Below are 72,089 nucleotides of genomic sequence, written 5' to 3' on the forward strand. Positions count from 1 at the left end.
TGATTGAAATGTATCTGAAATTTAATTAATTAATGAAATGAGTTGTTTGTTCTTTATTTTGAATATAGTATATTTTTACATGTGTAATGTGTTAGATAATGAAACTGAACTTTAAAATACCGAATCGCACGAAATTAAATTGGTATGGTAATGATATAATGTTTTAAAAATTGAATACCAAAATTACAATATCAAAATTTTCAAATACCATATCGTACCACACCATGTCCACCCTACATGAAAGGTATTTACTTGGAACTTTGACTAAATTTGGAGTTAAATCTTGTTGAAATGTAAAAACTAAAAAGTTATTACTAGGTAATTGTAGTTTGCAAGAAGTTATTTAAGGTCTCTACATTTTTGCCCTAAAACTCGAAAGCTTCCCTGCTGTGAAGTTTGAAGAGCTGAGAAAGAGAGACGAGTATGGCTATGTCTCTCCGAGTTAGACGCCTGAAAGAAGCTTATAGGCTGCTCCCTCTTCTTTCTGCTGGTACTTACTTCTTCCTAATGTCAAATTATTTGGCTAATGTTTTCTAATTATTTTCTGCTAATATGAATTCCTGATTCTGGACAGGAAACATGTATAATCTACCCGGAAAAGACGGCATTTTGCGCAGGCCTCTTTTGAATTGTTCGAAAAATTCACGTGTAGACATCAATACAATGTGCCTATATAGATGTCATCAGGATCATAGGTAACAATTTCTATTTTCTGGATACAGGGTACACCAATTTGAATTTCTTTAGAACTATGTTTCCACCTGATCGAACAACAATGAATAGTAATGTGGGTTATCTCTTTATCATTTTGTTAATATTTTTTTATTGAAATTCTTTCAAATTTCAGTAAGGAAGAGGAGATCGATTAAATAATTTTTCAGTTGATGTTCCATTCAGCTCACATTAAAAAAATACTATCTTGAAAGTTTTTTCTATCATTATATGTTATGATTTATACAATATGATGATGCAAAGTTGTCCTTAGAAGTTCTTGTTTAATTCCTTAATGGGTAAAGTTAATTGAGCTCTAATTTTTTTCTAGTGCCGTATATATGTATTAACATGGAGAAAACTTCGGTTACTTTGGTATATACAATTGTTATCATTGTACCAAAATAATATACAATTGTTAGGGTTTAATAATTTTCAGTGGTAAGAGATTATAGGGAAAAAAAAGATTGATAAGTAATTCTAAAATTTTGTTTTTCTAGTGCTCCATGTAGTAGTTTGAATTCATTCAGCCTACTATTTTGGAGGTTTTAGAAGTCTTCACTTGTCCTTGACAGTCTCTTTCAGGTATTCAACTATATCAGAAGCAGTGTCGGAGCCTCTTGTACAACTCGATTTACCCTCCTTCATTAAGTCTACTATTGATAAACCTGAAGGTGAGCTACTCTCACTTGGTAAATGTGATTTTGTTTTTCTTTGTAAAATTGTGAGGATGAAACCATGTACTGAGGTATCATGTGGAATATGTCTAGATTCCAATAGGTTTTAGTAGAAAAAATTCATTAAGTTCTGGGGATTTCTGATCAATTAAATCCGAGTTGAAGAAACTTACCTACGAAGAAAAGAAAAAAAATCCTGAGCTGGAGAATTTTTTTAATACTTTTCTCTTTCCTATATGCTGCACCAAAGGTTTGCACAGATGGCCAATAAATAACTGTTGTACTGGACCAACTTGTCAGCGGTTGAGTTAATCATGTACCTTCTGTGGATCTTATCAGTGAAATGAGTCCTGAGAGCTCAATGTTTAGTAGATGGATGCATATGATAAATTACTTATGGCCTTAGCATACATATTCATGCTTCTTATGTCATTAAGATTCTACCTTTGCAGTAGATTTTCAGTTGGAGGATTTATTAGCATGTGTGAATCCGTGGCATGTTTGAACTCTGAGTTCATTTTCTAGTTTTGTATATGGACCTTATTTTTTGTAAAAGCAAGTGTTGTGAGTGGCAATCTGTTTTCCACAGCTGTATGCATTTGCTTTTTTATTCCGATAATGAACAGTATATCCTGATTTGATGTCACCAGTGACCAGTCTATCTTCCTTACCAACATATCTATCAGAAGATCACCTACGAGTGTTAGGACTTCTAGTTTGCACCACCATCAAAGCTCCTTGAGTAGCATGATGACTGCTTCAGCAACATCACAAAGACCATCATGTCTTCCGTATTGTTTTCTCTTCCATCAGTTAAAAATTAGCAACAGTTGAATCTATTGCAAGACTTTCCCAAGCAAGCAAGGTTAGCCATCTGGCATTAAACCCCTTCTAGCTCCATTTCTGCTATCATTTTAGAAGAGAGAACATCAACATAATTTAATGAACTTGCTACAGTCATAATATATCCAATGACCATCGATTCCTATCCTCCAATCTTTTGTTATTCTTCCAATCGACACTGGTAAATTGCTGCTATGTGACTAGGAGGTCACAGGTTCGAGCTGTGGAAACAGCCTCTTGCATAAATGCAGGTAAGGCTGTGCACAATAAACCTTGTGGTCCCGCCCTTTCCTTGGACCTCGTACATAGAGGGAGCACAGTGCACCGGACTGCCCTTCCAATCGACTCCTAACTTGTTCTATATTCTTCACATTTCTTGCTTAATTTTTGGCACTACTAACTTGTTCATTATCTGGTTTCTGTAACTGGATATATATGCATACTTGCCTCATTTTCCGTTGCTTTTTGAACAAAATGTACAGGCCCTTCTCATTGTTGGTTCAATGGAATTCCGGATAAGAAATCTCTGAAAGATGGCATTTTCTTAGTGCTCATAGCTGGATTCGTAAATAGTTCCTCAATCACGGAGGCAAACTTTGTTAGCATGCTTGAGAAAGTAAAGTTTCTCCAGGATAGGTAGCATAGATCCTTATGCAAACTTGTTCTGTGTTAATTTTCTTATATACATGTTTTCACAGATCTCTACTTTCTTCCAATGTTGCAGATATCCTTTCCTTCAAATAATTGGTTTCCAGGATATGAAGATCCCACTTTGTTCCAGTGATATTTGCACACATCTGCTTGGGAGAACCTTGAAAGAATACATTGCCTTTCCTATCCTTCTAGCTAACAAGAATGTTCTAGAGGTATGTTCACATAATTTGTTGCTCAATTAGTGCAGTTTGAAGGATCTTATTCAATCTGATTTTTTTCATATATTGTGTCGTACGACTTGATAGCTGTTTCAAAGACGGGACTCTATTGAAATATCTGTACTTAGTCAGAAGGGAGTTGCAAATTTTGACTATTCAATGAAGATTTGAACTTTCTGTCATTAGTACCTGGATACTGTGCTTTCTTATATTTATTTGCTAACTTGGTCTCCTTTAGTATGTAAAGTTTATGTGTCCATCATATCCTTGCTGATGTTCTAAGGAAAGCAAGATAAACTCTATCGTTGGTTTTAAGAAAATAATCATGGGGATCTGATCCTCAGAAGAAATCTGAATGACTGGGAAATTCCCAGAATACTTGAACTGTTTAAGGTTCTGGAGAATTTTCAAGGTATACAAACAGGCGAGGATTATTTATGGTGGCAAGGGCACAACAAAGGTAGTTACAAGGTGAAAGAAGGATACAAATAGATAAGTCCTGGTCGCATTCAAGACTTCAAATGGCCTTGGAAGCAAATCTGGAGGATCAAAGTGGCATGCTTTACATGGCTACTAGCCAATGAAGCAGTTTTGACATTGGATAATGTGGCCAAGAGAGGAATCTCTCTATGCAACAGATGTTCCTTATGTGGTAAGGCTAATGAGACAGTGAGACATCTCTTCTTACATTGCAACTTTACTGAGCAGCTGTGGCAGATTTTCCTTAATCTCAGAGGCATATCTTGGTGTATGCCTAGCAAGATTGATGAGACTCTATTCAGTTGGGAGATGGCTGGAGTTGGGGCTACAAACAGAGAAAGATGGAGGATGATCCCTGCTAGTATTTGGTGGACTATATGGAGGGAGAGAAACGAGAGATGTTTTGAGAATAGGAACAACAACTTGCAGGAAGTAAAGCTTAAGTGTATTTTGTTGTTCTACTTTTGGTGTACAAATGTCTACTCCAATGAAACTGAGTCAATCATAGATGTTTTAGGATCCATTTAGATTTGGTTCAGTTTTTGGATAGATTATACTTCCTTTCTGCTTTTGTAAATATGGTTTTTCAGTACTACCTAAGTACTAAATTACAAATGTTACCAGTTTAAAAAAAAAATAGACAAATCCCTTCTATGTTTCTTTCTCTATTCTGTTAATGAATAAGTTCATGTTTTTGGTACACTATAGAAACATTATTTCATTTACTGTCATAGGGGTTATGAATAACACTATGATTTTAACAGGCAGAGAAGAAGTAGTAAGTCCCTAGAACTCTTATAAGTCATAACAGAAACTATGAAAACCGATATGAATTATAAACTAGATAATAATGCTTTCAAAGATTGTTGAACATTGCTAGAGAGTCTCCTTGAGGACCAAATGGATGAACTCAAAAATAACCTCATCATTAGATTTTGACTTCTTTAACAGTATTGGTTAAATAGTTTAAATTTTGTGTTGGGTCTCAACTAAATCTCCTTTTATGTGCAAAGTGGTGCTGATATGGTAGTTAGACCTTGAGTCTCGTCTAAATTAGAGAAAATTGGCATTGTGCTAGAAGATGCAATGCGTATTGTGGGGTATGTCTATGTCATCAATCTTTCTTTTCATGTTTTTAATAGGCAATCGATGTTAGCTACATTCAATCTTTTATATCCTTTGGTCATATATTCATGTTGATATATGGGTCGGTATTGGAAATGCTGTGCTTAATTGTTAAACTTGCAGCACCCTCATCAAAAACATCTTGGTTGTGTACTTGGGTTAAGATACGACTTCTGTTTCTTGCAATTTGTCCATGTTTCTTTTGGGTATTGAGTATTACTTTGTTGCTTGTTACCCTCTATATATTTTAATACAACATATGCATAATAAGTTGTTTTTGGGTAATATTTTCTCTTTGTTGACCTAGAAAAAGTGTATGATGGAGTCCTAAGGGTATTATGGAGATGCTTGGAGGCTAAATGTGCACATGTAGCTTACATTAGGGTGGTTAAGGACATGTACGAAGAAGCCAAGACCTAGTGAGGACAATGGGAGGAGATTCAGAGCACTTTCTAGTTGTGATGGAGTTGTATCAAGGATCAACCCTTAGGCCATTTCTATTTGCCTTGGCGATGGGTGAATTGACGTGACATATTCAAGGGGAGGTGCCGTAGGGTATGCTATTTGTAGATGACATTGTATTGATTGACGAAACATGTGGCAAAGTTAATGATAAACTGGATGTTTGGAGATATGCCTGGAGTCTAAAGGGTTCAAGTTGAGTAGGACTAAGACAGAGTACTTGGAGTGCAAGCTCATTGATGTAATACGTGGTAGATGGGGAAGTGAGGATTGATACACAAATCATCCCCAAGAGAGGAAATTTCAAGTACCTTGGGTCAATAATCCAAGGAAATGGGGAAATTGATGATGATGCTACTCATTGTATTAGAGCAAGGTGGATGGAGTGGAGGGTCGCATCCGGTTTCTTGTGTGATAAGAATGTATCACCAAGACTTAAAAGTGAGTTTTATAAAGTGGTTGTATGACCAATTATGTTGTATAGGGTGTAGTGTTGGCTGGTCTAGAACTCGCACGTCCGGAAGATGAAAGTAGCGAAAATGAGGATGTTAAAATGGATGTGTGGGCATACTAGGAGAGAGAATTATAAATAGAGATATTCGAGTCAATGTGGGAGTGACCGCTATGATGGACAAGACGAGGTGGCGAGTTTGTGATCGTTCGGAAATGTGAAGAGGAGATGCATAGATGCCCCAATGTGGAGGTGTAAGACGTTGACTATGGTGGATATGGGGAGAGTAAGGTAGTGGTAGACCGAAGAAGTATTGAGGAGAAGTGATTAGATAGGATATGACTCAGCTTATCGAGACATGACTAGACAAGAGGATATGGAGGTTAGGTGATTAGAGTAGGAGGTTAGTAGGTAGTTGAGCGTTGTCTAGTTTTTCTTATCGGTATTGTTATTATTACTCTCCTACATTCTTATTTTTCTATTTTATTATTATCTGTTTTTTCCTTTGCCTCGGTTACTGTATTATTAGTTATTTCTATTGTTTTCTTCTCATTTACTTTTAGCATGGCTTCTTCATTATTATATTTCTTTTCCATACTTGATTTTGATCTGCTTTATTTGAGTCGAGTGTTATCAGAAATAACCTCTCCCCAGGCCCCACTTGTGGTATCACACTAGGTTATGTTGTTGTTGCTCTTCGTTGATATCTGGCCTTCTGCAACCTTTATTTCATGTTTCTCATGTTGTAATTGTCACTGGATCCATTCATTGCTCATGAATTGACATACTACGTGACTACGTCCTTTTTCAGATTGCTTGTGAGGCCTGCTATGTGTTGTTTAATGGTTCTGAAAGTTCTTCAATCTACTATGGGAAGGAAGCAGATATTATTAGTTATTTCTACTGTTTTCTTCTCATTTACTTTTAGCATGGCTTCTTCATTGCTATATTTCTTTTCCATACTTGATTTTGATATGCTTTATTTGAGCCGAGGGTCTATCGGAAATAACCTCTCCCCAGACCCCACTTGTGGTATTACACTGGGTTATGTTGTTGTTGCTCTTCATTGATATCTGACCTTCTGCAACCTTTATTTCATGTTTCTCATGTTGTGATTGTCACTGGATCCATTCATTGCTCATGAATTGACATACAACGTCCTTTTTCAGATTGCTTGTGAGGCCTGCTACGTGTTGTTTAATGGCTCTGAAAGTTCTTCAATCTATTATGGGAAGGAAGCAGATATTGTGATTCTAGACAAAGGTAGGGTGTGTCTCCTTTTTTTTTTTTTTTTAAATATCTGCCATGCTGAATAAATATTACTCCCTCTGTCCCAATTTATGTGACACATTTTGCTTTTCGAGAGTCAAACAGTTGAAGTTTGACCGAGAATTTGCTCATGGAATCTTCAAATTTTTTAAAATGAAATTTATATATTTGTAAACTACATAAAAAGTACTATAAGTCACAATAATTGATAATTCAAAATATTTAAAAGATATATGAAAAATTTACGGTCAAAGATAGACTTGTTTGAATCTCGAAATCCGAAATGTGTCACATAAATTGGGACAGAGGGAGTAAGTACTAATCTTTTTTTGTTGGAGCTGCTGCTACCTTTATCCAAAGATTTAGTTAATAAGGATAATTAGTTCCTTTTCCTTTTTTTGATTAGAAGTATGATTGATTACTTCTGAATTGCATATTCATCACAAAATGTGACTTTTGTTGGGGGAGTGATGGTGATGGTCAGTGTATGGCATGATTAGAACTGGAACTCTATCATCCGTTTTCCTTCTATTGTCTTTAAACTAAGGTTCTCTGTTACATTCTGCAATGTCAGCAATCAAGGATTTCAGAGCACAAGAGAGTGAGACCCCCAAGATCATGCATAATCTGGCAAGCACATGGGTAAAGCCAACTGATGACTTCAAGGAACCACCTCTCTGTTTTCCCTTGCGAAACCTGCTTCTTTACTTTCCAGGTAGAGGTTCCCCTGTTGAGCTGTCCCCCGTACTTTGATTTAGCACTTACTTAAAAAGATAATTATGGACATTCCCATATATTAATTACTATGAAGGTGCAAGGATTTTGAGATTTTCTGCCTCAAACGTGCAACTTGTGTGTTTCCCTTTAGTATAAAATTACGAATATGATTTATCTACGGATTCCTTCTGCCTACCCCCTTTCTTTTTGTTGCCTTGTAAAATGATGGAAAATCAGACAAGAAAGGAACAATTAAGCATTTAAAGAAGGGATGAATTCAAGGTGTAATTTGTATGAAATGATGTATTATAGCTCTTCCTACTGATGGGATTGTAAACCTAGTGCAATTTAGAGGTTCTAAGGATCAAGTAGAGGAATCATCAAACAGTAGTTCGCTAAAATTTCAAAATAAATATTGATGATGTTCAGTGCCATAAAGCAGTGCTATGATAGAAAGACGTAAAGAAGTATGTCGTTGGTGTTCTCTTTGAATCACTATGAGGAAGCTTGAACTTATGGCGTGGCCTTTTGAAACCCAAAACTGATAGCTATGTCAATTTACTTTTGAAAAAGCTTCCCTTGTCTAAATAATGTCATGGGATGATAAAAAGATGTGAAAGCTCCCATATACAAATGCGAGGATTGTAATTTGACTGAAGCCCCTTGTTCCTAGCATTTGTCTCTTATACTTAAGTTTCTGAATTTCCTTGCAGGTGGCATTTCAGTTGATGAGAGTGGCAATCGCCTTTTCCTCTCCGACTCCAATCACCACAGAGTTATTGTACTAGATGGCAATGGAAAGATCTTAGACTCTGTATGTGTCAGGCATGCATGTGTTGCTTCATCATCTTTAATTGTCATATCCTACTGTTAAAGCATGAAAGGAATTTCTAATGCGAACATGATCATTTGACATAGATTGGTTCTTCCCCTGGTCATGAGGATGGAGAATTTGAATCAGCAAAGTTGAGGCGTCCGGCAGCTTCTTTTTATCATGCCGCTGAGGACTGTCTATATCTTGTGGACTCAGAGGTAATTGCATTGGAGCTCTTTAATTTTCTTGGTATGATATCCTATTTCTCATTATCTAATATTGATGGTTACGAGGAACAAAAAAAGAGAAGGGTGTGGATGTGTCTGATTTGGCAAGTGAAGCTATGAAAATAAAACCACTTCATCACTCAAGAGTTCAATTGTTTGGGATGTCTCAAATTGTTAATTCACTTTCAGAAAAAATGTTGACGTCTCAAGAGCAGAATTCATTAATTCATTCATTTCTTAAAAATTACGTGCTGTGTTTCATGTGAAGCTATGAAAATATTTTAAAAGTCAATAGTCTTTCTTCTCACCATAAAAGTAATATATACATGAGATGAGTCTCCAAATTGTTATATAAGAGGGAGTAAATAGTTCGGTAAAAGAACACAAAACTGAAGCTATGAGCAATAGTCAAAATACCAATGTTTGGGTATTAATGAATGCAGCCTGGCCTAAGCTCATTATTAATCAGCAATTTGAGCTTGTACAAGTTCGAGATTGGCCGTTTAAGTTCCTGGGGTCTTTTTTTCTAACTTCTACATATTTGTATATTGAAAATAAAAGCAAAGATATAAATTAGTTGAGCTAATTGTTTTCCAATATATATTGGAAACTCAATACTAGTTATGCGGAATGTTCTGATCCTATCTAGTATTAGTGTTCTAGTGTGTCCCTTCTTAATTTCTAACATATGCATACATCATGTAAAAAAATTAATAAATTCCTTTAATTATAATTTGTGCTCCAGTAAAGCGAAATCAAACTCAGGCTTGTTTACTTTATCAAGAGAAGCTCAATTTTCTAAATTCAGTGGGTTGAGCTTTTAACATTTGAGCACACATGAATTTCAAGAACTTGAGCTAACTGACCATGATTACGTGTTTATACTTCTAACTCAAGTGAACCTAGTGAAAGATAGTGGTAAAAGGCAAATGTGGTTATTCAACTTTTGAGTGATGTTGTTAGCCTTTTTAATAGAAAATAAGTCTGCACTCAGTTCCAGACATTTTGATGCAGTACATGGTCGCCTGAGTTAAAAAAGGAACTTCCACTCCACCCAAAGTGAATTTCCTTATATCCCTTTTGGTTCTTTTGAAGATTATGTCCAAGTTCTTTCACAAGAGAGGTCTACCATATAGTCCCAACAGAATGAAAGATTGCATGCTCACTTTTATTCTTTTCAACGTAATCTTTTTTGTTCCTCTCCTAAGAACCACAATGTAGCATGGCCTCCCACACATTTCCTATTTAATCCTTCGGAACACCCAACTTATAATTTTTCTCTAAATAATCAAGTGAAGTAGGAATGGAGCATTCAAATTGGGTTTCTCCCCGAGTCATATTGTTGTTAAATTAGCCCTCAATCTACAGTTCTCTCTACAAGTATCAATAACTTTCTGTTTATTTGGCTGAATGATATAAAAATTTCTGTCAAATGGGATATAGAATGATCTTAAGATATGTTATTCAAAAGACAGTATTGCTTCTGTTAAATTAGGTCTTGGGCCTAACTCACACCCCAAAAGCTAGCTCAAAGGGAGGAGGATTGCCCAAGCCTTATAAGGAGTCCACCCATCTCATTAATCACCGATGTGGGACTTTTGTCATTCTTTAACACCCCACCTCACGTCCAGTGCTTAGCATCTGGTGCGTGGGCAATTTTAATTTTGGGGACCCAGCATCGGGTGAGACGGGCCCTGCTCTGATTTAAATTAGGTCTTGGGCCTAACTCACACCCCAAAAGCTAGCTCAAAGGGAGGAGGATTGCCCAAGCCTTATAAGGAGTCCACCCATCTCATTAATCACCGATGTGGGACTTTTGTCATTCTTTAATAGCTTCCCTGTATCTCCTTTATGTTATACCTGAATTTTATAATGTTCCACTATTTTACAACCTTAAGATTTTGTCCTAGTGGTTGAGGACATCCTTACTGTTCCTTTTTTTTTTTTGGTAGTCCCTAATACTTCATAAAGCTAACAAATGTGTCCCTGTTGTGAAAGAATCATGCTATTAGGAGAGCTGATATGGGGAGGAGGGTTGTGGACACGTTGTACCCAAGAAGCAAAACAAATAAAGATAGCAGTATATGGAGCTGGATATTGGGAAAGCTTTGGCCTAGAAATGATCTAGCTGCACAGTCTGAGGAATTGAATCCGGATGCATTGCTGTTTCCATGGCACATTCTGAAATCTCCAAATGGTGATCTCCTCATTTTTAACCGCAGGTAGATGCGACATCTGGTCCATTTATCTTCCAAGTTTATACATCTGCAAATGTTTCATATATTTCATCCGCACTTTGTTTTAACTTCTATTTCAAATGCAAGGACACTTTACTTATTTTGCACGACGACTTTGTATTAATGAACATAGAACACTAGCTGTGAAATTTTAATTGTTTTCGTTTGAGTTGTTTGGTGAGGTGAAAAGGCATAATCTGCTTGTCGGTTTTCTGATACAGAAGCAGGATAGGAAAGTTCCTTTCATTGGTTCTCTATCAACCTAATGGAAATGGATCAATCATCTGTTCCAACATTTAAGTTTCCTGAAGGCTTAGTTTAGAGTTACCTTATTACAATAGGCAGAAAGCACTGTTGTCAAACAATAAGGAAAATTAAAGGAGGGAATAATCAGCTGATGGATGCTGGGAATATTATCTGTTTCTGGATTTCCTTGTACTTTCTTCAATTGCAAATGGGAACAAGATGATGAAAAAAATAATTCTTCAATACCAAGCTAGTTATTAAGGTTGGGTATATCCATATATGTATCCTCTTTATTCATTTCACTCCATTTGAATTTGTTTTATTTCAACATTTAATAATTTAGACACTAGTAACAGTAATAGAAGTTTTCTACATTTTCAATTGACATATAAAGGCCAACTAGCTTATATCTCCTAAATGGATCTTCTTCTTCTGGTCTATTCTATATTTTTTTTGAGGATTAGTACTGTTGTATTCTTCAGCATTGGGAATGCTGGCCACCATCAGAAACATGTTACAAAGCAAGTAGACTCTAGCTTTACAAAGCTCCTAGAAATTCTACTAAACTCCTCTATTTCCTCTATACAGTTCTGTTTACACCAAAAAAATAAAGTCACCAGACAATTCCATTTCACATCATGGACTGATCTGATTTTTTGTCTTCAAAACACCTTCCATTTCTCTCCCTCCATACTGTCCACCATATGCAAGAGGGTATTATTTTTCCACCATTTTTTCTGACTTTTTACTTCCCCCTCTTTTCATCCAACAACTCATTAGATCAATTGTATGTTCAGGCATTGTCCACACTGTCTTTGTGAGTGAAAAACAGGTTCCACAATTGAGCAGTGAATTTATAGTGTTGGAACAAATGATTGTTTGTCTCCCCAGTCTCATTGCACAAAAAACATCTAGTCACCAGAACTCTCCCCTTCTTTTGTAACACTTCATGAGTAAGGCATGCCTTTTTTACCACTAGTCATGTGAAGCATGTCACTTTTGTAGGGGCTATGTTCTTCCAGACATTCCTCCATATCTTTAGCTCTTCCTCCTGCATAATGCTATTCTCCCTCCTGTATAACTTATTTACTGTGAAACTTCCTTCTGAACTGTGTCTCCATCTAAGTCTATCAGGCTCCATTATTGTCCCACCAAAAGTATCCACTTCTTTTAGCAGGTCAACTACTCTTTTTACCTCCCAGTCTTTTAAGTACCTTCTGAAGTTGAGATCCCAACCCTGGGGGGACCAACTACCAGACACAACAATTTCAGGGTTGCTAGATAGTAACATGAGATCTGGAAATTTATCCTGCAGTGGTACTTCCCCTATCCAATTATCCTTCCAAAATCTAACATTGTTACCATTGCCCACTCTGATTTTAGAGTTCTCCTGGAGCTTTGACCATAGACCTCTGATAGTCCTCCATACACCCGTCCCATAAGTGCAATTCACTTCATTTGAGCACCAAGGACTGTTCTGTCCAAACTTGTGAACAATTACTTCCTTCCAGAGGGAAATTTCTTCATCACAGAATCTCCAAAGCCATTTCATCAAAAGGCAGCTGTTGTGAATTTCCAGATTCTTTATTCCTAGTCCTCCTTTCCCTTTTCTTAATTGAGTGACCTCCCATTCAACCAGATTATATCTCCCCTTCTCTTTCCAGAATCTCCAAACTGGTCTATTCTATTTTTCGCTAAATCTGCATCCAGTCTAAGAGATTATAGGTATTCTGAGATAACTTCCTTCATGTGGTTTTAAGATTACCTAGTCTCCTTTTAACATCTTATCATGGTTTCACACCTACACTTTAGTTGGCATTATTATATTTTCATTAGGTTAGATTTTAGGGGTACCTCGTCTCCTTTGACACTGTCATGAGTGTGATAACATCTAAATCATATGCATACTTTGATCAAGCTGTGATACACGTACGATCTATAGCCTCCTTCTCACAACCTTCAAAGGCAGATCCATTAGTGTTTCTCAACTCCAAAACATTGGAGTTCACTCTGTTACATTGGCTGCTAACCTTCCAAACTTTCCTCCTTTGTTCGAGATTGAAACGGGCAATATGAAGCTCAAATAAGATATGATTCCTTCATAAGGGAAGTTGAAAAAGCAGTAGTGTTTTCCAATTCAATCTATTGTCCTAAGCGTTAAATGCTATAGAACATTCATGTTACACAGTTAGTTTGGTCATTAGATGTCCCATGTTGATGTGCAAACACAAAACACCGTCAGTGACTAGTTATGCCCATTTAACTTTTCTTTTTTGTCGTCAACTGGTTCTGACATAAAATTTCTTCAGAGATCCAGCTTTGTAGTTTCTATTTTCTTGTTTCCTTTGACTTTACAGGTTCATTTTTTCCTTGTTCTCTCTTTAAGCAGAATGTCATGAATATAATGTAACTGTTTGTCTGTTAATAATTGTTAATACTATGTAATCTATATATTCTTAGGCCTTAAGCTTTATAATCTATCTTTGGGCAGCATAACTAGGTATGTTGGTATAACATAACATGTTTATAAGGTTGGAGATACTTGGAACATATGCCCCCAAATTGGCTGTTAATTTTGTTTTAGAACCCAATTGGGCAACATTTCATGAACTTGCAATTTAAATATAATAAACAAGCTTGTAATCTTGTCTCTATGACCCCTTTATGGAATCATAGAAATTGGAATACTAAAAGCCCCAGGATTGCTCTTTCTGAACTCATATATTGCAGAAATTGTTTTCCTTAGTTTGAAATTAAATATCTTGACAATATCTGCACTTGTATTTGTAAATTTTATGGTTTGAGCTGTGGGGCTGCCCTCACTTTAATTTTCTTGCATGAAGCTGTGAGACGTTGTGGATCATGGATTTAGCCTCAGGCTTGATCAGAGAGGTTATTAAAGGTACATAAATTATTGCCAAAAATGTTCTTAAGTTGTCTCTATTCTATCAGTTAGCCTTGTCAGTTGTTGACTCATCCATACTCTAAAAGGATTTTCAAATATTTTGGAGATCTGTGAGCCATTGATCCTGGAGAAGTCGATGCTTTTGAATCAAATACCTAATGATTGGTTGCAGCAGCAAGTGGATGCACATTGCTTGTCAAAGAGAATTCCATATGTTGAGCTTATATCTTCTGTGGTAACTTTTCAGGATCAGATACTCATTTGTGATACAGGTAGTCATGTCTTCAATGATTGGATCCGTTGTAACATCTGCTTTACCTGATTCAATTTTTGATTGTACTTATCTGTAGTTGGTCAAACGGTATTAAAACTCAATAGAAACTCGGGCTCTCTATCAAGCTTCCAGTTTTCTAATTTGGGGATCCTTGGGTTTCCTTACTGGTCCTCATCTCCTCTGGAACGAGTATGTGCTGCGTAAGTGTGACAGATTAAAGAAGCTCTATAAGCCATTGTTCTTTCCTTCTTTCTCTGGGCAATTATATTAATTTACTGTATTTGATGTTGGTGTTGCAGTGATGCAGCATTGGCAGCAAATTCTATTGATCACATAGAATCTTTCAACTTGTTGCCAGGTAGTAATAAATAGCCTATTGGTCACATGTAGTTTAAATAATTTGTGAAAAAACTCTTACCTGGATTTTTTTTTTTACTGATCTTTCAGTTGTTTATCAATACCTATAATTTTTATCTTCAATATTGTATCTTACTTATCTTCTTTTTCTGGATCATATATTCTTGCAAGAATTTGGTTGTAATTAATTTATATAAATTTTGTGATACATTTACTCTTCCTTTAAAAATAAAAGAGCTTTTTTGGTTAACTCCAGAGGGGAACTAGTAAGTGTGTTATAGATTAGTATGTTAGGAGTTAGATAAGTATTGAAAATATACTTGAAATGTAAATATATCAGTAGAGGTGGATCCATAACCTAAATTTGTTGGGTTCAAATTTTAGGTTATTACTACTGAACCAATTACATATTTGAAATTATGGTTTCAAATTTACAACCTGTTTGACCAAGCTGTCGAAATCAGCTTTAACAGTTGCTTATAAAAAGTGTTTTTTGAAGTGCTGTGGAAGTGTAGCAATTTGTGTTTGGTTATATCATGTGAGTAGTACTTCCCTTAGTGGTTTGTGTTTGACCAATATTTTCAAGAAGGTACTTTTAGGTGTCAAATTACGCAAAGTAAGTTACTTAATTTGGTAAATGTAAATTTTTGATGAGTAATCTTGTCCTAAAAATCAAAAGCACTTTTTTCAGCTTCTGCTTAAAAGTGGAAAAAAGGCTTTTGCTACTATTCAAAAACATTTATTTCTTCACCAAAAGCTTGGTCAAACACCTTTGGTCTTTAAAATAAGCGATTTTCTCTGGTCATAAAAAAAATAAGCATTTTTGTATAAGCACTTTTAACCTTTCAAAAGCTTGGCTAAACAGGCTATTGCTGTTTGTGAAATTTTAGTGATTTTTACACACACACATCAGGGAGTAATTAATTTAGTATATGTTAACTCAAATTTGAAATCATATAAGTACTTTTAATGACCAATTTTATGTCATCAACAGATAGAAGGAGGGAGTCTAAAATGTTAATCTGACTAGTGTGTTGTTTCAAGGTTTAAAATTTAATGGTTTAATTAACGGTTATGACAATCAGCAGTTTGAGATGTCCCAAAATAGAGAATGCATTACAATGGAGAGTAGTTAGTGGGTTGTCATTGCGACCTGTTAAAAAAGTTGTTTTTTATAGATCAATGTAAAAAGAGAGAGTAGGCTAAGTTTTACTAGATAGAGGGAGTACTACATGATAACCTCGCTTCATTTTCTTAACAGGTAAAATTGACATACGACTGGATGTGGATATTCCAGAATATGTTGATCTAATTGAACCATTGGGTGAAAGTTGTATATGGCGGCTAACTAGAGGGGCAGCAACTGAAATATCCGAGGCAGATAGCACGATTACATCTTCAGAAAAGGTTTCTGATTACCTTTAGGCTTCATGTATTTGTATTCACCCATAAATTCTACTTCCTTCATCCCAAGCTGATTTTTCACTCTTCATATTTGGGTATATACCATATACCTCAAATAGTTATCTGGGACCACTTTTTTTTAAAAAGGAATATTGTCCAACATTTTTTCTCAACAAATGCTGAATAATTCATTTTTAAACTCCTCCAGTAGCAGTGCAGAGTCAAACCAAGAGATCTATGTGAAATGAACGGAGTATTAAATAGCACATACCTTAAGTAGTGCCTTCTCTCCAGTAGTTTAAAGAGTTAAATTGATGAGGATATGCAGGTTGGTATTGCCCAGCAATGGTATGATGAAATCGACCACCTTGCCTTTTCAACATCAGAAATTGCAGCAACCATAGAAGAGGCAACAATTAGCCGTGGTGAGGAAATTCCAGAAGGGAAAGTTGAAATAAGTTGCTCCGTTAACTCAAGTCCTGGAACAAGTGAGGTACATTATTCTTCCCAGCAATTTCCTTTTGATTCTGAATTGCTGAGATTCACCAGGATATATGTGAAATTTCTTGCTCAAGTTGTTTAAAATGATAAATTAATTTGTATAATTGTCTAGTCTAGAAATACTTGCACTGAATTTCAGATCCAAAAATGCTGCTTTAGTCATTATGTGATTGTCTTCAGTTCTCTGGTTCTCCACCAGGTTATTGTGCTGCACTATATCTGAAACTGAAAAAGCGGGATAATTTAAGAAATACTTTACGAGATTTCCATGTATCATTCCATACAACTCACGTTATAAAATATTACTGAACTTATGAGTACCAAAGTTAACTGGTTCATGCTTCATACAAACATCCCAAGCAAACAGTAAATTTAGTACATTACAAGGCATGGGTTTACACAGCCCAAACACCAAAACATGTCACCAAATTTAAGTTACAAACCATGGTGTCATGATTGAACCAACCTTCAAAATTTCATATAAATGTATAACACATGATCCCATACAAGTCCCAAGACTATTACAAAGTATGGATGCCTTTATGCAAATGTGATCTTCCTTGAAGCTTCGAAAAACTATATCTCTAATGGCCAGCTTCAAGTATCCTCTCGAACATTCCCTACGATAGAAATAACTATCACTAAGCATAAAGCTTAGTGGTGTAAAAACTATAGGTTTGGAGCTATGAGATTCTCCAATTACCTTTGAAGTCGTGGGAAACTCAATTATATCATATATAAACAAATCAAGTAACCATATATATCAAGAGTATCAAATTTGATCGTTTATGATTTAGGTGTCACGAGAGCTCATAGAACAATTTCACAAAAGATTAATAACAAGTTTTGCCTAATATGTAGATCATGACATCACACCAAGCATAGTCATGTATCGAGAAAGATCGAAGCCCTGTATCAAGAAGGGTCAAAACCCAACAATCAAGAGAATCAAGAACCATATTAAAAATGGCTTTCTAGTTCGTACTTAAAATGAACAACTTCCATACTTAACACCAACCAAAAATCCGGTGTCAAGATGACAAAAGATCCGAATCAAGAGGCATGTCAATAGTGACAAAGTCACAGCCACAAGAAGGACAAAGTTCCAACAGAATGCCAAGTGATACCAACACGACAATACAAGTGACAAGAAGTAACCAAGGTACCAAGATAACCTTTCAGATATATCAGTAGGTAACAAGAGTACAAGTTCAAGCTTACACAAACCTCATCCTTTTAGCATACAAACAGTCGAACACTACTTCAAGAGTCCAACCGGTAGACCAACCAACGTCTCAAGTTTCTCAACATGTACATCAGTATATACAACCTTGAAAATACAATTAAATACCCTCTATAATTTTTAGCAGCTCCATCATGTTGACATAAAACACGATTATCATCAAAAGTAAGCCTAGTCTGTGTAAATAATACCGTCTTCAAAACAGTAAATCTGGCCAGTACCAGTACCTTATGTTGTAACTTAGTTTAGAAAAGGTAAACGACAAAATTGGACTTTATGTCCTTCATAAAAGATGTAGGTATATGTCTTAAGGTTGCAAAGAATCAAGAATCACCACAAATTACCTTTCGTACAAGAAGCTATAATCAAAACACTAGCGGTTGGAGATAAGGGATTTCTAAATCGGAAAAATTGAACAAAACCTGTCCTATATTGCATCCTCTTTTTCTAATTCATAACAGAAAAACTAGATGTCCACATAAACATAAGTGTTGTTGGTATATGTGTTAGCTTTTCAAAACGTATTTATTGATCAACAACAGAGCTCTACATAACGAGATATGCTAACAATACTAAATACTGACACCTCAAAAACAAATTTGATCACTTACCCAAAAGGTAAGTTGAGTCTTCAGTTTTCAGCCAGAAGGAACAATTTTTTCTTGTGATTTTATGGTATGGTTATGAGAGAGTTCTCAAGGTTTCTTAGTCTTAAGGAAACCGAATTCTAGAGAGAGGGTGAAAAAATATGCTATAAAAGTGATGTTTATCACTTAATATAGCTAGAAAAGGGTGGCTGCCCAAAATTCTTAAATATCACACTTTAGTTACTAGTGTTAAAACATATATATATATATATATATAATACAATCTTTATAATACAATCACAATTCAAGGAAATTATGTTTTCTCACGTCACAAAATTCGAGTCAAGGAGGAGTTGTTCCTATCATCAAGAAATAACCTCTTGGAGTGAGAATAGTAGCTTAAATAATTTGGGGGCGTTACAACTCTCTCCCCCTTCCCTTTTGGGGGGCGTTAAATAATCGCTTGTTCTGTGACTCAGGTGTGATATTATAAGAATTTTGGGCAGCCACCCTTTTCCAGCTATATTAAGTGATAAACATCACTTTTATAGCATATGTTTTCCTGCCCCTCAACAAAATTCGGTTTTCTTAAGACTAAGAAATCTTGAGAACTCTCTCATCACCGTATTTTCCCACAAAATCACAAGAAAAACTATTCCTTTTGGCTGAAGACTCACCTTACCTTTTGGTAAGTGATCAAATTTGTTTTCGAATTGTGCAGTGTTTAGTATTGTTAGCATATCTTGTTGTGTAGAGCTCTGTTGTTAGTGAATAAATATGTTTTGAAAAGTTAACACATATGTCAACACCTCTTATGTTTCTATGGAAATCTAGTTTTTTGTTATGGATTTGAAAAAGGAGATGCAATATAGGACAAGTTCTGTCCAGTTTTCCGATTTAGAAATCCCCTTTGTCCAATAGCTAGTGTTTTAATTACAACTTTTTGTGCGAAATGTATTTTGTGGTGATTCTTGACTCTTTGCAACCTTAAGACATATACCTATATTTTTCATGAAGTCCAATTTTGCCTTTTCAAAACTAAGTTACAACATAAGGTGCTGGATTGGTCAGATTTACTGTTTTGGAAACAGTGTTATTTACACAGACTAGACTTACTTTTGATGATAAAACTTGTTTTATGTTAACATGATGGAGCTACTAAAAATTAAAGAGGATATTTAGTTGTATGTACTCATGTACAAGTTGAGGAACTTGAGACGTTGGTTGTCTACAGTTTGGGCTCTTGAAGTTGTGTGGACTATTTGTATGCTAAAAGAATGAGGTTTGTGTACTCTTGTTACCGGTTGATATATCTGAAAGGTTGTCTTGGTTACTTGTTGTGTTGGTATCACTTGACATTCTTGTTGGGACTCTGTCCTTCTTGTGACTGTCACTATTGACATGCCTCTTGATTCATATCTTTTGATTTTTGATTGGTGTTAAGTATGGAAGTTGTGCATTTTAAGTACAAACTAGAAAGCCATTTTAATATGGTTTTCTTGATCAATGGGTTTTGACCCTTCTTGGTACAGAGCTTCAGTCTTTCTCGATACGATACATGATTATGCTTGGTGTGATGACATGATTTACATATTGGGCAAAACTTGTTATTTAATCTCTTGTGAAATTGTTCTATAAGTTGAATATTTAAATAGTGAATTTGATATATTTGGTTACTTGGTTTATTTATATACGTTATAATTGAGGCGCCCATGACTTCAAAGGTAATTGAAAAATCTAATAGCTCCAAACTTATAGTTTTTAGACCAGTAAGCTTTATGCTTAGCGATAGTTATTTCTATCGTAAGGAATGTTTGAGAGGATACTTGAAGCTGACCATTGGAGATAAGAGTTTTTGGGAGCTTTAAGGAAGATCACATTTGCATAAAGATATCTATATTTTGTAGTAGTCTTGGAACTTGTTTGGGATCCATGTGTTATACATTTATATGAAATTTTGAAGGCGATCTCGTTTCAACGTTCTTTTTTTTACAGAGATTTCTGGTGAAACTTCAATCTTGAAGCTTAAATTTGGTGGCATGTTTAGGTGTTTTGGGGTGTGTAAACCCATGCCTTGTAATGTACTAAATTTATTGTATGTTTTGGATGTTTGCATGGACCAGTTAACTTTGGTACTTATAAGTTTGGTAATATTTTATAACATGAGTTGTAGTTGTATGGAATGATAAATGAAAATCTTGTAAGGAATTTGCTTAAATTATTTCGAAAAGTTCTTCCGCAATAAATTGGAAATTTTTACTTGTTTAAATTGATATCAACTGAATTTCTAGAAGGCAAATTTTTTTACCTTTAACTATTTCGAATAGGCCTAATTTCACTACTAGATTATGAATAATATATATGCCTTATGTCAAGATCCTTATAAATTTGGGAAGTAATATACTGAATTTCAGATCCAAAAATGCTGCTTTAGTCATTATGTGTCTTCATTTCTCTGGTTCTCCACCAGGTTATCATTTGTGCTGCACTATATTTGAGACTGAAAAAGGATTCAGATGGCCGTAGTGACAGTAGACAACGGAAAGCAGCCAGGATAGCAGATCTGCTAAACCCCGGGACAATGGTAAGCAGAGATGTAATTCTTCAGTTCTTGCTGGCATCAAAAAGAGATGTAGAAGAAATCATCATAACAAGACCTGTACATGTGAGACTCAAGTTTGATTGTCCAAACCATCCAAAAGCAGATAATTCCAAAGATTTAATTTTGACGGACACCTCTTTAAATGTGAATGTTGCTCTAAAGTAAACCTTTAAATAGTGTAGTGTATGACTCTTGAAGATATTCGTGGGTCATTATTTTGTATGAATAAGTGCCTTTGCTGTTCTATTTATCGTTGTGTTCTTAGAGGATTCATAGTTCTACGTTGGAGAAAACCTTCCAGTTTCTAAATGTTCATGTTTCCTGCATGATTTTCTGAACTTTTCGCCTGTGACACTGACTGGGTTGCTCATTTGAAATTTCACTTCTTTTTCTTATGTAATTCATTTTGAATTTTTCTACATTACATATCTTCTAATTAGGAAATTCTTTGTTTACATAAATAATGAAGAAAGTCGAACAACAAATGTGTGAGGTAAAACTATTTTCTTTGATTTTGAAGTCATAAATGATGATACTAAGAAACATTGATGATGGTAACACCAAGAAATGTGTTGATGATCAAAATGTAAATTTTGTGAAACGTGTGTTGGATGATTGTGCCCCGATGACATTAAAATATACTCAACACGACCTTTAGGCATTAAAGGGGTATATATGCTTGGGGTAGATTTCTTAGTTCTTGCCTAATTTCATACTTGAATATCTCTATCTATGAGATGGAAAGAGATTTTTGATTTATTATTATGCTCAAATTACTCTTGAATGTTGGGAGATTCATTAGTAAGGCTACCGTTTACTATCGCTCCAAGGGTGATTGTAGATGCTTGTATTTTTTATTTTATTTTTTGGGACTATCACTCATTTGATTTCTTTGTTTGATGTGTATTTGGAGGGTTTGCCGAATATTGCGAATACTTACTTCTTGGGTAGAAACTTTATCCTTCCCTGGTTCAACATAAGATGTACAAGAACAAATGAGTATAAATAGTCTTTATTGTTCAAACATATGATGTACACGAACAACTGAGTATAAATAGTCTTTATTGTTCAAATATATGATGTACACGAACAAATGATTATAAATAGTCTTTGAGCAAATAAAGAATGAAACAACATGGTTCGGCATAAGATGTACAAGAACAAATGATTATAGATAGTCTTTGAGCAAATAAAGAATGAGACAACACAATCTAAACATTCAGAAGTTGATATTACACCTATTATCTTCTTTCAACATTCTAGTTAGTTTGAACCAATTATCACAAAACAAACGATATACTTGAAAATTTTAAAAGTTTCAAAAGTGAACATGTCAGATTGATATTTCCAACATTCGAGTTAGTTTGAATCAATTATCACAAAAACAAAACAAATGATATACCTAAAAATTTAAAAAAATTCAGAAGTGAACATGTCGGAAGAGATTGATATCAACCATTATTGAAGAGATTGATATCAACAAATATTGCTCATATAATGTTGTAGGACCAATTTTTTTTGTCCAAATCAGGGACAATTTGTGTTTGTTTCACCGCTCACTATAAATGATATTTGTTTTAAATAGGGGCAAACAACAACACAGTCCAACGTCTTTTAATAACTATCCGTTTAATTATTATTTTTTGTGATCTATCAACCGATGACGGCTACTCTCTTGGTTTATGTCCACTAATCTAAAGAGTTTGATGCATGCCTTGACTTCTTACGAGATAAAGATTCAGAGAGTCAAATTTCGAGGTTTATAGAATTTTTTATTCGGAAAAATAAATGATTTTGTTATATGGGAGGGTATGAATGCTCTTCAAACTTTAAAACAATATGTGACATTTTTTTATGGTAAATGATCATAAAAGATAGTTTGTAAATAGTTTAACTTGATAATTGATACATTAGTAATAGTTGAAAGAAAGAAACGTTGATTGGCAACCTATAATATATTTTGGGTTCTAAATAGCAATAAAAGACAGGGTTATACGGTTGTACCTTATGCTTTTAGTATGACAATATTATATGTCAAAATAATGAAAATATCTATACATAGTGGTTTGATACTTTACCTTAGATATTCTCTTTTACAACTTTATTTAAAAATAATAATAATTAAATAAGAGATTTTAAGAAAATAATTTACATGTATAGAAGTTTATTTTATTTTCTAATAACATAATTGGATGAATTCAAAACATTAGAAGATTCTAATTTTATAACTGTATCTTTACTAATGTAAGTGTTCTACTGCAATAACATTTTAATTCTCTTAATTGCCTGAAGCTAAAAAATATCTAACAGTAATACTTATAAAATAAAAGTGGAGATATTAATAAGTGACTCAAGGTTCAAAAGAATTGAAATTCAAGTAAAGTAGTAACTTGCAAAAAAGTTATGAGGGTAGCAAATTAGCAAAAAGATAAAAAATTATATATTCCTTCTTCGGGGAAGAGTAAAAGTCTAAATGTAAATTTTTTTGATAAGTATATTTTTATTTGATTTTTAATATATAATTCTTTATGTAAAAGCACAAAAATTATCATATTTCTTTCCTGTTTTTAACCAAATAATGCAGGATAGCACATAGAAAAAATTGATCTTGAGGACGAGAAAAATTCTCAAAGAAAAACATAAAAAAAGATGAATAAGTTACGAAACAATAAATAAAATAAAATGCTAAAAATAAAAAATACACAAATTTATTTGTCATAACAAAACTAGCTTGATCGTAACATAACACATAAAAAAACTTATAACAAGTCATGAATTAGTTATAAAAAGTGGCATATTTGACATAAAGAAAAACATAATGAAGAAGCAAGTGGCTCAAGAAGCATATTTTTAATTTACAAAGAATTTTTATTTCTCTTCTTTTTTTAGTAATTAACTTTTTCAGCTTTTGGACATCATATTAGCTTTGTTTCTAGTTCTTAATAAATGTTAGTGTTGGAAATTATCTAGTTCTATTTTAATTAAAAACCTCCTTCTTCTTTTTTTAATATTTCTTCTATTTTCTTATTTAATGAAGAAGAATATTTTCTTCAATAGTCAGTATATGGAGTAACTTTCTGTTATATTGGATAAATGACAAATGTTGATATTTCTATATAATATATATAATAATAAGTGTTATTCCTAAATTTTATATGCTTGAGATGTAGCTTTATATTTAATATTTATCCGCTCTACAGTTAGATATTGTATACAGTTAGATATTGTATAATTTGTTAACGTCTATCTATTGTGTACTATTATTAATATATTACTAAATTTATAATTAAGATAGGCAAAAGAAATAATACTGTTAATGGGACACTGATAGATTATTAGTATTTATTTAGCAAAATATATTTCTTTATGTTATTATTGGTTCTACATTTATTTGTAATCGAGAAAGATGAATAGTGTAATAGTCTGTTATAATGAGTAAGCTAATTAAAAAGGACTTGCTAAAAAGTGTGCATTTATTTAAGCACATATTTATGAATTTTTAATATTACTATTTTGACAATTATTTGCATAATAGAAAGGAGGACATCTAATTGTTCTAATTCAGTAATAATATATATACATAATTGTAAGAGATATTTACACGTTTGTGAAAAATATAAATTAAAGAATAAAGAATTACCTTATAATAGAAACATCAAATGAAGTCAAGATCCCAATACTTTTTATCATATTTGTGAAAAACAAAAATATTTTCTCTACATATTTGCTTGCGGATTGTTAATTAGTTAATTCACAACTCAATTATTTCTGATTTTCTCTAATAGTAATTAAAACAAAAAAAGTTATAAAATAAATAAATCAATCTTTATGAATTTGACATATTTTTATATTATAATTTGAAAAAGTACGAATTTAATTTTCTATGTATACTAGTGACTCGTCAATTATAGAAAGAATTTGGGAGATTTCATGATACATTTAGGATTATTTTAGAAGACATTCTCAATCCAATGCAACATTTCATGTTTTATTAACTTTTTTTTTTGGTCAAATGTTTAATTAACTTATAAAGCACTTTTTATCTAAAAAACTTATATCCAAAGTTTATATCCGAAACTTTTGAGTAAAAGAGGAGTAACATCATACACTACATCACATACTTTGATGGTCAAAGAATGAATTTATAAGAAAAATACATTTGCACAAGACTAAATAGTAATTTTCTAAGTATAAAAAATTAATTGTTTTTTCATCTCATATTTTAAGGGTGATGTAGCCAATTTTTACTTTCCGGCTTATTAATAAATTTTAAAAAAAAAACTATAATCAATTTATTTTTAAATATATATTTTTAAAATGCTTTTCAAACAAATATTTTTAATAAGAAGCACGTTTTATTTGATCAATAAATTAAAAAAACACTTTGAATAATAATTAGTGTTTGACTAAATTTTTAAAAAATATTCTAAGAGTTATTTGGATGGCCTTTTGTCCTTTTTGACTTAAAAATATGACAACAACAACAATATTCGGTGGAATTCCACTAAATGGGGGTCTGGAGAGGTAGAGTGTGTAAATTTTATCACTACCTCGTGGAGATAGAGAGGTTGTTTTCCAATGACCCTCGGCTCAAATGCATCAAATCCTAGTAAATCAAACACTATAAAACTGCTTAAAACTATTTTGGAATTCAAATAGGGTCTAAGTATATTTTTCTCAATTTTTATTTTTTAAAAAACATGTTTTTTTTTAGTTTCTGAAAACAACTTCTACTACTCGACAAAAAGAACTTTTAAAAATGAAAGAATATTCTAAAAGTAGGTTTTACTAATTCACCTTTAAAGCATATGACAGGTAGAGTATTTTTTTTTTTGATGACAAGTAGAGTACTCCAACGATGGAGTATTAAATTTAGGAAAAATTTCATATATGACAAACAGATTTTATGAAATAACATTTCATGAGTATAATTTACATAATTACATTCCATGGGTATAGTTTAGTTTGTTAGGTAGCTTTAAATTTGTATAAAGCGTTTTTTTTTTTAAATTTATACAATATTTTACTTTTTTCAGTGAATGGTAACAGTAGCGCTAAATACAGTAACAAAAATTTACATAATTCCATAATTTAAGCTAAACATTCAAAATCAAATATTTTCCCAAAAAAGAATTCTATAGCGACAGAAAGACAATACCAATTTGTTTCCTCGCACGACTGAAGCAACAGATTAATATGAAAATTGTATATATGACATTCGTGCTTGTTTCATAAAAAAAAAGTGTGATGTATTTTTTTCAAATATTTGGGGTAGTCTGTTTGTATATATAATCGTGTAATGTTTGTATATTTTATCATGTTCGTATTTTTTTGTATATATCTATGAAATTGTATAAGTTACTATAATTTTGTATATGTATTATATTTGTATATGTGCATATGTAAAGTCCTATTATTTATTATTATTATTATTGATTAAACTGATTGTATAAAATTCATATGTCAGTTGTATATATGGTAATCGGGAATGATTCGATAAAAAGATGGTGCTGAAATTTGTTTGTATACAAAAGTTGTGTAATGTCTATATACAGTGTGTTGTAGTTTGTTTGTATATATAGTTATTTAATGTTTGTATATAATACCATGTTCATATCTTGTGTTTGCACATAAATCTAACTCCCTATACAAAAATGAAGATAAACAATATTTCAATAAAGTGCTATATATAATCACAATATTTTATACAAAACTAAAAATTTGTATAAATAAACTGTATTTATATTTGTAATTCCTTTGTATAAAAAATATACAATTGTCTCAATCAATATTGTATATAACTATTAATATACAACTAACACTATACATAACTTTAAATAATTTGTATATAACTAGTAGAATATACAAATTACATTATACAATTGTGATTTAGGCATGAAATTGTACTTATAATTCAAGTAACTTTTCTATAATTAACTAAATATACAAATTAGTAATTCAAGAAACTTTTGTATAACTAACCAAATATACAAACAAAAATAGGGAAAAAGTTGGGCAGCATGAAATATTTGATATACATATGTCTATATACAAATATGATTTAATCAGAATACTTCATGTATATTTGCACATAAGTAACGATATATACAAATATCTATCTAGAATTTTGTTTTAAGCTAACACTTGATATTCCTGATGTTCTTCAGGTTTATCCAGAATCTGGTGAAGCAGATTCAATGTCCTCTGAATCACTGTTTACGATTTTTCTCATACTTCCTCCTTCAACAATTTTAATGCCGCTAGCCTTCGCAATGTTGATGACTTTTCGAATTTTGATTGGGTCATTTTTTTTCTTAGATCTCATTTCTTCAATAGGTTTTTCAACTTGAACTTGTTTAGCTTTTTCCACAGATCCTGCATTGACCCCAAAATCTTGAGTTAATGTGATTGAAAACGACAATGGATTGTCAACAAATTTGACAAAGAATGGCGTACCTCTAGTAATCCTCACAGATGGAGAGCTATCATCCATACTGTTGTTAATTTGATAAGGAGAACGAATTTTTTAGAAAAAAATTATCAAAAAACTAACAAACAATACATATACAATTGTTGAAAATGGAAAAAATAGATTCACCCATGGTTTTGGTACCTGCGAAAGGTGGAAACGCAATTGAGGGGAGAATGTGGAATTTAAAATTCAACTTAGAAGTGGAAGAGTGATTTTAGGAGAAAGATATGGGATGAGGATAGGAGAGATAAAAAAGATATTGTATAAAATTTTATTGAAAAGCAATTGAATGTCTTTGTTGATTCGGTATACAAAGAAGTGGTGGGTTCCAGTAATTATGGCAAAAATTTGAAACTATATTTACTGACAGTAAAAAAATCAAACTATATCCTTATTAACTAATAACTAAGGGATGTTTGCCATCTCATGTAATTTTCCCTTAAATTTATCGATATGGTGAAGAGTTTTTTTATAAAAATCTCAGCTACATTATTGTAAGAAATTTCCAAGAAAATAATTCAAAGCAATTAAAGTTTTTTGAACTTTTCATATAGAAAAATCTAAATAAAAGATAAAAATGGAAGAATATTCTAAAAATATTCTTGAAGTTCGAACAATAAAGTTAAGGGAAAAGGACATGATATACCCCTCAACATTCCTATTTAGAGCTAATATACCCTCGTTCTCGTTATAAAAGTGACTCATATATACTCCTACTGTTATACAAATGACTCACATATACCATTTTTCTCTAACGGAAGTGAAAAAAATATTTTTTTGAAAAAAAGTATAATTCATATGGGATATATTTGATCCTCCTCACACATATTTCTTTTTGTTTCAACGATCAATTTAAATTTATTATTTTGATGGTCAAATTTATTTTTGTGTCAGTAATTTTCTTGCAAAATTTATTATAGCCCCAATTTTTTTTTACAAATACAACAACTAAATTATAATATAGTCATAAAAAATAGTTATAATTTTTTTTTTCCATTGCACTAAAGAATGAAAGAAAAAAAGGATAAAAACTCAAAAATAATGATAACTAAAGAAGTCAAAAAATAATTTATGTATGAAAAAGATTAAAATATATCTTGAACTTTACTAGAATGATCATATATACATGAATTTTGTAAAATTTAAAGTAAAAAAATTTAAATTTTAAACTAATTTTATCACTTCCATAAGATAAAAGGTTTATGTGAATTCCTTCTGTAATAATAAGCGTATATATGTTTTATTGTATAATGGTAAGAGTATATATGAATCACTATAATAACAAGTCATTTTCCCTTAATCGAGGTAACCATACTTGTGAATTGTGATAACCAAATGCTTGCATTGTTAAAGGACGCACGCATGAATGAGTAAACATGCTTGGCTTATCAAGCTCGGCCTTGACACTTGTCCTCTTTATGCCACAAATCTCATTGCTCACTATGTTTCCTCTGCAATCCCCAACTCCCTTACCATTGCCCACAAGGTGTTCGACCAAGTGCCTCACAAAGACACAACCTTATGGACCTCTCTCATCTCATCCTACGCTCGTTCCAATCAACCCCACAATGCCCTTCACCTCTTCTGCCTCATGCTCCACCAATCTCAATCCAATCCGGATACTGCTGCTCAGCCCAATCACTTTGTCTTCACAGCTGTTGCTCGCGCCATTGCTTCTTCTCCACAGAACTTCAAATTGGGGCAAAACTTGCATGCCCATGTTATAAAGTCTGGATTTTTGCCTGGAAATATTGTTGTTGAGACTGCTTTTTTGGATTTGTATTCGAAATGTGGGGTAGTGGAATGTGCACGGATGGTGTTTGATGAAATGTGTAGGAGAAATTTGGTGACGTGGAACGCTGTGGTTTCTGGGTATGTTCAGAATGGACGGGAGTGTGAAGGGTTGGAGTTGTTTTATCGAATGAAGTGTAGAGAATTTTACGTGCCTGATGAGTATAGCGTTGCTACTGTTTTATCTGGGTGTGGCTATGTAAAGGATCTACTTCTGGGAATGCAAGTTCATGGTTATGCGTTTGTTAGTGGGTTTGAGTCGAGTTGTCGAAATTCAATTGCTAATATGTATTTTTATTGTAGTAGAGTTGGATTGGCGGAGAAAGTTTTTGTTGGAACAGAGAGGGATGTTGTTTCTAAGCTTGTAAAGATAAGGGGTTATGTATTTAATCATATATATGCTGATGCTGTGAGGTACATTTTGTCAATGGAGAATGCTGTTGAAATTTTAGTCATGGATCAGACTATTTTCGTGCCTCTACTATCTGCTTGCGCCAAGATGCGTTTGCTCAATGCTGGGAAGCAAGTCCATGGTCTCTTTATCACTTTGGTGGATTCATATAAAACTGCTTGTTTATTAAAAGAGAGCAGAGCGATTATTGGCAGTGCACTCATAGACATGTACAGCAAGTGCAGTGATATTGGTGAAGCGCGAAAAGTTTTTGAAAGTTGGCTACCTGAACGACATGCTCCACTGTGGAATTCTTTGTTGTCTGGTTATATTAATAATGGACTAATCGAAAATGCCAAGGCACTCTTTGAGCATATGCCCGAGAAAACTATTGTTTCTTGGACAAGCATGATGACAGGATATGTGCAAAAGGGCTTGCCCCGAGAAGGCTTAAATTTATTGGCTAAGATGTATTCTGGAGAAGAAAGAGATAGGCTAGAAGGAAACTGCTTGACCTTTGTGGTAGCTCTTGAAGCATGTTCCCATCTAACAGATTTGGACAAAGGAAAGCAAATACATGCAAAAATTATTAGAGAGTTGCCAGATGCGGATGACAATGTAGCTGTTGGAACAGCTTTAGTTGACATGTATTCAAAATCAGGTCACTTATGTTACACATTACGACTTTTTGATGCGATGGAAGAGAAAAATGTTGTTTCATGGACTTCTGCAATCATGGGATTTGCTGTTCATGGATTTGCTTTCCAAGCCCTTGAACTTTTTCAGCGTATGGTAAACATGGGAATTAATCCCAATGAAGTGACATTTACTGCAGTACTAACTGCTTGCCGTCATTGTGGTTTAGTAGATGAGGGAATGCAATATTTTACGCTAATGAGGAAGCAGTATGGTTTGACCCCTGACGAAGAACATTATACATGTCTAATTGACTTATTGGGACGTAATGGAAGGCTTGAGGAAGCATGGCATTTGGTGGAGGGAATGGAAGAGAACCATCTAAGTGATGAGTGCTCTACTGGTACCATTTGGGCTGCACTTCTAGGGGCTTGTCAGTTGTATGAAAACGTTGAAATTGGAAAGAAGGTGGCTGAAAAGCTGACGGAAAAGGAGATACAGATATCTACTGCTTCTATTGCACTATCTAATGTTTATGCAGCAGCTGGAATGTGGAATGAAGTGTACAGAGTGAGAGAGAGTTGGAGAAAAAAAGGTCATGCTGATGGAGAGCCTGGTCTTAGCCGCATATGTACACAACCCCATTAATACGAAATTCTTAGACACAGTGTTGTTGCCCTTTTATGTAAATGGTGTTTTTTGCAATGAAAAAAGTTATTTCAAGGTCCGACATTTCCTTTGGTTATGCAAAATGGGAGAACCTTTGGCCGCTTCCTTTTTTTTGTTGACTTGTTCAAGGTCTGCTTCCATGTGTTGATTGGATGTATAATATCAGTTGTACTTGTATTACTTCTTCGTTCCATTGTTTATCGATAGAAGAATACATTTTGAGTAGAAATTCTGCGCAAGATTCTCATAATTTTTATAAACTGATGGACAATCTATTATACTGAGATTATTTTCTTAATTCGTCCGACCAAATGACCCCTATAAATGTGTTATAAAGAGAAGACATTGAAAGTATTGCAACCAAATGAACATAATAAATCAAACTTTAAATTGTTTATCTCCAAGTTTTCACCAAATATCCCTACAAATTCTTTCTACCAAAAGAATGTGTCCACCATATTCTGCGGAAAAAAACTTCCAACATTTCTCCCTCCTCCTAAAAATAGCCTAAACATATTTCTAGGTTTTCCCTTTTTAGACAGCCTAATTTGCTATCTATCTATCTATTCCCTTTTTAGTTATATATAGATCAACAAAATTTGTAAAGGCAAATACGATTGCCTAAACCAGAATTTATAGATTATAGAATTGTATGTGTTTTAGAAATTCGTCGTAGCTATTCTAGCAAATTAGAGTTGGATATTTAGAAATTAAAAAAAGAAAACATGGGTTGTTTTTCATGTTTTTCATCACAAGAAAAGAAGGCATTCAAAAGAATACATAGCAAAAGCAAAGAAACATCTGATGTTGTTCGTCAAAGAGAAACTCTCTTGCATCAACAACAACGTCCACATTCATTATCGAGGCCAAAGCCACAGCAGGATCAGCGTTCTCATTCACAACCTCTATCTGGTATATTTTTCTTCATAACTTCAAATGTAACATAAAAATGTTTGCTTTATAATCCTCTCATTGTGACTCGAACCCACAACCTTAAAAGTTAAGGGTGGAGGGTGTAATTACCACCTGAGCAACCCCGTCTCATCGGAGGCTGGAGCTATTATGGGAATATGGGGAATACTGTTGACCATAAAACAAGATGAATTTTTTGAAGACAAGAAAAGTAAAGCAGAGGGAGACGGTTGTAGACATAAAATATAGACATAATACATAAACGTACCCTTTAACTTGAACTCATTTTACATTTATGCCCTTCAACTCTGGATGTGTACAAATAGATACGTAAACTTGTATAAAATTGAATAAATAGACGCATGAGTCCTGTGTGGCATAATACACTGACGACACCATGTAGGATGCACATTGCCAAGTTAAAGGGCATATTTATGTATTATGCCTAAAATAAAATAAGTGATTCTCTATGATACTATAAAGTTTCAGATTAGTTTTTGCTTTCTTAATACATAAATCTTCTGCAGAAAATACTAGAAAGGTGCCAGCAGAAACCACACACCAAAAGTCTTCTAACAAAGGCGAAAGCCAGAACATTGCAGCTCAAACATTCACCTTCAGGGAACTAGCAACAGCTACGAAGAACTTCCGATCAGAATGTCTGATAGGAGAAGGTGGATTTGGACGTGTTTACAAGGGACACCTTAACAAAACTGGCCAGGTGCTTCAACACTTCAATATTTCTGCTATTTGTTTCAATACATAGCTAGCATTTTGCCGTGAAACTGTACTAATCATCACTTCATTTTGTCCAGACTGTAGCAGTGAAACAGCTTGACCGCAATGGATTGCAAGGAAACCGAGAATTTCTTGTGGAGGTGTTGATGTTGAGCCTTCTGCACCATTCAAATCTTGTAAATCTAATTGGCTATTGTGCTGACGGAGATCAAAGACTTCTTGTTTATGAGTACATGTCATTGGGATCATTGGAGGATCATCTGCTTGGTATTTATTTTTTACTTAAAGTCTTATTACTCTACGTGTCCCACTTGTGGAACTATACTGAGTATGTCGTTGTTGCTGTTGTTCTTATTACTCTACCGGCATTTGAAATTTGCTATTGTGATAGTAAAACAATATCTGTATAATCTTTTAATTTTTCTAATTCCCTTGCTGCGATAAGGCTGAATACCATATTAGAAGAATCTTAAAAACATTTTCTACTGCCAACAAGCACCTTCTTAGTGCAGAAGATGAAACAATACTCTTTAAAACGTGTAACAAAATCAAGAAACTATTATTTATCCTCCACAACTGTAAGGGGAGTTTTGAGTAATGAACTGGCGTCATAGCATTCCGTTTCCTGTATACTAGCTATGTGTTTACCTTTGTTTACGAAAGCAGCATATTGCCTATTACTATCAAACTAATGAAGAATCATATATATATGTGTGTGTGTTTCTTCAGATCTTGAACGAGATAAACTTCCACTAAATTGGTTCACAAGGATGAAAATAGCATTACATGCTGCAAAAGGACTCGAATATTTACATCATAGAGCCAATCCACCAGTCATTTACCGTGACTTGAAGTCCTCCAACATATTGCTGGATAAGGAACATAATGCAAAACTGTCAGACTTCGGGTTAGCCAAGGTTGGACCTACAGGGGAAAACACCCATGTATCATCAAGAGTCATGGGAACTTACGGTTATTGTGCTCCTGAGTACCAACAAACTGGCAAGCTGACTATCAAGTCTGATGTCTATAGCTTTGGTGTAGTTTTATTGGAGCTAATTACGGGTAGGAGATCAGTTGATATCACAAGATTTGGGCATCAGCAGAACTTAGTTACCTGGGTAAGCGAAACATTTCTCCTTCCTTTTTACTTTGACCTTAATGACTATTTTTATGACGAAACATACACCAGTGAATATTACATGATCCAACACCAGTAGTGTTTACCGAGCCAGATTACTGAAATCTATGCTTCTTTCATATCTAAAATGCTGCATTAAAATTAATAAAGATTGGAGAAATGCTCCTTAACATTTGGGCTACTGCTATTTTTGCAAATATAACTTTCCGACAAAGGGGATTCATTTCATTGCATGTGGCTCCGCCACTGGTATTGATCATGACTGATAACAGAATGACATAGATAACCTAGTTTCTAATATTTCCTTTTCCCTCTTGAGGCTGATGTTCGATTTACTTCTAAATTCAACGGGTTGTTGATATATTAAAAAAACCATGTTGTGTTGTCCTACTCTCCGCATTTAAGCAAAAAGATGTGTTTCTTCTGCTTCTTCCAGGCTGAACCCATATTCAAAGACACAAAGAGACACATTGAACTGGCTGATCCACTTCTCGGAGCAAATTTCCCAAGGAAAAATTTCAGTCAAGCTGTTGCTATTGCTTCTATGTGTCTGCAAGATGATCCAGTAGTACGTCCTCTGATTAGTGATGTGGTCACTGCACTCAGTACCCTTTCAGTACCTGAAACAGAATTGGTTTCACCATTCGCTTCTCCAACTCGAGCACCACCCCCAATGCATATGTCAACTGAAGACAACATAATATCTACAAGAGAGTGCCAAGAAGAACTCGCAGAAGCCATAGAATGGGGTTCAAATTCAAGAAAACAGAATGCAAGATCACTAGCATCTTGCAGTTCTTCAGTGTGACATCCACATTTCGGTTAGTCACTCCATAACAGAATTAGGTAAACAAAGATGATCATGTTGCTTCAGCCCTCCAGAGATAATGTTAAGTGATGGAGGAGTGATCATCTAGTACTACCACTGTTTGAATAGTACTTCAAATATTGTGTATCTTACAAAAATGGACAATTTGTTACAGCCACTGTAGCAGGGAATACAAAGAAATGATGTATACTAGCTCACAGAATGAAGAATCTACATGTCCTTACTTAATACGATTTAAGTTATATACATTGACTGTGTAGATTCTTTTACGGCTATCTGTGTAATATTAATTTGTGTAGTGCTATAACTCAACAATATAATCACGACTCACACGAGCAATAGTTTCCATTTTCTTTCTGGAATCATTTCGTGTGTTGGGATTAGTATTTCAAGAGTTCTGTAGTTCTCATCTTTATCATATGATCTGAAAATCACTGTGTAGACAATAAAATTTGCGTCGAGAAAACAATAATCAAGAACGGAAAATTATCGCAACAATTGTTTTATTATTTCAAGTGTGAGTGTTACAATCTCTATGATTCCTCTGAATTCGCCTTTTCAAATATAAATTCAAGGGCTCTTGAGCTTGATCTTGAATTTGGGATTTATCTTGATCTTGATCTTGAACTTGGACTTGATCTTGATCTTGAACTTGATCTTGACTTGAACTTTATCTTGATCTTGACTTTCTAGTTGAATTCAAGGGCTTTGAGCTTGATCTTGATCGTTCTTGAACTTGATCTTGACTTCCTCAGGTGAAAAAAAGTTGTGGGTTAGGCTTAGAAAGGGTGGAAAAAGTCTAAACTACCCTTCCTAAATGGCAAAAAACCTTCTACGGGTCGTGGTTTGACCCACGGACTGTAAATCCCATATGTGGGTTCTATATTGAATTTTTAAGGCTCAAAAGTCCATTTACGGGTCCAAATGACGGCCCGTAGGTCCACCTACTGCCCGTCGGTTGGGTTTGTAGGATTTGGGTCCCAAAAGTTACCCTCAACACTCTAGCGACGACCTGGCAGGACGGGTCATCGTTCAACCTACGGCCCATCGATTGGGGTCGTCGTTCACAGACTCAGAAAACTCTGGTTTGACAGTTTTTGGTAAAACAGTCAAAACTTTTTACTCTGAACATGAAATGAGACAAACTTGGTAGCGTTGAAAAGAGGACTCAAAGACTTTTAATTTGATAGGTCATAAGCCACCTAATTCATTATGTGCTTGGAGATATGATTGTTTGAAATTGACATAAGTAGAATCTTATGTCAAAACTTAATCGAAAATGAAGATTTCAACTCAATTTTGTCCTCGGGGGTTCTTGTGACCTTGAGTCATATCCAAATTCATTATAACACTAAAGAAATGACTTTAACACCTAAGAACAATTAAGAATCACTCTGTACGACCTTATACTCAAATGAAGAATGCTTCAAGTCTTAATTTAAATTTTTTTGGGGTGTTACAGAAGTATAAGTGTATAGTTGAGAATTCGATTATAGGTTGGAGTGACATTTGACTACTTCTCTAATAAATAAGCTAGTGAATTTATTATTCTTTTTAATTACTTCTTGTTGTTGTATGATTATTTGATTTTTAAAATATTTTTATTAGTCAAAAAATAATTATAAGGCTGATATACATATATATAAAGAAAAGGAAAGTACAAAGATAGAGAACATAAAAAAATGAAAGGGTTATTTAACGTTGTGTCAGAGAAACAAAATGTCTCAAAATATGACATTGCAATTAATGCAATAAAAGGTTTTAAAATATGACATTGCAATTAGTGTTATGTTATAGAGAAAAAATTAAAAATTATTCCTGTCAGAATGTATCTCGAGAATATACTTTGGAGCAAAATGATATTTTCTTAAATTACTTTGGGATGAGACAATTTCTATTTTCGAGTAATTACATTCAATTTTGGCCTATTTTTTTTTTTTTAGGGAAAATCACACAAATAGACCCAATTATGAAATTATTTACCCAAATTCAAACTGTTTACCCTTAATGGGTCGACCCTTAATGGACCCACGACCTTTATCCCACTTTCTCCTTATTTTGCGCATGACGTCAGCATGACTTCAACATCACTACTATAAAATAATTATTTTGCGACACTTTGTTGGTATATTGATACCATATCAGTATCATATATGATCGAGCTTAATCCTATGTGATACTTCATTGGTATATTGATACATCTATGAACTTTTTTTTATGAAATAAAGTCACAATCTTATTTATTAAACTCTGAATTAGTAGAAAATATATATTTTTATAATTTTTTTCTCTTTTTTGAATTTTTTAAAAAAACGGTATCAAAATTATGACTCTTTTAAAACTGTTTTTAAGTAAAATATTGAAGAATTGAAACATACATCAATGATACCACGACAGTATGTAAAAATATCATAATGGTATCATGGATGATTGAGTAATCTCATCAAAAGACTGAAGCAAAACTCAATGAAAATACTGTTGAATTACTCATTGATATCATCATAGTATATTATACTTTAGTGGTATGAAGGAGGAGGAAGGAAGACCAATGCTCAGTTACTCTTTGATACCATCAAACTATATTTATATACTATAATATATTGTGATGGTATCAGAGAGGAAAAAAAAAGGATGGACGTTGATACTAGCATGACATCAACATGCCAATTATATGTCATTTTAAAATTAAAAAAAATGGGGTACGAAAGTAATGAGACATTTAGGGTGTGTTTGGTATGAAGGAAAATGTTTTTCATGGAAAATGTTTTCTTGGAAAACAAGTATATTTTTGACTTATTTTCTCATGTCTGGTTGGTGAGTGGAAAATATTTTTTGAAAATGATTTTTTAATGTTTGATTTATGAATTAAAAATATTTTGAGAAAATATTTTTATTTTTACTAGAGAGTAGAAAATAAATTTTGAAATAGAAATTGAAATTAAAAATATATTTTTAAAATAAACTTAATTTTTTGGGGGGAGAGGGGTGGGGGTGGGGGCGGGGATGGCGCAGGGGGAGGGTAGGGATGAGATATGGTAAAAAGATAAAAAATTGAAATTGAAAATATTTGTTACAAACAAACTTAATTTTTTTTTTGGAGGAGGTGGGTGGGTGAAAAAATAAAAAATTGTAATTGGAAATATTTTTTAAAAACAAACTTTAAATTATTTTTTTTGGGCCGGGGGGGGGGGGAGGGAGGGGGTGGGGTGGGCTGAAAATTAAAAACTTGAAATTGGAAACATTTTTTAAAAACAAACTTTAATTATTTTTTTTGGGGGGGGGGGGGGGGGTAAAAAAAATAAAAAATTGAAGTTGAAAATATTTTTAAAAAACAAACTTAAAATTCTTTTTTTTTTGAGGGGGTGGGGTGCTGATGGGTGGAGTGAAAATAAAAATTGAAAATTGGAAATATTTTTTAAAAACAAACTATAAATTATTATTTTTTTGGAGGGGGGGGGGGGTAGGGGGTGAGGGTGGCTTAAAAAAATTAAAAATTGAAGTTGAAAATATTTTTAAAAAAATAAGCTTTAAATTTATTTTTCAAACAAAAAAATATTGTAATTTGAAGTTGGATGAGTGTTTTGAAAAATGTTTTCCTTACTTTTTGAAAGAAAGTCATTTTCCTTAAATTTGTAGAAAATGAGTTGATTTAGAAAATATTTTTCAAAATATTTAACTCAATCAAACATGAGAAAATTGAAAAACATTGGGCAAATTACAGAAATCACATACTTTTAAGGCAAAATTACAATATATCCCTTAAAAGTTTATAATTACAGAAATCCCTCAAACGGATACAATAATATAAACGTTGATATCTGATGCGCGAGATACATTAATAGTTAAGTACATTTTATACATGATACACTAATCTAATGTGCGAGATACAATAATATAAGTGTTGATACATTAATCTGATACGCGAAAATGAGAAATTTTGGAGATTTGTAAAACTTATAGGAAATAATGATAATAAATAAACTAAAAAGTGGGATTTCTATAATTTTTTCAATAGACACACCCTTAAGATAAATATTAAGTATTTTATATAAATATTCTTTCCCTTTTTTGTACTTTTCCCTAAAATGTATTGTGGATCCAATAGCGTATGGGAGGAGATTAGGGCCCAACCTATAATAAGCCTTTCAATGGAGCAAGCCAAGCATATGAAGCACATGCTCTAAATTTCCCGTGCACCTCTCCCAGAAGGAGACTTTAAACTTGCAATATCTGTAATCTGCAAATTCCACGGCTTTTTTGGATTTTCTTTGACCAAACAATACAAATACTAATATTATTATTGGAGCATAGATTTGTTGATCAATGAGCAAGTAGACATCGTTTAAAAGGAATGAAAGATCAATCTTGGAGATGGGTTTTGGGTTTGGTTTATATAATTACTGTTGCATCTATATGGATTGCTGCTAGTTTTGTTGTTCAATCCGTTGTCGATGCCGGTGTTTCACCTTTTCTTGTTACATATCTCTGCAATTCTTTATTTGTAGTATATATTCCCCTTATTGAAATTGTTCGTTTTCTACAAGATAAATATGGGACCTTGTTGTTTTGGCGAAATAAAAAAGAATCAGAGGAGAATATTCTTCTTGATGACGATGCTGAAACAAGCAAATTGGTTGTTGCTGATGGGTGTGAACAAATTATTGATCAAAATGTTGATATGGGTCTGGATGCAAAAGGGCGTTGGACACGCTCTAGAGTAGCAAAAGTTAGCTTGTTGATATGCCCTTTTTGGTTTCTAGCTCAGCTTACATTTAATCTATCACTCAAATATACAACTGTTACGGTAAGCATAACTATCCAATTCTTATCACATTTAGTGGGTGGACTGGAATGTTTGTTCATATCAAACCTCTGTGTTGTATGTGTAATGTGGTTATGGTTTTGGTTTTTTTACAGTCGAATACCATCTTAAGCAGTTCCTCCAGCTTGTTTACTTTTTTGGTGTCTCTTGTATTCTTGGGAGAAGTTTTTACTTGGGTGAAGCTGTTCAGTGTTCTACTTTGTATGGGAGGAACAATTATTGTGAGCTTGGGTGACTCAAAATCAGGATCTAGCAAAGTGGCTTCGAATCCCGTTCTTGGTGACATTCTTTCTCTTGTCTCAGCTGCTATGTATGCTGTTTATATAACCCTCATTCGTAAAAAGTTACCTGATGATGATGGGAAAAGTGGTCATGCCAGTATGGCACAGTTTCTTGGATATTTGGGTTTATTCAACATGCTCATATTCTTACCCATACCTCTTGTACTCAACTTTGCTAACCTTGAGCCATTTAACACGCTCACTTGGAAGCAACTTGGCTTGATAGTTGGTAAAGGTATGTACCAGTCTATATTCGGCTTCTTCCCTTTCTTATTTAAGTATTTATCGATTTGTTGTGTCTCTGTTTGCATAAATGAGTGAAAATGGGAACCATGGCTTATGATTGTTCACTCCTTTTTTCTTCTATGTGCTCTTCTAATTGCTGTTTCTTCAGTGCTTTCTTGAACCAAATTGCTTGCTATGTGGTATAATTTTTTTTAATTTGAAGCTCATGGATATGCCCTTTGAAGCAAATGCTTGCATTTGGTTCCTGTCCTATGAAACACAATATGATTGCTAGCTCTTGGCAGATGTATTTTAATTGTGTCTACAACATATAATTTCAAGGAAACAATTAGAAAATGGTGGGAAAACTAAACGGTCATAGGATAACTTGACTTTAACCTATCTAATTTTTCTAAAGATGTTTAAGAACGACTTGAGGAAATGGAACTAGAAGGTGCTTGGATGTGTGGAAACAATTATGACAAACCTATTTAACAAACTTAAAAGTATTAAGAGAGGAGGAGGAAGAAGATGGCGTAAATGATGATGAGGAAATCCAAAAGGAAACAATCAAAGGAGATTGGGGAAAGCATTAGTGGACCCCCAATTTATTTGGAGATAAAAGTCACACTTAAATTGGTTTGAAGAAAGGTTGTAATAACTCTAACTTCTTCTCGTATCACTAGTTCATACCAAAGAAATAATTTCATTGAGCATTTAATTATATGTTGTACGTGAAAAGGGTGAATGGGAGCTGCTTATGTGTATTGAATCACATTCTAGACAATTGGCTGAGGAGGAGAAAGAGGAATGGAATAACCATCAGAAGAAGAGATCATTAGGCTTTATGAATTTTTTTTGGGAGACAGTGGTACACCTGCATGATTTTCCTTTTGCATTCTTTCACTATTTAGGAGGTGCTAAAGGAGGAGGTGTGGAACATATGAATCACTTCTACCAAAGTTGTCGTTTGAGAAGGTGCTGATTTCTCTTTTATAGTCCTGATTCCTAAGAAAAGTGATGCTTTGTACATTTAGGATTTTTGGCTGATCAACTTGATGGCAGTGTATAAGAACATTGTGAACACATTATCCTCGAATGCTTTTGAGGGGAATAGACAAATCCAAGGTGCTGAGATGCGTCTTAGACAAGCTCATCTATGTCCCATGGAATGCTTTTGATGGGAGTAGACAAATCCAAGATGCAACTCTTTTTGCTAATGGAATAATAGATTGGAGATTGAAGGAGTGGAGAATGTTGTTTCAATTGGATACGAGAAAAGGGGTTAATATGTGAATTGGAACTCCTGGCAATATCTTGAGATTGTTGGAGGCAATGAATCCAGCATTTATATCAATAGTTATATTCTGTCATTATTAGCAGACTTTCCTTTGTTAATTTGGCAATAGTACGGAATAACATGGTAGCAACCCTTGCTAATTTTTATTGTTATGAAAGCATTAAGTAAACTTCTTCCTAGTACATCAAGTGAACTTCTAGAACATGCGAAGATTGAAGTTTCTTTAATGGCTTTAAGGTTAATGGCTACAGGGTAGATTATCTATCTGTCTCACTCTCTTGTTTGTGAATGCCACTTTTTTTCTGGTCCACGTAATAGAGGTTTGATATCTATTTAGAATTTTAGTGTGGTTTGGAGTAGTATTGGAAAATCTATGTTGGTTCCACTAGATAAACTCAAACTGTGTCAAGACTTAGGCAAGGATACATGGATGCTAGGTGACTTCGTTATCTACTAAATATTTGACTTTTGGGAGGCAAATTGAGAAACCTCTTTATGGTGACTAGCAAATGTTGTATGATCACCGGTGTGGATGTCCACACAGGTACAGATCTAGAGGTAGAATTCACCATTTCATAAACTTTAGGATTCAACAAATGACAATAATACATCTAGGAGTACAAGTATTTGTATTCAGATAATAAATGTGTAAGTTAAAATATTTAATGACTAGTTATATAGAAGGGCATAAAAGTTATTGAAGTCCAATTCTTTTTAGTTAAGTTATACTGAATAAATAAACTCCATCTTTGCTGTTGTGTTAATTGGTCTAAAACTTGCACAACTTATTTTGTTCTTCTAAATCTTGTTCATAAAGTGAACTTTATTTGTCATCCGAGCTTGTTTTGACCCATCAAGGTACAACACATTTCTCTTAATAAGTTTGTTCACACGCATTTTAAAAGCCCAGCCTACCAGAAACTAGCGAAGAAACCTTACCTTAGTTACTCCTGTCTGCAACTAGCTAAGAAACCTTAGCTTAGTTACTCCTACCGCATCTTGCTAAGAAACCCTAGCACAATTGCTCCTCTCTATTCAAATTATGGTGGCTCCAAACTTCTCTATCAATCTTTAGACTCTTCATTTTAGTTTGAAAAGAGTGGTTTCAGATGTCTATTTATATTTGTAGATGTAGAAGGGAACGTTTAGACATCTATTTTGAATGACAAAAGTAGAAGTATATGCTCTCCATTTTAGGTGATACTCTTTTCTTCTAGTTTGTTCGAAAAGGAATTGACACATTTACATATGTGGAAATAATTTAACTTTAAATTTCTCATTTTACTCTAAATGACATGCTTTCATATCGGCATAAATATCATGACATGTTTAGGATATAAATGTCATGGCACGTCTAAAATCACAAGTTACAAAAGCCTTTTTTTAAAAAAAAATACATCGTGCCCAATCAAAACTCATTCACATAAATTGAGACATAGAGAAGTAGTTTTTGTTTCTGGAAACTGTCAGAAGGTTGATAATACCTTGTGTTTAGTGAACGACATATGAGAAAGTTTACTTATTCAGGACACTGGTGTGATGTGGTGCAATCCGAGTTTCAAGAAGGAATAACAAAGTTAGCTCATGAAAATATGAACTCCGAAACTGACCCAAGGTTGGGTGGGTTGGACTGGCATATTTTTATGGTGGGTCAATTTAGGGGCAACCCAAGTGATCCCATCTAAAGATTGGGCTAATCTGGGATAAACAAATAGCACAAATTGACCCATAAAGCAACTTGTTAAAATATTTAATAGATTTTCTCTTTGTTTGATATGTAAACATAACCTGTCCAAATTCAGCAGAATCTGCCCATTTGAAACCCTTAATTTCAAGTAAATCTGCAGAAACCCAAGTTAATCCTAGTTGGAGAGGTACATAATACTCATGAGTTGGTTATATCTATGCAGTGTTATCAAAGGCGCGCTTTGAGCGTGCTTAAGCCCTGAAGCGAGGCTCAAAACGTGTTGAGCGCTTCGCCTCACTTTATGTGCGCTTCAGTGTCGTCATCAAGGTTCTAAGGCAAGCTTTTCCTTGCTAATGAGCCTTTTATGAAGAAGTGAAACTAAATAATTGATATTTCACTTAACCATAATTTTTTTCAATTTCTTTGGTCATATATTTGTCATTCATGTTTATAATTATTAGTCTTGGACTAAACATATATATTTGTATTCTTTTCTCCCTTTGCGCCTTTTTTCATTAAAGCCTACGCTTTATTTGCGCTTAAAGCCCCCATGGACCTTAAAGCTTTTTTGTGCTTTTCGCCTTTGATAACACTGTATCTATGTTTGTAAAATGGAAATGCTATACCCAAGTACTTGGTCTGTGACTTGAGGGAAGTTCTTGAGGAACTACAAAGATAGTTAACTGAGGAAAAGGAGACACATCGTGGTATCTTGTTATTGGTTTGTGCAGAAGGCATGAAAAAGATATGGACCATCTCTTGCAACATTGCATCTTTACTTTAGCTATATGGGTCTAAGTTTAGTATAGCTTAGACATAACTTAGAACGGTGATGGATGTTGTAGCAAGCTAGGAGGTGGGAAGTGTGAAGAGAAATAGAAAAGATGCTTAAGAGGTAAGGATTGTTCAAGACCATATAAAGAGACTACACATATCCTTAACTAATGTAGGACTTAAACACCCTATGTATGCCCATATTCGGATATCTGGAATGCTGATAACATACAATAGGGGCTCAGGCACTCCGCATTGGGTAATAAAACATTAGGATGTCTGATTTGATACAACGTAGAGAAAAATAGACTTTGGGCCTAGCTTAACCCCAACAGCTAACTTGAGAGGTGAAGATAGTTTAAGATCATACAAAAAGACTACAAACCATACGCTCAACTGATGTTGATGTTAAGATAAAGCATGAAAGCAAAGAAGAGAGAAAGGTGGCGTCTGTCAGTCTGTTATGCCTGTCTTGGACGATTTGGTGAGAGAACTATATTAGATATTTCGAGACACTAGAGAAGCCAATCTGTGAAGTCAAAACCAATATCTTTTTACAATATTTTTGTGTAAATAAAATATTCCTTCTTGTATAGATAGGTGGATAGAGTTTTTTTGAGAGTCCAATGTAAAATCTGCGTGATTAGATGATACTGTCTTGGCGTGAGATTGAAAGAAAATGATTTTAACTTATGAAAGAAGATTTTGTTTCTGTTTAATAAAAAGGAGAAAAGTATAGGCCAGGTACACATCGAGGACCCCTTGAACTTGACTTTATTATTTCATTTGTACACCTAGTTTTTCATCGACATCTTAAACTTGGCCATTCCTGCGAGTTCTTCTTCGTCTTCTTTCGTGCAAAACCTATAATGCTGTGTCTGATTCTTCTTTCTTATTCAAACACCATAAATAGCCATTGTTTTCAAAATTATACCAGATTCAAATGCCATTTGTTTAAACTGTTACCAGATTTTCTTCTTCTTTCTTATTTGCTCGAACCCATACCATATTTTCTTCTTTGTGTTTGTTATTTATTCAAAGGCCATCTATTTAAAACTTATTCCAGATTCAAACACCATGGATAGGCATTTTTGTAAAGAAGTGTTTAGGCTTTTGCAGGTGGAAAGAATCTTGATGTTATATGTCCCTAACTAAGCTGCTGGATGGTATAACAAAAACAAAAGCAAAAATGGATCCCTCTTTTTTACTCTACATTGCTGAGTTGAGAAAATGTTTGAGGTTCTAGGTTGAAGTAGGTTATTCCATACAAGTCAGTTAGAAAGAACCTCTGACGCTTTACACCCCAGTCTAAGCTGCTGGAAGGAAAAAACAGTGGCAAAAATATAAATGGATGCCTTTTTTTCTTTTTAAACTGTATAACAACTTTTAAGTATACTCTACTTAATGATCTAATGTGATTTCTTTTTTGTATTTTATCTGCATCTGATAATTGAGATTAGGAGAAGCGACAACTTGGAAGCATAGATTTTAAGCCTCAAGTGATGTAATGATGAGTCCTTCCTGTAGGAGCAAATTAAGTGACATGCCCTTAGATCACTGAACGTCAACTGTAAAAGAGATCCTTTATCAGCTAGTATTATGAGATATCATAATTAGATGTTCATCAATCATCCGGTGCACAGGAATCCTGTACCTTAAATACTTTAATTGTGAAAGTTAATCTTTACATTTCTTTGCTCCTCTCTATTTTTCCTTTTCTTCGGATGGGCTTTGGCATGGCCAACTTTTGTTTTTTGCCTACTTTATCTAGTATGGGGCCGTATAGTACATGTAGCTAACTTTAAATAACCATGTTTAGGTATGTTTGATAATGTGCTGAGCGATTTACTGTGGGCCAAGGCTATTCTCTTGACCTCCACAACAGTAGCAACAGCAGGACTGACCATTCAGGTTCCGCTAGCTGCAATCGTGGATTCACTGACAGGAAATGCACCCCCCATCATGGATTACATTGGAGCTGCAGCTGTCATGGTTGGTTTTGCAGGCATTAACATCCCTTCAGATTCATGTTCAGTACCAGAAGAAGCAAGCATTGAACTAGAAAATGGGAAAATTCAATCCACAGAACAGGATCCCAGGTAGATTAGAGAGCTCTTTTGCTCCACGGCGCCACACTAGTTCAGGTGTATCTTTTGTTAAACTTACTCGATGTATTCTTCCCTGAGCATGTTGTGACACCTAAATTTTAGGTCGGTATAGGCGTGTGCAGAGAACAATTTGTATACTTAAAATGTGTATAACACTTGACATCGATTGACTTGTATTACATCTTATATATTATTTTTGCAGCTGAAAGCTTTAAAATACTCTTGTTTGTTTAAAACTGGAATATATACCTAAACGAATCCTTTTGCTTTCCATTTTTTGAGTGACTAATAACCTGCCTCTCCATCCAACTCACAAACTTGAGTGCAAGGGGCATTAAGAATTTGGTAAAAAATCGAAATGAATTTTGGGTTGTGATTTTTAAAAATTTATAATTCAGTTTGGATTTCGGTTTTTGTAGAAAAAGATTACCAAAAATACTGTTTTTATAGTAACATAACAAGTAAAATTTATATCATTTTAAAGTTATCCATAAGAAATTATAAAAAAAATGGAAAGTAAAAGGGAGAAATGTACCATGATTGAATAACAATTCAACATATTATGAAAGGTCATAAAAGTAGTATTCAGTTTATTAGCCTTGCAAGATGAAAGGATGTTTAGTGTATACACTACACTGGAGAGTACATCTTGGAAGAAGGGAACAAAGTATGTCGTTCAAATGGCTAGAAAGTTTGAATTGTTCACCTCAAGTAGGTTCTTTCACTGAGCATCCTTTGCTATGTGACAACATGGTTATCGGTCTACAAACCTGTGATGTTGATGATTTATCCAAAGTCACACAGAGTACTGAAGCAAATGAGGCTATAGCACAATGTACTTAATCAATACATTATAGTCCACAAATCTGGAGATTAACAAGCTGTAATTCTCGTCTCTTTAAAATGTTTCTGAGGCATTAGCCCAAGTCTTTCCTGTAATTCATATATAGAGAAAGAAAAACACAAATATACGTCTCTTCTTATAAGTCAGGATAGTATGTATGTATGTATGCATCGATTAATGCAAGGATAGTTTTGTAATCGATTTGATTTAATAATTCATGTGTAGACAGTTTGATACTAACCATACCCTTTAATAGGCTTCATATCATTCAAAAGTTGGATGTAGTTGCTAGCTATATATATATAGTGATAGAAATGTGACTCCAGTAGACTGAAGTAGCAAAGTTTATCTGGCCTATATTATTATATTATATAATAGAAACGTGACTCCTGTAGACTAAAGTAGTGAAGTCATGATATATATGGTTAAAAATATCTGTCCTAGTAAAAAATTAGATCAATTTCTACCAGAAATAAAACGCAAGTTAGTTTAGAGATTAAGGAAAAGGTTTAGAAAATACTAGTGAACTCAGCAACTAAAGGTTGTAAAAATTAGCTGTCAGATGACTGGAATAGTTTTTTTTGAGTAGAGAGATTGCAGAACCAGCACCATAGGTATAGGTAGAAAAAATAAAACCTCTTTCCAAACTCCTAATTCACGCAGCATTAACTATGATTTTGTCTTGCAACGTCCCAGATCTATAACAAGGGATAGTAACAAAAATGCTTTAGTTTCAAAGTAGCTTGCAGTGGCCGTGCTTCAGGAAATGAGACCTAGATATACTCAGTAGTATCGTACAAACTAATTAATACCAACAAACTGAACATGTCCAACTTCTACTACTTAAGAGCAATCTATGGCACAGCTCAACTTCTACTGCGTTTACCTATTTCTGCTCACTCTCGGTTTGTGGTGGCGCCATATGATTTTAAATCTTGGTTGGGCAATATTATTTGCAAGTGTAACTCCTTTTTCAACATAGTTTGTACATGATATATCAAGAAACCAATATCTACAAAGGACAACCTGTGAAATTAGTTTCTTTGTAAAGAAGAATGAAAAGACAATCATATGACATATTTTGTTTCATGGTCAAACTTTTCAATCTGTCTAGTAAGTTTACTCTCATTTCATTTCCTCAATATAAAATCATCTTTGTTTCCATCAACTGTCTAATTTGTCTTGTCATGTCATCATCATATACTTAATACTTTGGCAACATTACACCTCGGTTCAGATATCTTTTTGTAAACATTACAACAATATCATTGAAAACTGGAAAGGCAAGTTAAGACACGAAAGGAGGTTTACATTGAGGTGGAAACGCCAACTTAACCCCCAAACCGAAGCAAAACAACACCAAACAAGTGTTTATCCACGATAAGCTTCAATTTTCAATTTCGAGAAAGAGTAGAGTATGCGTATCTCTTTCAAGGAAAAGGATTCATAAACTCAAGTCGTAGTTGTAAAAAGTAGTTCTTATTCAATGTATGAATTCCAGAAAGAGTACAATATGCGTATCTCTTTCAAGGAAGAATGTTTGCTCATCTCCTACTAAGCATCCAAATAGGTCTACCTTACATCAAATCAGTTGGATATTAAATTTCCAACACAGATGAATTTATAAAGACAACTTCGTTGTCATTAGTTCATAGCAGCAAATGTATCTCCATATCTTTGCATAACTTTTTTAGTTGCTAAAGCAGCAGCCTCACTTGCACGCAATGTCCCAGTAGCCATGATTGCAGCAAATTCACGGGTGATTTCCTCTTGTACCTTGCTCCGAGCATCCCCAAGAGGATCTTTCACAACACCATTAGCAGGCGTCTTCTCCTGCTTTCCCACAGGTTTGACCGCAGGGGGCACATTCTTCTTCTCTCCATCTTGGCTCTCGGGCTTTTTAGATTGATAAACACCACTACTAGAGGACTTCCCAACAGAAAGTGTCGGCTGGGAAGCAGGAGCAACAGTAGCTGGTCTGAACTGGGGTGCTTGTGGTACCGCATTAGCCCTCAACGTTGATTCCAGTTGTTGTATCATAGGCACTGCATCAAGATAATAACAGGAGTAAGTTCAAGTACTGGACATCTTTCACTAAATTTTCTCCAAAGATTACTTTCAATCCAAATGAGGAGTACTGTACATTTCTTTTTTAATAAGTAATGAGTAACTTCACATATATAAAATATAAAGCTAACGCTGGGAGAAGTTACAATCAGAAAAGTGAGGCCGAAGCACCATAGATATAGCTCAAATGTGCTTTCAAGTAGCACTATTTTGAATATCTAAGAGCCCTATCTCAAATTATGTAAGCCGCCAAAACATATTAACTTGTTTGAGAAAGCATCATGTGATTAGTCCGCATATCCTACACTTCACCACAGAACTGATAAAACAAAGCAATTTACTCAGAAGAAGCGGCATCATAATCCTGAAAATTCTAGATGTAACAAAGACAAAAAGGACAAGAAGGAACCAGCACAGAACACCAATTATCAAATGATGTTAAAAAGACAAACAGAATCAGGTATTTATGTCAATCATAAATGTTTTATGGAGGGTTCAACACAGGAAGTGCAAAGAAAGACTTACTTATAAGGGCACCCATCGGGCTGTTCGTAACCTCATTAGGAAGATTCAAAATATAATCTGGAATGGTTGCACCAACCAAAAATTGAGCAATCTCATTGCTGAAATTGTTGCAGTTGTGGGTAAGCAAACTGTATGTCTCTGCAGTATATCGAGGGCTTATCTCTTGTAAATACATTTCAAAGACATCCTTAGGTATGTGGGTGACACCCAGGTCTACAACTTGAATAGGAGTTCCATATGGTGTCGTCCCAGCTGGAGCATGTTGTATACCACCTCCAAAATAATATTCATGACCATAAACCACTACTCCTGTGTGCCTACAGAAAGGATACACAACAATCTGACTTGAATAGGGAGAGCAGGAAAGCAACTCATTTTACTGTTATGATGGACAGGAACGAGCTACACCAGGTACAAATTACAGGAGAGATAAGAGCTCCATGAAACAGGAGAGAAAAACATTTTTCAAAACCAATATTTAAGACACCATCTACTTAAATATAAGATTTGAATATGGAAGATGATTAGAACATCAGCCAAATCAATACTCCTACTACATTCAAATATGCAATCTACACAAGAGAGTTCCGCTTTGCTCTGATGCACCAACGCAGGAAACTTCAACTCATACAGAAATGTCACTTTTAAAGATTAGTGGATATTGAAATCCAGAAGAAAACACGGAAATGTAACCTAGCTAACATGTTTAAGATATGCTCTTAAAGAGTCTAACAGGGCCTGAGTTAAGTGGCAGGCAGAGACCCAATTGAGCCAATCGTACTTAATATTACTTATCAGACCACCACTCAAAAGAAAAGAATGCCCTTCAAATAACAATGCAACTTACCATATTCCTTCAATAGCTTTTCCCAAAAAAGTAGTAGACAATTGTCGAGCTAAACCTTGGCTCAGGTCATAGACATTCAAGATAACCTTGTGACCGTCCTGCCACAATCAAAGATTATAATGATAAATACATGAGCCTCCCAACACAAGTAAAGTATATCCAATGGGATATTGATAAAGATGGACATAACCAGCATAAGAGAGAAGGTTACAATACCTCAGCCATCTCCAATAAAAAAGCTTTCTTGGAAAGAAATGCACTACACAACCAAGTGGAGCTGGAAAGATGACCTAAAACATTAAAACCAAGTTAAACATTAGAGACAATACAACGACAACAACAACATACCCAATAAAATCCCACAAGTGGGGTCTAGGAAGTTAGACACCATGGAGATGTAAAAAGGGAAAGAGCAACTAATTGGGGTTTTAACTTGAAAAGCAAGAAAAATCAAGCTAGATAAACAGACATGTGAAACCAACAAATCAAAGCATTACTATCCTTATCAACCAAACAGTAGCTTAACTTGCCAACCAAGAAATCATTGAAACATCACAGTAATGCTAAATACTGAGATGCATATTTCTTCCTCAATCATTAGAAACACAAAAGTCAACCTCAATAGTTTACCTTCTTCAACAATCCTAACCTAAATTAACAAATCAGTGTTGCAATAAACAATTGTGACAGAGTAGCTGCTTACAATTGGAAAGAGAGAGCCCTAATCTGTTACCAATCGGGTAATTCCTTCGTTTAAGAGGACATTATTTTATTTTACAGATAAAAATCAAATACATCCAATTATATATATATATATGACAACATAGATCAAATCAAGAGAATTTGATAAATTACCTGAGAATTAGGCAAATCGAAAGAATTGTACAGAGAGAGATAAAAGGAAAATTATGTTAGCGTGGATAAAGAATACAAATTCCAGAAAAATTGGGAGTTCTTATATTGCTTAGTCAAAGTGCCTACAATGACCCGAACACACAATATTCCATACCCTTCTAGAAACTACCAACCAAACGGATTTTGACACGTTCCTTTATGTCGGTCTCATGTGGCCAACCATTCAACCGTCGTATTCATTAGTCACAAAGAGTTGGTATTAACAATAAGGAAAATTGTATATAATAGCAAATTATTAATTTAAATTAAATTCTATAGATATAGTTTGATTTAATTGTACCTTGCTATTTCACCTCTTTCCTATTGAATCTCGCTCGCTGCTCTCGTTCTCTCCTTCCCTCTCTCGTTTTTTATACAAACGCAAGTGTATAAAGTGCGTTTGTGTTTGTATAAAGTGAGAGAAAATTGTATATATATATATATATATATATATATATATATATATATTTTCGTTCCCATCTCTTCCCTCTTTCAGATCTTGCTCTCTCACTCGCCTCTCTCACTTTATATAAAAAATGCAAATTGTATAAATGCGTTTGTGTTTGTATAAAGCGAGAGAAAATTGTATATATACATATATTTTCGTTCCTCTCTCTCCCCTCTCCCAGATCTCGTTCGCCACTCTCCCAGATCCCGCTCGCTCACTCGTCTCTCTCACTTTATACAATTGATCTTTTTGTATATGTATACCAAAACAGATTATACATCTGCTTTCTTTTGTATATGTATAGCGAAATATACATATATATGTTTGCTATGGAGAGCAATTATGCAAACTTTGCTATAACATACAAATATAAATTTTGTGTTTGCTATATGTGAAAGTTGCTCACAATATATTAACCATTATATTTACCATAATTATATGAATATACACAATTATACACTATTTATGCAATATCAATACATTTACCTACAATCATTTTAGTTGAATATTTTTTATTGCCTGTACTAAAAACCCCTTATTTTTTAATGCATCCTATCAAATGACCATACAATGTATAAATCAAATTGAAAAATTGCACAAAATTAAAAAAAATAAAAATCAAATTAACCAAAATATTTTTAGCTTTAGTTTGATTTGATATGAGCGATTTTTTTTAATCAAACCGACATATAATTATTTATATATTCTTTAAATTTTATATAAGAATTTGTTTTAAAAATATATGTTAAAGAAATATTTGTGATTCTCTCATTGAGTGTTTAATAGAACTATATAGTGTATCTATTGTTATATATTTTAAATAATGCTTAATTTTTATCGAGTGTTATTGAAATGTTCAACTTACTTGTTCATATTTAAAGATATATTAAATTCGCATATATACTTTTTTAAAATTTGATATGGTGTATTATTAGTAATTTTTAAAATTAGACAAGGTCGTGTATCATTTTTTACTTTATAGATTTTATATTGATTTATGTGTTTAATTATTACAATTTAATTAAATTTGAACACGTATGTCATTAAAACATTATCTTTAAATTAACAAAATAAATATAATGTTTTTAACTATATATATAGTTAAAATTTTTTATCTATAACTCCAAATAAACATATGTCAAAAAATAACTGATGTAGTTGGTTTGGAAAAAAAAATATGACTTTATAGACTTTTATATTTGTTTTGAATTGTTATCCTGATTCATGTACTTTGAAAAATTTGAACTGATCAACACTTAAATTCAATGAAAATATATATTTGACAATTGACTAAAGTGTTGTGACAATGAAATGGCTGAGTTGCAAGCACATATTAGGAGTGTGAGTTAGTAATTTTAATATAAAAAGAAGAAATGAAATAAGAAAATTAAATAAATATAAAAAGAAAAGACAATTAAAAGAAAATATATATACTAACCTACAAAGCACGAAGTGAAGAGCTATGCATGCACCTGGTCAGTTGGAATACCATCACTAGCCCAAGAAATGATGGAGGGAAGTGAAGTTAAAAGCAAAACGTTGCATGCTAGTTTGGCCTGAAGGCTAATAAAACAACCCAACAATAAATATAATACTCCATAGAGGGATTGGAGGAGAAAGCCTATTTCAACAACTTGGAAATGCATCTTAAAAGGTTGGAATGAAACCACCAGCGAATGGTGAGTTTACCACCAGCGAGTGCATACAAGCTTATTCGCTCCAAAGTCACCAAAATCAGCACAAACCATGAGAGCAACAATCTCACGCCCCAAGCCTACACCCTGGGCAGGATTGTCACTTAAGAACCATTGCTGACCCCAAACGAACCCTTGACCTGACTTACTTACTCAGCGGAAGACTTTAACAAAAGAGATAGTCTCAAAATATAACTTAAAAGATATAAAGCTTGGCCAAAATGGCAACTCAAGTCTTAACGTATACAACTGAAAACGGAAAGACTAAAGAACTAAAGCTACTCATCTATGAAGCCTCTAAAACAAAGAGGGATGTCGGGACAGGACCCTCGATCATCCTAACAACTGAAAGCTAAACAATTATGAAAAGGATCCTCTAGAAAGCAAGGAGGCTCACCAATTGACTCTGAGTGCTCAACCTGATCAACGAGGCGCTGAATGCTGATCCTGGTTACATGTGTTTGCATCATAAGACGATGCAGACCAACTGACATCATTACATTAAATGTACAAGTATGCGAGTTGGAATGCTAAACACAACTTAAGCTTGAAAAGGATCCGAAAGGAACACTTACCTTGACTTTACTCAACTCAAAATGCAATGTAAAACAACAATAATAGTGTCAATTTATACAAAACATTTAGAACAACAAGTAACAACTCAATTTGTTAAGGATATGCAATAACAAACTCAACTTTACTCATATATCAAAGTAATATAGTTTCTGTGGGAGATTCTCTAACCGACAACCACCACTATAAGCCTAAGTGGTGATACAACGTCTTGCCCACGTTGCTAGAACTGTCCTATACTTTGCCGTCATATAGAATGTCTTAACTAAGTGGATCCACTAGTCTTATGCTAAAAGCATCTTAAGGAGTCATTTAAAAAGTATGATCATTTACTACCATGATGGCTACATGGTTTATGGAGACTTGAGTTATTATGAACTCGCGTCCCCATATCAGTGCTCTATACTACTCCCAAAATGTAGTTAGCTCATGTGTTTTTAAAAAAAACTTCTTTCTTTGGTTTGAGATAATTACTCAAAACTTAGCTTAAAAGCTCTCTTGGAAATCGGTATTTCCCTTTTCTTATTCAAATGTGAAAACAATTTTAAACTCTTGGGAATACTTAGTTCCCTTATAACTTTTTGAGAAAAATGAACTCAACTCTTTACTCTTTGCTTAACTTGAAACTTAAGTCTTAAAACAAAGTTAAAACGTTTGTGAAGACTTCTTGAAAAGACTCTAAGAACTTCCTAGACTTGGCTCTTAACTTTCCTTGAATTTGAATTTTTTGGATTCAAGGTTATGATTCATGTTTCTGAATGATTTCTAGATGTTTAAAAGTCATTTAGAGTAGTTAGAATCAATAGGAAGTGTTAGTACACTTTAGAAGGACTTAAACAGGCTAAACGACAAAAAACTGGTGAAAAACGACGATTTGGGCGCGTCCCTGGAGCGCCACGCCAGCCCCAACTTTTTGGGGCTTATTTCAGGTGCACTGCTGGCACGCCGCATCAACCCCTCGGGTGCTACGGGGGCGCGTCGCGCCAGCCTCCCTTCAGGAAAAATTCTGACGAACTTTTGATCTCATTTTCTGATCCTAAATCGATTCTTTTTCTCAAATTCACTTTAGTGTCATGCACCCAAATCATATACATAAAAATCTAACCCAAACAACTCAAGGAAACAACACTTTAACATCAAGAAACTCCTTAATCCCAACTCATATTCAAGAAAGAAATCAATTCAAGAACAACTATCAAGAACATCAAATTCTTAATCTTTTTAGGACGAAAATACGCTGAATTAAACATGTTTGGCGCGTGGGTGAACTAACTCAACGCTATGTGATCTCACATACCTCGTAGGGATCGCCCCTTGACAAAATCCACGATCTTACTTCAAGAACTTGACTATTTCCTTGCTTCTCCTTCTCTTTTCTCCTCTTCTTTTCTCTTCTCTAAAACCCTAACTCTTTTTTCAAAAGCGTAAACTGACTAAGATCAATTTAGACCCCAATTAATTACCTAAAAATGAAATAAAATAATTAGGTAAGGAAAAGACCAAACTACCCTTCTAAAATCCGGATTGGACATTTCCTTATTTGAACAGCCCAACTTCGAATGGGCATATCTCACTCATACGAACTCGGAATCACGCAAACTCAGAGGTGTTGGAAAGATTATTCCACGCTTTGCTACGATATCTGCAACCACACCTAACTCATCCCGAGCTAGGAGTTATGGTCATTTGAAATTGACCAAAAATCCAACTTAACAAACTTAACAAATTTTCCAGATTTTATATTCTTTCCAAAAAAAATGGCTATTTCCAATTCTTTAACTTCTTCCTAGTTATTTCAAATTGGAGAGATGTTACAATATCTCCCCCTTGGGAACATTCGTCCTCGAATGAAATTACTCTTACTAGGCTAAGGGTGTAACATCTAACATTCAGCTCAAACATTCAACAAGCAAAGCAATTTCAACATGCTAACTTATAAATGAAAGAGTACTAAGAATAAAACTAGTACCTTGGTCTGGAACTTCTCCGGTTTCAAAGAGATGTAGATATCTCTGCTTCATATCTTCCTCAGCTTCCCAAGTAGCTTCCTCAACAAATTGGTTCCTCCAAAGGACTTTGACTGATGCCACTTCCTTAGTCCTCAACTTGCGAACTTGACGATCTAGAATCTGAACCGGAATCTCTTCATAAGATAGGCTATCCTTGATCCCAATATCTTTATTTGGTATGATCAATGAAGGATTGCCCATGCACTTCTTCAACATGGAGATGTGAAACACCGGATGAACTGATGCTAGCTCTTATGGTAGCTCCAATTCATAAGCTACATTACCTACCTTTTTTGATATTTTGTAAGGGCCAATATACCGGGGAATAAGTTTCCCTTTCTTACCAAATCTCATAACACCTTTCATGGGTTCAAATACACCCAATCATCTACTTCAAACTCTAACTCCCTTCTCCTAACATCAGTGTAGGATTTCTGACGACTCTGTGCCGCTTTCAACCTCTCTTGAATCACTTTCACCTTCTCCATAGCTTAATGAACTAAATCTTATCCTATCAACCCTGCTTCAACAACTTTAAACCATCCAATAGGAGATCTGCATCTTCTCCCATAAAGAGCTTCATAAGGAGCCATTTGAATGCTTGAGTGGTAACTATTGTTGTAAGCGAATTCGATGAGTGGTAGGTGATCATCCCAATTACCTTTGAAATCAATCACACAGGCCCTCAACATGTCTTCTAAGGTCTAAATAGTGTCCTCTGCTTTCCCATCTGTTTGAGGATGAAAGGCAGTACTTAAGTTCACCTTTGAACCCAAACCTTTTTGGAATAATTTCCAAAACTGTGCAGTAAATTGCACACCTCTGTCTGAAATAATAGAGACCATAACTCCATGAAGTCTAACCACTTCTTGAAGATACAACTTGGCATAATCCTCTGTTGTATAAGTAGTCTTTACCGGCAAAAAAGTGGGTTGATTTTTTCATTCTATCGACAATCACCTAAATAAAATAGTGTTGCGTACGAGACATTGGTAAACCTGTGATGAAGTCCATATTAATCATCTCCCACTTCCATTCCGGAACTTCTATATTCTGGGCCAAACCACCGGGCCTTTGATCTCTAGTTTAACTTGTTGGCAATTTAGGCACTTAGCAACAAATTCAGCAATGCCCTTCTTCATACTACACCAATAAACTTCTCTCAAATAACGATACATCTTTGTGGAACCCGGATGAATGGAGTATCTGGAGCTATGAGTTTTATCCATAATCCTCTCTTGGAGTTCATCCACCATTGGTACACACAATCTACATTGATATCTCAAAACGTCATCTCCCATTTGTTCAAAAGCCAGTACCTTTTACTTATGAACATTTGCCTTCAATTCAAGAAAAATGGGATCTTGGTCTTGCTTTTTTTTTTACTTCTGACACTAATGATGATTCAACCCCATTTATCACCACTACTCCTCCTTTTGTGGAATCCATCAGTCAGACTCCTAAGCGTGCAAGTCTATGCACGTCTTTCGCTAACTCTCTATTTTCTTCCTCAATATGGGCGGTACTACCGATAGACAACCTGCTAAAAACATCAGCAACAACATTAGCCTTACTTGGGTGGTAAAGAATACTCATGTCATAATCCTTGAGTAATTCTAACCACCTTCATTGTTTGAGATTAAGCTATTTCGAAGTAAACACATATTGAAGGCTCTTGTGATCATTCACATGAACACCATAAAGATAATGGCGTCATATTTTCAACTCAAATACTACAACAGTCAATTCAAAATCATGGGTTGGGTAGTTTTTCTTATGAACTTTCAACTGTCTGGAGGCATAAGATATAACCTTGCCATTTTGCATTAACACGCAACCCAAACCAATTATAGATGCATCACAGTACACCACAAAACCATGAGTACCTTATGGTAAGGTCAATATTGGGGCAGTAGTCAACCTCGTTTTCAATTCCTGAAAGCTTTTCTCATAATCTTCAGACCATTGAAACTTCACTGTCTTCTGAGTCAACTTGGGCAAAGGGGATGAAATAGATGAGAACCCCTCTACGAACCTTCTATAATAGCCAGCCAAATCCAAGAAACTCCTAATATCAGTTAGAGATGTGGGTCTAGGCCAATTCTACAATGCCTCTATCTTTTGGGTATCAACTTTAATTCCATCACCGGAAACTATGTGGCCCAAGAACGTAACAGACTCAAGCCGAAACTCACATTTAAAGAACTTAGCATATAACTCCTTATATTTCAAAGTTTGAAGAACTATTCTGAGATGGCTAGCATGATCTTCTTCATTCCTTGAATAGATTAGTACGCCATCAATGAAGACGATAACAAACATATCTAAATAAGGTTTGAAAACTCTATTCATAAGGTCCATGAACACTACATGTGTATTAGTCAAACCGAATGACATGACCAGAAACTCATAATGACCATAACGGGTCCTGAATGTTGTCTTGGGAATATCACACTCCCTTACTTTCAACTGATGGTAGCCAGATCTGAGGTCTATTTTTGAAAAATAAGAAGCACCCTAAAGCTGATCGAAAATATCATCAATTCTCAGAAGAGGATACTTATTCTTGATGGTAACCTTGTTCAATTGGCGGTAATCTATACACATCCTAAGGGAACCATCTTTATTTCTCACAAATAAGACCGGAGCGCCCCAAGGTGAGACACTTGGTCGAATGAAACCCTTATCAAGGAGATCTTTCAATTGTTCTTTAAGATCTTTCAACTCTGCTGGTGCCATTCTATATGGAAGAATAGAGATAGGACAAGTATCTGGAAGAATGTTTATACCGAAGTCTATTTCTCTCTCAGGAGGGACTCCGGGTAGATCATTGGAAAGGCTTCTGGAAACTCTTTTACTATAGGAACTGACTGAATGGGAGGTACCTCAACACTTAGAGTCATTAATTCGGACTAAGTGATAGACACACCCCTTGGAAACTAACTTTCTTGCCTTAAAGTATGAAATGAAATGACCATTAGGCACTGCTGAACTACTACTCCACTCTATGACTGGCTAATTAGGAATCTGAAACTTGATAACTCGAGTTATACAATTTATTGACGCATAACATGCATAAAGCCAGTCCATACCTAGAATGACAACAAAATCTACCATGTCTAACTCAATTAAATCAGTCATGGTGTCTTTGTGATTAATGGAAATGACACAATCACGATATACTCGCTCAGCTAGAATAGATTCCCCAACCGGTGTAGAAACACAAAAGGGTTCATAGAGTTTCTCAGGAATAACATCAAACTTATTTGCAACATAAGGGGTTACAAAAGATAAACTTGCTCTTGGGTCTAGCAAAGCATAAACATCAAAAGTAAAGACTTTGATCATACCAGTGACAACATCTGGAGAATTTTCTTGCTCATGATGACTAGTGATCACATAGAGGCAGTTTGCTCCTCCGCTAGTACCGGAAGTAGCTCTTCTAGGTGCAGCCCTGACTAGTGGAGCAACTGATGAAGATTGGGCTCTATTACCCTTATTTCCACTACCTTGCCTATTCTTAGGGCACTCTTTTATGAAGTGACCCTCTTGTCCACACTTAAAACAACCTGACTGGTCATAACGACACTTACCTGGGTGGGTTCTACCACACCTAGCACATGCAGGAGCCTAGTTACCTTCTTGTGCAACACTACCTTGAGACTATGCAGATCTAGCTCTGAAGTTCTGCGAATTCTGACCATTATACTCGCCTTTGTTTCTGGGTACAGGTGCACTAGTAGATGATGGATCACGTCCCTTTTGCTTTTGCTGAAAGGACGAACGGTTCATATTACTTTTCTGCTGCCCGAACTCATTCCCTGTCTTAGCCTTCTTATTTCTGAATTCCTCTCTATCCCTCGGTTTCTCTTCTTCAACCTGTTGCACATAGACTATCAACCTTGATATATCCATGTCCCCAATTAGCATCGCTGCCTTTCCCTCCTTACTTGATAGACGGGACAACCCAACAACAAACATACTCATTCTACTCTTCATAACCGCAACCATCTTCGGAGCATAACAGGATAGTTGGGTGAACTTCAACCCATACTCATGAACACTCAAGAAATCCTTCTTAAGGGTAAGAAATTCTCGTACCTTAGCCTCTTTCAGTTCTCGGGGGAAGAAACTCCCCAAGAAGGCCTCCTCAAAACATGCCCAACTCGCATGTGGTGCATCATCAACTCTACCCTCTTTCCACTGGTCAAACCAATTCTTAGCAATATTTTTCAGTTGATATGCAACTAGTTCAACTCGCTCAGTATCGGCAACATGCATAACTTCAAATACCTTCTTCAGTTCCTCAACAAAACTCTATGGATCCTCAGTAGTGCTTGAACCCGTGAAACATGGAGGATTCATCCTCAAGAATTCTCGGATCCTCAAAGTATCAGTCACTTCCTGTCTAGCTCCTCTTTGTTTCCCAGCTTAGTTGGTCGAACCTTGGCTCAACATCCGAATAGCCTCATGGAACTCAACATTGATAACTCCTCATTGGGGTTACACTTCAGGTGCATTGGGTACCCCTTTCTCCTCAACATTATGCCTAGCAGGACGACCTCTGACATCTCTTCGTGAAGGCATGATTATCTGAAAACACGCGCAAGCACAAATTAGAAGGAAACTTTTTAGAGATCAAACTCTAACACATGAAATGAGTGTGAAAGAAGTGAGATAATTTTCCTAAGTGTCACAACCTCCTAATTATAGATGTGGTGCGCTTCACACCGCAAACCAGGACTCTACAGACACGATTTTCATAGACTCCCTAGGACTCTTGAACTCTGTGCTTTGATACCAAGTTTGTCACTCCCCGAGCCTATACCCTGGGCGAGATTGGCACTCGGGAACCATTGTTGGCCCCAAGCGAACCCTTGGCCTGGCTTACTTACTCAGCGGAAAACTTTAACATAAAAGATAGTCTCAAAATATAACTTAAAAGATATAAAGCTTGGCCAAAATGACATCTCAAGTCTTAACGTATACAACTGAAAACGGAAACACTAAAGAACTAAAACTACTCATCTATGAAGCCCCTAAAACAAAGAGGGATATCGAGACAGGACCCCTGATCATCCTAACAACTAAAAGTTAAACGATTATGAAAAAGATCCTCCAGAATATGAAGAGGCTCACCAACTAACTCTAATTGCTCAACTTGATCAACAAGGCACTGGATGTTGATCATGGTTACCTGTGTCTGGCATCAGTACATTGAATGTACGAGTATGCGAGTTGGAAAGCTAAACACAACTTAAGCTTGAAAAGGATCTGAAAGGAAAACTTACCTTGGCTTTACTCAACTCATGAATAACTCAACTCAAAATGCAGTGTAAAACAACAATAATAGTGCAATTTATACAAAGCATTTAGAACAGTAAGTAACAACTCAATTTGTTAAGGATATGCAATAACAAACTCAACTTTACTCATATATCAAAGTAATATAGTTTATGTGGGAGATTCTCTAACCGACACCACCACTATGAGCCTAAGTGGTGATACAACTTCTTGCTCACGTTGCCAGAGCTGTCCTATACTTTGCCGTCTTATAGAACGCCTTAACTAAGTGGATCCACTAGTCTTATGCTAAAAGTATCTTAAGAAGTCATATTAAAAGTATGATCATTTACTACCCATGATGGCTACATGGTTTATGGAGACTTGAGTTATTATGAAATCGCGTCCCCATATCGGTGCTCAATACTACTCCCAAAATGTACTTAGCTCATGTGTTTTTAAAACAAACTTCTTTCTTTGGTTTGAGATAATTACTCAAAACTTAGCTTAAAAGCTCTCTTGGAAATCGGTGTTTCCCTTTTCTTGTTCAAATGTGAAAACATTTTTAAACTTTTGGGAATACTTAGTTCCCTTGTAACTTTTTGGGAAAAATGAACTCAACTCTTTACTCTTTGCTTAACTTGAAACTTAAGTCTTAAAAAAAGTTAAAACGTTTGTGAAGACTTCTTGAAAAGACTCTAAGAACTTCCTAGACTTGGCTCTTAACTCTCCTTGAATTTGAATTTTTTGGTTTCAATGTTATGATTCATGTTTCTGAATGATTTCTAGATGTTTATAAGTCATTTAGAGTAGTTAGAATCAATAGGAAGTGTTAGTACACTTTAGAAGGACTTAGACGGGATAAACGATGAAAAACTGGTAAAAAACGACGATCCAGGCGCATCCCTGGTGCGCCGCACTAGCCTCAACTTTCTGGGGCTCATTTCAGGCGCACTGCTGGCGCGCCGCGCCAGCCCCTCGTGCGCTACGGGGGCGCATCGCGCCAACCTCTCTTCAGGCAAAATTCTAATGAACTTTTGATCTAGTTTTCTGATCCTAAATCGTTTTAATTCGATTCTTTTTCTCAAATTCACTTTAGATTCATGCACCAAAATCATATACACAACAATCTAACCCAAACAACTCAAGGAAACAACACTTTAACATCAATAAACTCTTTAATCCCAACTCATATTCAAGAACAAAATCAATTCAAGAACAACTATCAAGAACATCAAATTCTCAATCTTTTTAGGACGAAAATACGATGAATTAAACATGCTTGGCCCGTGGGTGAAATAACACAACGCTATGTGATCTCACATACCTCGTAGGGATCGCCCCTTGACGAAATCCACGATCTTAGCTTCAAGAACTTGACGATTTCCTTGCTTCTCCTTCTCTTTTCTCCTCTTATTTTCTCTTCTCTAAAACCCTAACTCTTTTTCCAAAAGCGTAAACTGACTATGATCAGTTTAGACCCCTATTAATTACCCAAACGAAATAAAATAATTAGGTAAGGAAAAGACCAAACTAGCATTCTAAATTCCGGATTGGACATTTCCTTATCTGAACAACCCAACTTCGAATAGGATATCTCACTCATATGAACTCGAAATCACACAAACTCGGCGGCTTTGGAAAGATTATTCCATGATAGTTCCTACGATATCTGGAACCACACCTAACTCATCCTGAGGTAAGAGTTATGATCGTTTGAAATTGACCAAAAATCCAACTTAACAAATTTTCCAAACTTTATATTCTTTCCAAAAATGGCTATTTCCAATTCTTTAACTTCTTCATAGTTATTTCAAATTGGTGAGATGTTACAAAAAAGTTTGACTGGATTTGAAAAATTGCATGCCCCAATAAAATCAAAGCTTGTATCTGGCTTATTCAACACAATAGACATCCTAGCTCCCACTACCTCAACAGAATTGGCCTGAACATACAACCAAGTTGTCAAACCTATGACTACCCGAAAGAAGATATTGAACATATATTCTTCAGTGCCCCAAAGCCCTCAAGTTTTGTGATGCTATCATGACAAACTATACCTCTAACCATAAGCTAGATAGAAACATGCTCTCCTTGGACAATTTACAGAACATCTGGAACTGCACTGGCACCAAGCTCTATAACAACCACATCTCCTGGGATACTATCCTCCCTCAGAGGGGTTGCTAAGATTTTTTTTATTGTTTTTCAATCGAAGGAAACATGCAAATAGAAAGGAAAATTTATGTTCTTGTTTGGCGTGAATAAAGAGACACAAAATTTCAGAGAAATTTGGACTTGTTATATTGCTAGTCAAAACCCTTATAATGACCCGGACACACGATTATTCCATGCACTTCTAGAAACTATTAACAACTAGGATTTGACATGTGTTCCTCCATGTCGGCTCATGTGCGTAGCTAGCAACGACCAACCATTCAACTAATCTAGAGAAATTATGACTTGTTAAATTGCTAGTCAAAGGCCCTGAGATCTTTTACATTGATCCAAACACATGATATTCCATTCCCTTCTAGAAACTACTAACCACTAGGATTTTGCCACGAGTTCCTCTGTGTCGGCTCATATGCTTGGCCAGCAACAACCAATCTCTCAACCTTAAGTGCTCTCTTGCTCATTTAGGGGTCGTTTGGTAGAATGTATTAACAAAATAATGTATGCATTACCTTTGTGTATTAGTAGTACCTTGTTTGGTACACGTTTTCATGCTATGTATAATTAATATTTGCATTAGTTATACACTTTATTGTGTATTAAGGTGTGTATTATTATTATTATGGATTTCTAGATATTAGTAATGCAAGGGTTCAGAGATGGAGCAAGAATTTGATGTTTGTGGGTTCTAGATTTTAAAACTGAACAAAAATATCAAGCTAATATAATAATCGTCAACATTACCATAGATGTTGTTGTTGTAAAAACTTAATTTATTAACACGAATGTTTGAATAATTCAATTCAAAGCTCTAAAATATTTTGGTAATATATATTGATTTCATAGCTCCACCATTGAGCCATTTGTCCCAAAAGTTGAAATTTCGTAAAACAAACAACAATTTAATTAATATAATTAGTTATCAATACGTGGGACAACCCTAGAATCAAAGATTAAAAATTAATTTTTAAATAAATGTTACACAATATACAAGCAAATAATTGTTTTTTTAAAAAAGGAAGGAAGAACCGAGGAGGAATGAGTAGAGTATACATACCTGAGGCAAATAGGGGTGGACATGGTATGATATATATCGAATTACCATATCATATCAAAAATTTTGATACCGTGATTATGGTATTATGGTATTTGGTATGGTGTATGATATACATTTTAATTTTTTTGGAATTCGGTACGGTATTTGATATTTAGAAATGACATACCGAAATACCGAATACCATACTGAAGTATATAATTACATAAATAACATATATATTATTAAAATACTAATAAATGTGCAAACCTAGTATTAGTAGAAACAAAATGTTTAGAAAATGAAACTTTGACTACTTTATTTTGATTGAAATGTAATTGAGTAACAAAAGGAGTTGTTTGTACTTTCTTGTAAATATATATTTCTACATGTGTAATGTGTTAGTATGATACAATTGAGAATTTTTTTGAATAATCGAAGTCGTAATACTCTATTATAGGAGTATGTGTAAGTTGAAGAAGTTACATAAATTATGGTTACTGATTTACCATACCGCAAAATGTCGAAACCTCACTTCAAAATACCAAACCATAACGAATTAAATTGGTATGATAATAGTATAATAGTTTTAAAATCGAATACCAAAATTATGGTACAAAAAATTCAAATATCGTACCGTATCATACCATACCATATGAGTAATTTTTTTTGATAAATCTATTACATTTATAACACAAATACTTTTTCATCGTTAGATCTTGAATAGATCAGACACAATTTATTTAAGCTCCGAGTATATATTCTAAAATTAAAATGTGGAATGACCTATGAGACTCTTATACTTGACTCTGTTTGTCATATGAATCCTTCGACTTATCCCTTTGCCAATTGAAACCGTAAACTGTCATGACACAAGATTTTAAACCTATTTGACCATCAATAAAACTTATGTGACATTGATGTTGCTAAGTATAAAAATACATAATTACACGCATTTAAATGCGAGTAAATACGATATTTTACATTAAACATATTATAAAATAATAATAATCAATTTATAAAAAATTGAAAACCTATCTTATCAAACATCCCTCCCCCATCCCAACTTCCAATCCTCTCTCCTCTGCCCCCAGCCCTCTCTCTTCTTCTTCTTGGAGCTTCATTCACCTGATATGATCCTATTTTACTTTGTATTGATTTACTGCATTTGTTGTTGTTAATTCACAATTAGTTAAAGGTAGTTGGCACATATTGTCAAGAAGTTAGTTACAACTATAATTCACTTTTCCTCCATAATATTTGTATATCTATATAGATCGAGATTAGGGGATTGTAAGGATCATATTGGATAGTTCAGGAATGGAATAACATCTTTCTCTCTTCTTTCATAAATCTGGAATTCTTGGAAAAATTGTTCAAGAGCAATTCTATACATTTGCTCTTTAGGTTTCTAGTGGTAGCTTACAATTCGATTGAGAATTCTAAGCTGCATCATTGGTATCAGAGCCATTAATCTTCTAACCTTGACAAATGGGTGATCACAACACTAGAATGCAGGAATTGAGAAAAGAAATGGATTCTCTCAAAACCTTCATGGAAGGAGTAGTGGGTTTTGTAATAGAGTTGCGTTCTGTGGTGGATTAAAGATTGACGCAAGCAATGGATGAAATCAAGAAGATGTTGTTGGGAAATGGGGCGACAACTGGGGAAACGCCAACTGAATTTCCTGAGGTGGTCCTAAAGCACGACCACACAGACGAGAAAGGCAAGAGGCGTACTAGATACCTAATCGCAGGTTTCAATTGGAATTTCAAAATTTGATGGTCAAGGATTGAAGGACTGAATGTATAGATGCGACCAATTTTTTTATGTAGAAGAAGTGGAAAAAGGTTCGAAGGTGAAAATTGCTTCTTGTAATCTGGAGGGGAAGGCATTACAGTAGCACCAATACTACATGAAACATAGGTTAACAAGAGAGTGGCCTAGATTGGGTGAATATGTGGGATGTCTGTATGCCAGATTTGGGGAAGAGTTATTCGATGACCAAATGGGAGATTTTAAGGATCTCAGACAAATATCTTATATTCAGGAGTATGTTGATTTTTTTGATGAGTTGTTAACTAGGGTAGAATTGTCGGAAGAGTATGTTGTTAGCTATTTTGTGAGAGGCTTAAAGCCTGAAATTGGCTAACCAGTGAAGATGCTACCCAAGACTTGGGATAAGGCTATTAGTTTAGCCAAGGTCTAGGAACAAGCACTTGTAGTGCAGAAACAAGTATTTACTTGGGTGCTTCCTAGACAAGGTTTTCAAACAACACCACCCTTGCTTATTCCTAAAACTCAAATCCACCTAAATACACTCATCCTCCCAAACCACAGAACAACAATGTTATAGGTCCCAAACCGCCCTTCAAGAATGCTAAAATTCTTATTGCAACTGAAATGGATGAGAAGAGAAGCAATGGTTTATGCTTTAACTGTGATGAAAAATATAATTTTGGTCATATTTGTCCGAAGAAGAGGCAATTGTTTTCAATGGAGGTAGATGAGAATGAAAAATTGACAAAATTGGAAGAGGATGTGTGGGATTCTGCTGAATTCTTGACTATGTTGGGACATGGACTAGAGACTAATGTTGATGGGTCTATCCTACCTCATGTCTATGTTCATGCCATGAATGAGTTGCATGATTTCAGGACCATGAAAGTTACTATTTCTGTTAAGGGGAAAGTTGTACAATTAATCAGGCAGTACCCATAACATTTTGGATCTGGATATTATAAGAAGTTGGGATGTGTTTTGACTACTATTCACTTTTCTGTCTTTGTAGTTGATGGGAAAAAAATTCATAGTCATTATGTTTGTAAATCCTTGGTGTGGAAGATACAGGTGTTTCATTTGAGTCAGATATGTTTGTTTTGCCTATATAAGGGTGTAATATGGTACTAGGTATTCAGTGGTTGGCTACACTAGGGGATGTTTTCTGGAACTTCAAGAAGCTGAGAATGAAGTTCATTATCATGGGCCACAAAGGATCAAATCACCACCTGCAAAGCTAGTGTAACATGAGATGATGGAGAAGTTATTGGCCAAACCAGTTGAGCTATGTATGATCTCTATAGGGATTTTTCAGCAACCTCAACTCTAGAGGGTATGGGATCTCTGATGATCATGAAAGGTAGTCCAAACAGCGACACGACTAATACAAACATGCAAGCTATCTTGCAAGAATATAATGACTTATTTGAGGTTCCAATAGAACAACCACCTTCAAGAGCTTATGATCACAAAAGCATTTTGAAGGAAGGGACTTCACCTATCAACATTACCCCACATGCATCCAACAATGCTGAAAGATGAGATTGAGAAGTTGGTGGATGAAATGTTAGACTCTTGGGTGATTAGGCATAGTCCTTAATCATCACCTATTGTTATGTGAAGAAGGACGGGTCATGGAGAATGTGTGTAGATTATAGAGAACTGACAACTACACTGTTAAATATAAATTTTCTATACCAGTTATTGAGAAACTATTAGACGAGCTACATGGAGCTAAGTTCTTTTCTAAATTGGATCTCAGATTAGGATATTAGCAGATTAGAATGATAGAGGGTGATATTCCTAAACTTCTTTTAAGACTTATCATGGCCATTATGAATTTTTAGTAATGCCTTATGTACTTTTCAAAGCCTGATGAATCAGATTTTTCATGCTTATATTAGGAAATTCATCATGGTTTTCTTTGATGACATCCTTATATACAACAAGACTTGGTCGGATCACCTACTGTATAAATAAAAAACTTTTGAGATTTTGAGGGCACATATGTTAAGAAGCAGAAATATGCTTTTGGTGTTTTGAAAATTGACTATCTTGGTCATGTGATCTCAACACAAGGAGTGTCTATGAATATGCAGAAAGTGGAAGCTATAATCAGCTGGCCACAACCTACTACTCTTAAGAAGTTGAGAGGGTTCCTTAGTGCGGCGGGGTATTTTAGAAGATTCATCAAGAGGTATGAAGTTATCAAAACCTATGAATGACCTCTTGAAAAATGGAAACTTCCATTGGGATCCAACTGCTACTACAACTTTTGAACATTTGAAACAGGCCATCACATCTGCACATGTTCTAGCCCTTCCAGATTTTTCGAAGGGGTTCATTGTAGAAACTGATGATTCTGGAAATGGTATTGGAGTTGTACTTGCTCAGGGCACTAATCCTATTGCATTTTTTAGCCAAGGTTTATCATATAGGTGCAAATCATTGTTTTTATATGAGAGGGAACTTTTAGCAGTGGTTTCTGCGGTTCAGAAGTGGAGGTTGTACCTTTTAAGAAGACATTTTGTGATCAAGACTGATCACCATAGTCTTATGTTCCTTCTACATCAGAGAATTACTACTCATAGCCAATAGAACTAGTTAGTCAAGTTGTTAGGCTATGATTATTCTATTATATACAACAAAGGGCAATACAACATTGTGGTTGATACCCTTTCTAGGAAGGAGGATCCTATGAGCATCTCTAGTGTACAAGCTGATATTTTGTGTGATATTCGAGCTTCTTGGAGTCAAGACTCAGAGTTGCAAAAGGTTATTCTGCAACTACAGTCTGGGGTAGTGCACAAACCTCTCTATAAATATCAATCTGGGATTTTGAGTAGGAAGGAAAAAATGTCAGTTGGTGTTGACCCTACACTAAGAGTAAAGTTGATTGCTTTCTATCATAAGAGTTCATTAGGAGGGCATTCAGGTATTACAACTACATTAAAGAGACTGAGCTAAGGATTTTATTGGGAGAAAATGAAGCAACATGTCTATTCTAATGTGAGGGCCTGTGATGTTTGCTAAAGGTGTAATCATAAGAATGTGGTCTATCCCAACTTGTAGAAACCTCTTCCTATTCCTGACAAGGTATGGCAAGACTTGTCAATGAATTTCATAGAAGGCTTACCTAAAGTTGTTGGGAATGGGGTTATTGTTGTGGTTGTTGATATATTGAGCAAAGCAACTTATTTTATTGCTCTCAAACATCTATACATTGCTTTAGATGTGGCTCAGGTGTTCATGAGCGAGATTTTCAGACTACATGGTATGCCTAAATCCATTGTGTCTGACAGGGATATAATGTTTACTAGTCGGTTCTGAAAAGAGTTGTTCAAGCTACATAAGGTGTCTTTGTTGACTTCTACTGTCTATCACCCTTAGACGGATGGCCAAACTGAGATTGTTAATAAATGCTTGGAATGCTACTTAAGGTGTATGACTTATAAGAAGCCCAAGGAATGGTCTCAATGGTTAGCTCTCGCTGAATGGTGGTACAACACATCTCACCACTCATCCATTAGCATGTCTCCATATGAAGTTGTGTATGTCCAAAAACCTCTTCTCTCTTACCTTATTTACCTTTTGATTCATAATTGGAGTTGGTGGTTAGTAGTTTTAAAGCTAGGGAGGCTACCTTAAGAGCTCTCAAATCTCATTTGCTCAGGGCTCAGACCAGAATTAAAGCACAAGCTTATAAAGGAAGGACAACTAGGTCTTATGATGTGGGAGATTGGGTCTATGTCAAATTGAAGCCCTATATTAGTTATCCTTGAAACTTCACTCTAGTCAAAAGCTATCAGCAAAGTTCTTTGGTCCCTTTGAAATTCTGGCAAAGGTGGGAGCGGTTGCTTATACCTTAGCCCTTCCTTCAGCTGCTAAACTTCATCCCACTTTCCACATCTCTCAACTGAAGAAGAAAATCGGTTCTCAACCTGCCTCTATGACTTTACCTGTGGTGACTTCTGCTGCTGGTACTGCTCTACCCTGAGAAGGTTTTGGATAAGAGAATAATTCCAAAGAATGGAAATGTTATCACTTAACTAGTGATCCAATGGCTCAACTCGGGCCCTGAAGATAGCACCTAGGAAGACTATCAATCTTTCACCCAGGCCTTTCCACTTTTTGATCCTTCATGTAAAGGATCTATTGATATGATCATATTTTACTTTGTATTGATTTACTACATTTATTGTAGTTAATTCACAATTAGTTAGGGGTAGTTGTGTCACGACCCGAGAGCACCCCCTTAGTCGTAACCGGCGTACTCAACCTCTCGAAGGTCTAATACAAGCCTCTTAGCATTCATTCATCGCATAATACTAAAAAACATAAGGAATTTAAAACTTTCTTTACCAAGAAAACATTTCATTAAAAAAAATAGTAGCAAGCGGAAGACTTTCTAGACTTTATACATGATGTCTCAAAACCATCTAATACTTTAGAGTACAAAATTCGGGACCAATCCCATACACAACTTAAACAATACTAAAAAGACATAAAAGAACATATGGGGTATTGTCCTCGAATATATGAGGACTCACCAAGTCTTCATCTTCAACACTTAGAAACCTATCAAATAGCCATGACATGTCACCATCTCCTAATCCCTACACTTTAGTCAAAAAGGGAAAGAAAGGGGTTAGCACAATTAAGTACTAAGTATGGAAGCCATGCAAAAACATGCTAAAAGGGACGTTTATTGGAGAAACATGCTTTTATGCCATTTGGTAAAACTTCATGAAAAAAAATACAAGTATAAGAGTCACAATATCCAACCATAACCAACATACAAGTCATTAACCACTTTAGCACATACTCCACACATAACCCATTCCTTCACCTTAAACCATCCACCTCAAGTAACCCTTGGACAACACTTTGTGCAATGTATGGATAGCGTCCCATACCACCATCCACACTAAAGCATCATCCGAAGGCCACCAAATGTGAACTTACCACTTATCATGCTTCATATCACAAGCCATCATGCACAACTAGTACCAATGTACAACACATGAACATAATTGACAAGTAAGCCTTTTCATTATTTCTTGACCTCTATCTCAAGTTACCCAAAGCCACACTTAAGTGAAACATGACGTGACCGCCCATACAATCTCTTCATATACACCTAAGTGTTCCTAAGGGTTACCATAGATAAGGAAATTTACCATTACAATATAACATCAATAGACCAACATTCTTTAAGAAACCATTTTTGGAGACATTCAAGCACATAAGGGGACTTTCACATAATAGTCGTTAGACTTAGGGAACTCACGTTAGTATCTTCAAAGCCTACTCGTGTCATGTGTAGATAGCATCCCATACTACTACCTACACGTTGTAGAACCTATCCAATAACTAGAGTGCGCATCCCACATGATGGGAATAGGCATAACTGACATAGACCATACTAGCTAGGTATGGAATCCGGAGTCTATCCTACTCCGTGGAGGTTGTTCTACTTGCCAAAGGTAGAACTAGTAAGCAACCCATGTAGGCACATGGTTTAGGGGATGTCCAAGGAAGTTCATTGTGCCTAATCCCATACTCAACTAGGCCACCTTCCTAACCACATCCACTCGGTGCTAGCCTTGTTTCCCATAGAGTATTCAATCACATATGTACTTAGAGAATGTTCCTTTTCTAGTTCAACCAACTCATAGTACCTCTTCCCAAGAAAGGCCCCATTTCTTAGTCATGGCCAATCAAGGTTCATAAGGATAGCTCATTAAATCCACCTGGAAGGGTGCCTTAGCCCTACCGATTTTTCATTAAGGGTGCCTTAAGCCTGGCAGTCCAAGGTTCATCATTTCACACATAAGAAGGGCTACCACCATTAGGTCTACCGATTTCATGGTTTTACATTTACTTAGGAAAGCTAGACTTATGAAAGGGCACCATTTCTTAGTTTTGCCTATTCAAGTCTTGGCCTAGAATTCCTCTTTTAGCATTTATAGAAAGGGCACCATTTCTTAGTTCTGCCCATTTCACACATTCATGCATTCAAGATTTTAAGTAACAAGGAGGGACACTTTAGTCTACCAACCAAGTCACAACATTTTCATTTAAGGATACTTCATAATCCAACATCATTTCATATATACATCATGGGAAATCATACTT

At 34.8% G+C, this 72,089-nt stretch overlaps 5 protein-coding genes across 6 annotated transcripts; 4 read left to right on the forward strand and 1 right to left on the reverse strand.

Moving 5' to 3' along the window:
• The first annotated feature begins 373 nt into the window (after positions 1-373).
• On the forward strand, positions 374-21,331 carry LOC125825523 (uncharacterized). The gene is made up of 17 exons (XM_049504848.1): positions 374-490; positions 575-695; positions 1,297-1,385; positions 2,714-2,867; positions 2,956-3,097; positions 6,791-6,884; positions 7,465-7,605; positions 8,321-8,421; positions 8,526-8,639; positions 10,647-10,870; positions 13,975-14,033; positions 14,123-14,308; positions 14,387-14,510; positions 14,610-14,668; positions 15,929-16,074; positions 16,400-16,564; positions 20,873-21,331. Exons 1-17 carry the CDS (start codon positions 424-426, stop codon positions 21,167-21,169), a joined length of 2,283 nt encoding a protein of 760 aa, XP_049360805.1. The 5' UTR covers positions 374-423; the 3' UTR covers positions 21,170-21,331.
• A 7,511-nt stretch (positions 21,332-28,842) lies between these two features.
• Positions 28,843-30,942, forward strand: LOC125825460 (pentatricopeptide repeat-containing protein At2g13600-like). The gene has a single exon (XM_049504795.1). The coding sequence runs from the start codon at positions 28,843-28,845 to the stop codon at positions 30,940-30,942; it is 2,100 nt and encodes a 699-aa protein (XP_049360752.1).
• Positions 30,943-31,656: 714 nt separating this feature from the next.
• On the forward strand, positions 31,657-34,683 carry LOC125825524 (probable serine/threonine-protein kinase PBL25). The gene is made up of 5 exons (XM_049504849.1): positions 31,657-31,875; positions 32,403-32,596; positions 32,691-32,880; positions 33,343-33,734; positions 34,191-34,683. The coding sequence occupies exons 1-5, from the start codon at positions 31,689-31,691 to the stop codon at positions 34,560-34,562; spliced, it is 1,335 nt and encodes a 444-aa protein (XP_049360806.1). The 5' UTR covers positions 31,657-31,688; the 3' UTR covers positions 34,563-34,683.
• A 4,212-nt stretch (positions 34,684-38,895) lies between these two features.
• LOC125825525 (thiamine-repressible mitochondrial transport protein THI74) lies at positions 38,896-46,053 on the forward strand. Its single transcript, XM_049504850.1, has 3 exons — positions 38,896-39,387; positions 39,501-39,921; positions 45,492-46,053. Exons 1-3 carry the CDS (start codon positions 38,935-38,937, stop codon positions 45,773-45,775), a joined length of 1,158 nt encoding a protein of 385 aa, XP_049360807.1. The 5' UTR covers positions 38,896-38,934; the 3' UTR covers positions 45,776-46,053.
• A 2,081-nt stretch (positions 46,054-48,134) lies between these two features.
• On the reverse strand, positions 48,135-51,199 carry LOC125825526 (uncharacterized). 2 transcript variants are annotated; one of them, XM_049504852.1, is made up of 6 exons: positions 51,186-51,199; positions 50,919-50,937; positions 50,280-50,353; positions 50,064-50,161; positions 49,217-49,533; positions 48,135-48,669 (listed from the first exon to the last, which is right to left on the reverse strand). In XM_049504852.1, exons 3-6 carry the CDS (start codon positions 50,286-50,288, stop codon positions 48,269-48,271), a joined length of 825 nt encoding a protein of 274 aa, XP_049360809.1. In that variant the 5' UTR covers positions 50,289-50,353; positions 50,919-50,937; positions 51,186-51,199; the 3' UTR covers positions 48,135-48,268. The 2 variants fall into 2 exon arrangements, with proteins under 2 accessions (XP_049360809.1, XP_049360808.1); XM_049504851.1 differs by lacking the exon at positions 51,186-51,199 and having other exon boundaries at positions 50,919-50,980.
• Between the last annotated feature and the right edge of the window lie 20,890 nt (positions 51,200-72,089).

This window comes from Solanum verrucosum, unplaced genomic scaffold (genome assembly GCF_900185275.1).
Source record: "Solanum verrucosum unplaced genomic scaffold, falcon-dt-bn FXZP01000101.1, whole genome shotgun sequence".
Classification (NCBI taxonomy): Eukaryota; Viridiplantae; Streptophyta; class Magnoliopsida; order Solanales; family Solanaceae; genus Solanum; species Solanum verrucosum.

What these genes read in the sequence shown, in the direction of transcription:
- LOC125825460 (XM_049504795.1), top strand. Translation starts at nt 28,843, where the DNA reads ATGAGTAAACATGCTTGGCTTATCAAGCTCGGCCTTGACACTTGTCCT.
- LOC125825526 (XM_049504852.1), bottom strand. An exon ending in AAAGCTATTGAAGGAATATG is followed by an intron (nt 49,534 to 50,063) that starts GTAAGTTGCATT and finishes TCCTTTCTGTAG; the next exon opens with GCACACAGGAGTAGTGGTTT. An exon ending in CCCGATGGGTGCCCTTATAA is followed by an intron (nt 48,670 to 49,216) that starts GTAAGTCTTTCT and finishes ATCTTGATGCAG; the next exon opens with TGCCTATGATACAACAACTG.
- LOC125825524 (XM_049504849.1), top strand. Translation starts at nt 31,689, where the DNA reads ATGGGTTGTTTTTCATGTTTTTCATCACAAGAAAAGAAGGCATTCAAA. An exon ending in TCATTCACAACCTCTATCTG is followed by an intron (nt 31,876 to 32,402) that starts GTATATTTTTCT and finishes AATCTTCTGCAG; the next exon opens with AAAATACTAGAAAGGTGCCA. An exon ending in ACCTTAACAAAACTGGCCAG is followed by an intron (nt 32,597 to 32,690) that starts GTGCTTCAACAC and finishes CATTTTGTCCAG; the next exon opens with ACTGTAGCAGTGAAACAGCT.
- LOC125825525 (XM_049504850.1), top strand. Translation starts at nt 38,935, where the DNA reads ATGAAAGATCAATCTTGGAGATGGGTTTTGGGTTTGGTTTATATAATT. An exon ending in TCAAATATACAACTGTTACG is followed by an intron (nt 39,388 to 39,500) that starts GTAAGCATAACT and finishes GTTTTTTTACAG; the next exon opens with TCGAATACCATCTTAAGCAG. An exon ending in TGGCTTGATAGTTGGTAAAG is followed by an intron (nt 39,922 to 45,491) that starts GTATGTACCAGT and finishes AACCATGTTTAG; the next exon opens with GTATGTTTGATAATGTGCTG.
- LOC125825523 (XM_049504848.1), top strand. Translation starts at nt 424, where the DNA reads ATGGCTATGTCTCTCCGAGTTAGACGCCTGAAAGAAGCTTATAGGCTG. An exon ending in TATATCTTGTGGACTCAGAG is followed by an intron (nt 8,640 to 10,646) that starts GTAATTGCATTG and finishes CTGTTGTGAAAG; the next exon opens with AATCATGCTATTAGGAGAGC. An exon ending in GATCAGAGAGGTTATTAAAG is followed by an intron (nt 14,034 to 14,122) that starts GTACATAAATTA and finishes ATACTCTAAAAG; the next exon opens with GATTTTCAAATATTTTGGAG.